Genomic DNA, 72,089 nt, shown 5'->3' with positions numbered 1-72,089 from the left:
GCCACATTTGTAGTTGGTTGGATTACTTATTATAACATCTGTTCTGCATCTTCAAAGTGGTGGAATTAATGGTGCCATGAGAACATTAACTTCGGACTTGCCTGACTTTTCATTTACATTTTCAATTTTCTGTTGCATTTGTGTATTTTATTTATTTATATTTACTTTGAAATTGAATCTCTTGGTTTGTTTTGAAACACTTACTCCACTGCACATTAAAAGGAACCTGGAGGGCAGGGAACTAACTTTGTTTGTCAACATTATGACAAAGCATTTTGCCCCAAGGTGGCCATCTTCTTCCTTCTCTCAGCCGGTGCCGAGGCTCTGAAGCAATCCAGTCCTCCCCCGCACATGCTGCTTAATGCGCTGAGCTCACACTTGCGAGGTTGCCAGCTTTGAAAGACTTAGGTAACGAAGATCCAGGTAAGTTTCCTTAAAATAGCATTAGGATTAAAACGTGATTTTGGACACAAATAAAATGAGTTTTGTTGTGGAGTTAGCTTATCCTAGCCTGGAAATCTTTTGGTTCATATTAGCAATCTGTTATACACAATCCATAGGGAGGTATCTATCTAAAGATCTCCAGAACTGGAATAAATAGGTGGTGTTGAGGTTCAGATGTTAGAATGGTGAGGGATGCAGCTCAGAACTGAGATGCGTTGGCACAGCAATGTGGGGAGCCCAGACCAGGAACAGCCGGAAGGCTGTTGGTTAGGACTGAATTATTAACAGAGTTGTGTGGGAAGCCCAGAAATGTAATAACTATGTTATATTAATACTTAGTTCATTTCATCCCTAGATCTCAAAGTGCTTTACAAAGGAGGTCAGTATCATGAGCCCATTTTTACAGAAGGGGAAACTGAGGCACCGTGCAGTGACTTGCCCAAGGTCACACAACAAGGCAGTGATCAGCTGGGACTAGCACCCAAGTCTCCTGATCCCCAGTCTAGTGGACCTATATAGCTGGGGCGTAGGGAGGCTTCAGGTTAATACTGACGTGCACTGGCAGAGCCGGGAGGGAACTCAGGATTGGATTAGCAGGGGATGTTTCACATAAGGACAGAATTGCACGGTTTCAAATGACCAGGTTGCTGAGGCTGCACTACATTCTGGTGCTTGAAAGGGATTCATGTACTTCTATTAGTTTCTGTGGTGGACCCACATGTGCACGTGTGTGTGAAGCTTAACATCAGCTTTGAGTGACGGGAAGAGAGAAAGTGAGATTACAAGACTAAAGATGCTAGCTGGCCAGTGGCAGGAATTCCTCCCAGGACTGTCCTCCTTGTCCATTTCCCCTCCCCCCATCACCAAAGATTTGGACAGAGTCTAAAGCAGGCAGACTTAAAGACGCAGCGGAGCGATTTGTGTTCCTGGGAATCAACAGATGCAAGTTTTAATTTCAGATCCAGACAAAGAGAGGGTGAGGGGGGCAGAGCAAGAGTGCAGGTAATGTGGAGTGTTTAAGAGGCGGGTACTTCACAAAGTTTCCAACATAACTGTGATGTATAAACCCTTGGAATGTGAGGAGATGTCCCTCAGTCTGGCTGAAATGCAGAAACAGCAGCGATCCCTGCAGAACATGTAGCAATGTATCATTATAGCATCAGGCAAAGCAGATAGCCTAGCACCAGATCCTACCCACCAGGACCTGTCTCTGTTCCTTAAAAGGTCACTGTGAGGTTAGAAGTCCTGGGCTAGATTGTCTGCAATGGAAACTGGAGTTTTTGTGGGGAGGGTAGGAGGGAGCACAAGGGAGTGGGAAAGGGTTCCCTCATCTGGGGGCTGGTTCTGTGTTGGTCCAATATAGACTAGAGCAGACAAGTAGGCTAGTCTGTGTTAGATAGTTATGTCTCCCCCCTACCCCTGGGGTAACTGGCAACTGCCTATGCTTCCTCTCCCCATCTTGGCACACCCCCAGTGCTGGGGGCCACCGGGAGTTACTGTAAGTTCTGCTCCCGCATGGTGCATAGGATTTCCTGCATAGGAGCAATCTCAGTGGCACCATCACTCGCACAACTATCCTCTGTTGGGCAAGTGTTTCAGTGTTTGCTTGTTTAAATGAGGGCTACTGAGCTATCAACCAGGGTGATAACAGATAAAACAGAGACTTCACCCCAGCTATCAAGGCAGTCGAACTTTGTCCTGTATCACATCATAGTTCTCTGAATTATCTGGGGGTTAAAGTGAGTTGTAACATATGTAAATGACAGTCACCCCACTGAAGTCACATAATGTCCTTGGTAGGTCAGGGCAACAGTTTGTTGCATAGACATCAAGATAACCTTCCAATCTCAGCATTCAGTGGTGCCACATTGTTACGGGTCTGTTTGGGGGAAAGGGGAATCTGGGATCTGAAAGGGAGGGCAAGAAAGATCAGCCCATAGTTACAGATCAGCACTGGGTTACTATTTGTGTTGCAGTACAGCCCAGTCAAGATTGGGACCCCATTTTGATGAGCATTATATAAACACATAGGAGGACTTGGATCTTGCTCTGAAAAGTTTACAAGTCAGTAGTTAGAGGGTGTTAACTGTCAGTCACAAACAGTCCGGCGCTTGGACAGCAGGACAGAGGACTCATCTGCACTAGGAAATGTTTCCTTAAATCCCGGGCCATTGTTGCTACCTCTGATTCCTCTCCAGTCATGATAGCAATGGTGGAAGCCCTTGTTTGGAAAACGTGCCATTGGCTTCTGGCATTTTAAGCACTGTGCCATGTAGACCTGCTCTGATCAGGCTTAGATGACACACACTAGATGCCTCGAATTGGGTCTATACTAGTGCTTCCCCTACTGGTAGTAGTGAGTAAACAAATTCTAGTATAGACACAGCCATGGAGATTGTCCATGATTTAAGGCTAATTTGGCACTGGAACTGGGGCCTCAGCAATTTGGCCTCAATTGCAGCTAGTCTGGGACTGAGGGAGTGCAAAAAGGAAATCTTGGGAAGATTAACTCTCAGTCACAGATATCCAGGAGTGGAAAGGGTACAATCAAAAGAGAGTAGCCCTAGATCATCTAGAGAAGTGAAGGACGCAACCGAGTGGTGTAGCACTGGATATATCCACTTGCCTTTTCATGACTAAGGGCCTGATCTAGTGCCTGATGAAGTATACAGAAAAATGCCCACTGATTATGAGTGTTGGATTCTGCCATCCCTACTCATGCTGAGTAGTACCTTGTTCTGCAAGTAGACCCAGTGGTTTCATACATGGTTACAGCATGGAAAAAGACACAGAGATGAATGGGAAAAGGAAATCAAGAGAATATTGAAGCAGGCAACACTGGCAAAGCAGACCGGGCCTGGTAAGTGATTGAGTGAGGTCACCCCGTGATATGTGTAGAGGGAGAAGAGGAGGGGGCCAAGAACAGTTCCCTGAGGGACTCTAACAGACAGGTACAGTAGAGTGGAGGAACTGCTACAGGAAAGGCTGAAAGAGAAGGTAGAGAGGTTATCTTTGGAGAGCTATTGAGGATGTGCCTGATCTCTGGAGAGCTCATGAAGTTATCTACAGGCTCCAGAGAACACTCAGTTGTTCATGCAAAACTTCTGAAAGTTTCTGAGTATATGCCTAATGGCTGCCAATATTTCCTGTTTGAATTTCTACTTACACTTCATCACTGTAAGCATCTTCTAGCAGGAGAGACAGATGGTAACGTGATTCAGAGACAGATTCCATCTGTCCTCAGCTCCCTTGGCCCAATGTGCTAATCTCACTATCTAATCACATTGAGAATCCTTTCCAGTGGAAATGTCAGTCACTCTTTAGCCAAATCTGTTCTCATCCCATTGCAAAATCTGAGAAAACCCTTCAGTACCTCGAATGACCTTCCAGGTCAGCAGGCCAAGAGACTTATTAGTGCAGAAAGCCATCTGGCAAAGTGATAAGAATTAAGGTTGATCCAATTTCCAGTGCAGTCATTGACAATTCAGTGACAGTTGATGTTGATTTCATTGAGAATTGGATCAGGTGGTAAGTAACTCCAGTCTTTTACACCAACCCTGCTAAGGGAGAATGTCAGGAGTGCTGCTAGAAGAGGTCTGAGGTGCATTGGCAGAGCTATGTGAGACGCCTTACCTGTACTTTGTCTAAAGAGTCCTTTACTTCCATGAACACTAACTGAGGGGACAATTAGTAATCTGAGGGTCAGATCTTACCTATATTCACAGTTCCATTGAAATCAGTGGGAATGACATGCATGTATCTTGAGGGCAGAATATGGTACTTGATTCTTAAACCCCTTGATTTGCCCCTTAGCTTCCTGGTCTTTTGGTCCATGTATTCCCCATGGATTGATAGCTGGCTTGGTTAGCAAAGTTGATTGATTTTGCCCAGTGCAACACATGCCAATTATAGACGTTTATAATCCTCCTGGGTAGTAAATTCTATAAAAACTTGGGAAGTACCTAGACAATCCTGAATTGCCACAGAGTTGCCGACAGTCATAATTGCCTCAGGAATAACTTGATGTTAGTTGACACTTAAGCCAGTCTTAACCCACTTGAGGAGCTCCATCTTTCTCACAAACTACAGACATGCCTGGAGTAAGACCCCTCTGATGGGCTGCCTTACTCACTTCCCCACCTCCTGGGAAAGAGCAGCCAATCCGGGCTGCTGCCTGAGGCAGGCTGAGCTGTCTCCTCCCCCATAAGGAGCAGAGGAGGGGTTCTCACTGGCTGCGAGATGGCCTGGAGGAGGAGAGGGAGAAAAAGGTAGTTGAAAGAACCCAGCAGCTCAGGGCAACTCCCTTCCCATGAATAATGGGTAAATCTGCTCTGCTCCCTGGTCCTCCCCCTTCCTTTTCCATCTCTGCAACACCAGGGCTGGGAGGGGCAAGAAGGGGACCCTGCTGCAGCTGCACCCCCTATTCCAGGCCTAGGTGAGGAGGGTGAAGAACCCTTGAGGCTGCAGGAGGAGTAGAGGTTAGGCTGGGTGGCGGGGGGCAGAACTGATGTGAGGTCAGAATTGATGTGGGGGCTAGAGGGTGGATAATTAATTGCTAGGCTGGGGAAGCGGCAGATGTGGGGCTGGAAGGGACACCAAATACATGAATTAAAAGGTTGGGGATTGCGGAGAAGGCAGAAGCTGAAAGCTCTGCACTCTCATGCAGTCAGTGAGAGCTCCTGCAGTGGGGGCCAAAGTCGCCTCACTCTATACATTTGGGGAGCTGACAACACTGATCTGTTACACACACACACACGGGGTGGGTAGGGGAGCTCAGAACTCAGAAGATAGACAATGAAGCACAATATAATTTAAAACAAAATCTCATGAATTTTGGACCAGTCTTGTGATTTTCTTGCAATCTGACACATGATTTCTGAGCTTTTGGTGTTGGCAATACTGTTAACACTCCAGGCCTGATTTTCTACAGAGGCCAGTTAAGTGTGCACTTGGGGGCATCAGTGTGCAAACACTTAGCACCAGGCTTCCTGTTTGCACAGGCTCATTTTACACACGCAAGTTTGTGCACTTATGTGTTTTTAAGGAATTTGGACCCTAAGTCCACTGATGACATTATAGAGTGAAAGTTACACCCATAGGGCCAGATTTTACTTTCATTACACCAGCATAAATCTGGAGTCATTTCACTGGTGTCAATGGAGTTACTCCAGATGGACACTGGTGTAAACTGAGAGAAGAATCTGGCCTAAACTGTTCAAAATCCACAAACACACTTAAATAGATGGCACCACCCCAACCCCCCATCCCCCCACTTATCTTTACCCTTTGTTGGACATGCAGTAGATTTTGCCCACCTACATGTAACTGATTGAGAATGGAATTGGCCTCACATAGTCACAGCTACATATTTTGCATACCCAGTTTGGACAAATGAATTTAGTCCTTGCCACAGGCAGGTGACATTTACAAAATATTTGCCTCAAACCCCACAAAATTGTCCTGACTTTTTTGTCTATTCACTTCCTATGATAGCTGGTTACCAAGACACCTGTGGACAAAACCACCCCGAGGAGCTTTCTCCTTAATAAACATCCTCCTTCTCCCTATGTGATTCACTCACAGATGCCACCAGGAGAACTGTGCAACATTCCCTCCTTTTGATTCGTGAATACTCCCCCGTGCAAACAGACATGTTAGCCAAACCAAAAATTTCAAAATATTGTTCTGACGCCATGTCTTCCTCCCTGGAAAGCAAAGAACAACAGGAAAGAGTCTGGGCTTGTTATTCTTTATTTCTATTGCCTTAGTGTTGGGGTGCCAACTGAAACTGGGGTCTCAATGTGCTAGGCACCCTACACGTAGACTGAGTCAGGCTCTCCCACAAAGAGCTTACAGTCTAAATAAACAAGGTAAAGTGGGAGGAAAGGATACAGCATAAAAGCAGAAGATTGGGGATAGAGGCACACAGAGATTAAGTGACTTGCCCAAGGTCATTGGGGGAGGCTGTAGCACAGCCAGAAATTGACTCCACATCTCCTAAGCCCCCAGACCAGTGCCTTACCTACAAGACCATAGTTCTACTCTCTTTAGGCTGTATGGGTGGTGGTGGGGAGAAAGAAAATCATGAGGTCGGGACACTGCACCACAAACTAAACAATGTTGCATCAAGACCGTTCTGTGGCTCTACTGCAACATAACATTGAATTGTTGCATCACAGACCCATCATAATATATACATTCACACTGAATTAGAGATTTATTTGTGTTGGAAAACTGAGGGTTGCCTGTAAGCTTCAGCAGTATTGAGAGACATGAATGAAAGCAAGGGATTGGAGTGCAAGGATGTCTACAAAGCATCTACTTGTGTCAGACTAGCTTTGTTTGGGGGTGCTGGTCTAACCTCATAGCAAACATTCAGATCCATAGAATCATTGAGAAGTAGGGCTGGGAGGGACCTTGAGAAGTATCTGAGGCAGGACCAAGAATGGACCATTCCTGCCAGGTGTTTGTCCAACTGTTCTGATAAACCTCCAAAGATGTGGGAACACATGAATCTTCATCTGGGAATATGTACATGGACCTGGTGGTCACTAGTCTGCAAAGGGTTAAGACTTGAAGGCTGAATTTTGCACAGCTCTGCCTGTGAAATTTCTGAATGAGTCAAGCAGGAGGGGAAAGGAGGTGGTCATTGAGGAGAATACTCCTGCTGATACACAAATGTCATCTAGTGTACCTCTGCCTGTTTTGTAGTTTCACCAGACACATGAACTTTTTCTGAGTTCCCCAAGGATGTGGTCCCAGTGTTGCAAACCTTGATGAGAGACCACATCAAAGAATGAATCAGGGAAGAGGCATAGGCTAAATTCTCAGTTTTTTTCCCCATGTGGATGTTCTCTACTCGGTTGAAAGTTCATTGGTGCCTACAGAATTTGCACTTTCACCTTCCAAATTCAGGGAGACTGTCGTCAGATGTCAAGTGAATTGGTTCAGCAGAGATCAAAAGAGAGAAGCCCAGGCCTTGAGATCAAGGGGAGTGTCTGGGTGCTCAGCACTTTTGAAAATCAGATCATGTATTTTAGAGGTTAACTTTAGAGTTCCATTTTTGGAATGTCTTTGCCTACATGTCTGCCTCAATCAATTTCAGTACCCATTTATGACCAATTGAAAATTCATGTGCATCTTTGGTTATGTCTGAACATGCATCTCGAGTGATGCTTTATGCCCCAGTTATCATTTCTGATTTGGCTTGGTTTGGTGGACTGGGTGACACAGGTATATTCACAGGTTCATAGATTTTAAGGCCAAAAAGGAATGTTATGATCATCCAGCCTGGCCTCTTGCATAACTGAGGCCATAGATACTCACCCAATAATTCATGCAGCAAGCCCAGTAATTTGTGGTTGAACTATGTTGTCATATCCTTTAAAGATATCCCTTGGCAATGGTTGATTGCTCTCACTTTTCAAAATGTGCATTTTATTTCTTGTTGGAATTTTTCTAGCATCAGCTTGCAGCCACTGCATCTCATTATGTCTTTGCCTGCTAGAAGAAAGAGACCTCTGCTCCCAGAAATTTTCTCGCTGTGTGCGTAAGTATAGACCATGGTCAAGTCTCCTCTTAACCTTCTCTGTGATAGCCTAAAAAGAGCGATTCTCCCATTGTAAGTCGTATTTTCCAGAATTCAATCATTCTTGTAGCTCTTCTCTGAATCCTCTCCATTTAAAAACAAACAAACATTCTCCTTAATGTACAACAGAACTGGACTGGGAAGAATTAGGTGAATTCAGTTAAAAAAAAACCCCAAACCAACCCAAGAATTTGCTCAAGTTTAAAAATAAATTGATTTCAGTCCAGTTCATGTTCATTTGTGATTACAAATGGATGAGCAAATGCTTGCTGATTATAAGCTTGCATTCTTGATTATTTGCAGATAGTGAAGTCATGGATGAGTTCTTCCACTGGAGAGAAATATATTTATTTGGTGTGGGGACACTGTTTGATACAGCAGGGTGACAGGATTCCTGAAGCCTCTAGCCTGAGTCCTGATGGAAAGGCAACTAAACTATCTGTGTCCAGACAAAGGGCCTGTTCCAATACCCATTGAAATCAATGAAAAGATTCCCACTAATTTCACTGGGCTTTGGGTTAAGCCCAAAGGTTAGATGGCACCCTTTGTAACTAGAACCATGAACATAGAGCTGTAATTGCTTTGTGCCTATGGCTGTGATAAAGACAGAAAATCACAGGCTAATAAATGAAATGCACTTGGTATGCTTCATATGGGATGATCACTGCTTTATGTGGGATGGTCACAAAAGGGAGACAGGAATCACGGAGTCCTGACAAGAGTGCAGTGATCTGGTTGCTGTGACATTACATTCCATATTCCTTATGAAAATGTGCTTATGATATAACTGAGAGGTACTTTATGCAAGATATCATTGGAAATGTTATCAGAGAATATCAGGGTTGGAAGGGACCTCAGGAGGTCATCTAGTCTAACCCCCTCCTCAAAGCAGGACTAATCCCCAGACAGATTTTTCCCGCAGTTCCCTAAATGGCCCCCTCAAGGATTGAGCTCACAACCCTGGGTTTAGCAGGCCAATGCTCAAACCACTGAGCTATCCCTCCCCTGAGAGCTGATTTGCAGCTGGCTGTGGCCCTGCCTGTATGTGTTAGAGGCGGTTTTAAGAACCTGGCTCAGCAAGACAGGTTAAAGGGGGCCCAGGCTAGCAGAACAGATAGACTTAGTGGTATTTCAGCACATCCCGTGGCTTCCCAAGGGGTCCAACCCATCACAGTTGCATCCTTTGAAACTAGGACTCCATTCACATGCAATTACTCTAAGTGTAAGTGATTAGAGAAGATTAAATGTTAACATCCAGCTGATAAATCTCACAGTGACCTACACTGTTCTGGGAATGATGCCTCTGGCAAGGCTTGTGTGGCCCGGAAGAAAAAGGGTCAACATCCCCCAATCAAGTTTATCTGTCTCCCTGATACACTCAGAACCTCCGTGGCATCCTGAATATTTAAGGTCTTGTTTGTACTTCAGATTAAGCCAGGGGTTCTCAAACTTCATTGCACGGTGACTCCCTTCTGACAACAAAAATTACGACATGACCCCCAGCAGGGGGAACCGAAGCCTGAGCCCACTAGAGCCCTTCTGCCCCGACCAGGGGGCCAAAGCTCAAGCCCATCACCTGAGGTGCGGGGGCCAACTTGGGCTTCAGCCCTGGGGTGGTGAGCCTGTAACCTGAGCTCTGCTGCCCAGGGCTGAAGCTGAAACCTGAGGTCTGCCACCCAAGGCTGAAGCCCATGGGCTTTGGCTCCAGGTGGTGAGGCTTGGGCTCTGGCCCTGGGCCCCAGTAAGTCAAATGTCAGCCCCAGTGACCCCATTAAAACGGGGTCACGACCTACTTTGGGGTCCCAACCCTCAGTTTGAGAACTGCTGAATTAAGCCATTGGTGGCCAGCAATTGGCATAGCTGCATCAGAGCAAAACCCAAGTGTATATAAAGAAAGCCATGATATATATCAGTGGTGATACCAGTGCTTGAAATGAAGTAATCTTTACTGGTGCTGAGCAGCTTTCTTTGTGTACCGTGGTTATTGGCCAACGCTGTCTGAGTTAGGGATAATCCCAAGTATGGACAAACACTAAGAGCTATGCTCCTATCTCAGGAACAATACAACATGATATATGTGGTTAATAACATATACCAACCCATGATTAATCTTGAATAATGGATACTCTATAGTGAATTGTTTGTAGTAAACCCTAGATGAAAAACCTCCCTGAAATTAATCAGCTAAATCTGAACAAATACATCTGAGGACATTTTAATCGGTTCATGAGCACTTCTCAAGCAAAAAAGAGGCTGGATTCTTAAAACATCAGATTTGGCGTGTATGATATGGAATGGAATCCCAGATATGTTGGTCTTTCTGCATTTTCTTTGCTAGCCACATTTGCTTATTTGTGACTATTTTTGCCAGAATGCACTTATTCAATTGCGATTTTCCTTACAGCTATGCTTGATGTGGGGCTTGCATTCTCAGTCCCCATTTCCAGTAATTATAGTTTTGGAAAACAGTTCAGGATTGAAATTTCTCATGCTTGTTCTTAGCATAGAGATGAATTAAAGTCCAAGAGTCTGGAGGAAAGTCTTTCATTTTTTTTTCTGAGAACTTGGGCAATCAAATTAGCACAGATCCATTTTTGTTAACCAAAGTATTTAATTTTCAAAAATACACTCTCTCTATTGCTTGTACGTAACTGACCATAGTGATTATCTATTTGTGTACAGTTGATTATTTTAGTTATCTTCTTTTGATATTAGATTTTGTATGTTACAATAACTGTCTGAATGATTGTCATTTTTTTGGTCAAACATGTGATACTTAGGGATAAACAAGATAAATGAACAGTTTTGACATTATGTATATTATTTATATCCTTTGTGATTTGTGGAGTTGTGAACAAGGTCATTTTTCTCTTCTTATAAATCTTTGAGAAATGTATAAGACCATTCCTCCCGTTTTCTCTAATCAAAATGATATATTTTGCAATTATACATAAAGTATTTTATGAGCCAAATTCACAACTGGTGTAAATCAGTTTAACTATTAACTTCAAAGGACTAAACCGAATTTATAGCACCTGTGGAGCTGCCCCTATATATTTAAAATCAATATTTTCAACAATATAAGTTAGCAGTGCAGTTTCACTCATTACCAGTAGATTTCTCACCCTGCAGAGAGCAACAAGATGGGGAATAACAGTGAATTTAGCATGCAGAAATTGTCTGAGGCATTCCTTGCTGTCGATATTGGTAACATGATAATTATACTCATGATGAATCTACCAACCAATCATGTCTCTGGTGGATTTGTGCAAAGAAAAAATGTATAGTACATGTGTGCAAACTGGAGCTTTCTCTTCAATAACCTCCTTCCTACCTGACACATTCATCATTGTCCTTATGGTCCTGATCCTGGTTGAGAATCTTCACTTCCCATTAATTTCAAGGGAGGGGAGCACCTCCCAGGATTGTGCCTTGTGGGAGCTGCACACAGTCTCCAGTTTGCTTTGTGATGAAAGCAGAGATTTGAGCAAAAGGTTGCTTCTGTGACATCCCCTCTTTGTCCATAGCCAGCCTAGAAACTATTCAAGAAAGTGCCTCAGATTGGGCTGCCTTCAGGAAGTTTACATGCAGGGACCACCTTCCCCCACCCAAAAGAAGCCCAAACATAGTGGAACTTCATTCCAAAACGAGGCTGCAGGGAGACTTCCTGAGGTTCCATGGTGAGAACTCTGAATCACCACATCATGTTGCTGTCTACAGGCTTGATCCTGCTCTTATTGAAGTGAGTGGCAAAAGCCCCATTGACTTAAGTGGTGCAGGATCAAGCTTTTGACGCGGACAGAATTTTTTTCCTAGGGGGAGAGTTGACCCTGGGATCCTCTCCTTTGTAGCAAAATCTAGCAGGAGGCCAGAAGAGACATGGAGCAGCCACTTGGGATGGAACTGGGTCTGGTGGTGATAAAAGGGTAGGGGCTGGGCTTCCAGGAAGAGAGCCTTGCAACATGTTCAGTGGAGGAACAGAGCAAGAGGAACAGAGGTATGAAAGGTCAAGCCTGAGGAGGGCAGACATTGGTTTAAGTTTATACTTTTGGTTTGAGGTTTATTGGGGGAGTTCAGGGAAGAGACATTTGAGTCCTTGCTCTGAAAGAAGGGTGAACTTAGAGGGCTGTAGGAGAGACCTGTTGGTAGGAAGAAGTCCAGGAAGGTGGCAGCAAGGAGTTTGGTGGTGAACCTTGATGGTCTGTCCTAAGGTCCCTGGCCTGGAACCCAGTGCAGTGGGAGGGTCTGGTAATGCAACATGAAGCCCCTGAGAAAGGTATAAGGATGATTGAGATACCTGAGAGAAGTGTGTGAGAACTGTGGGGGCCAGAGTCAGGTCCAAAGACATTGTGTAAGGACATTGGACTGTTGTTTGTTGGACATTCTATTACCCTCAAAATGGTGGGAGTACAATGTGGCTCAGCTGGAGGACCAAGTCTCAAGAAGAAGGGACTGTTGCAGGGCTGGAGTGGCTGTCGACAGGGCTGTCATAGTTTCTTCTGTATTAAGAACGTAAGACTATTCTGTGGCTCCAAGTTCATTCACAGATGAAGAAACTCTCCTGCTCTTCAAGGTTTACACCCTCTAATACAAAAGCATGCCGAGATGTCTATTTTCAATGGCTTAAATAGTCACCACACCAACTCATTCCCACAAAGCAAGAGGCTGGGGCTATCATAGAACACAGAGGGTTCCCCAGAGACATTCACAAAAGTCATGTCTGCTAAATATGGCTAGTTAGAAAGTGGTAATTTGTAATAAGCAGACAGCCACAACTGGAACTTTAAATCCTAATCCCTCTGAGGCCCAGGCAGGTCTGGACATCAGCTGTTCTTATGGCTTGGGGGTCTGGTTTGGGGATTCAAAATAGGAAAAAGCTGCTTCATCTCTGATTTGGAATTGGAAGCAGTCAAAAAGAACAGCACTAACAAAACGGATCCTGAACCATGTACCAGATTCAGCCTTAAACTACACAAGTCATACTGAAAGAGCATTATGTAAAAGCGCACGGGGAAACTTTAATGTGCACCAGCAGGGTATATACAAATCAATTAACATGCAACACAGTGCTTTAGAAATCACACCCCATAGTGCCATTACCCCCCTGGCTGAACAAGCCTTAAATCCCACCCCAAACCCAGCTAGTACTGGATTTAAACACACATCCTTGACACAACTCCAGACATAAGGAATGGTGTGCTGCCCTGGTGTTCAGATAATACAGCGATGGGTTTCCTAAAAATGCCCTAATTAGGTTAGATAGCTCTTCCTTGTTGCATGCCTTCAGTGTGTTTGTACATCTGCAGCTGCCCGAGAAGCATATACATCAACAGGTTTCACTATGGACAGCAATGACTTTGAATGTGAGTGAATAAACCACATTGAACGGTTTTATAGTCAACAGTTATGAATTTATTGAGAAGATACACTAGAAAAAATAGTTCCTTTGATTTACTGAAATATTTATTGAAGAATGATACAATCAGGAGCTTTTCTATGATTTTTGAATTGATGCTTTTTTTTTAACTACCTCTAGACACACACTATATTTTAGGGCTCTGTTAGGGTGGCTTTTAGAAAAGTATCTGTTGGAAGAGGCTATGGCTGATGTATAGCAGCTTGTTACAGAAAGGAGGCATTTTGACACAGACCTCTATTGATATGTGTGGACGGTGTTATTCATGGTACACGAATCCTCAGCAGTAGGTCCCCTGACCCTTTTTTACCCCTCACCACAACTGACTAATTACTGTGAGGATTTACTTGGAGGACCAGATCCCCAACTGGTGCAAACTGGCACAGATCTATTGACAGCAATGGAGTGGCAAGATTTACACCCGCTGAGGATCTACCCCACAGCTTTTAGGAGATTTCTTAGCTGGCTCACCCAGCATGTCTCCCAGAGTGCTAGAGAAGTGCACACTTCAGAGAGAACTGAAACACCCCTTTAAAGGGTGCAGTGTGTGTTTTCTTCCCCCTCCCCCGCACTGGCCCTGTTCTGCTAACTAGGTAGGAGTAGGATGGGTCCAAAACCCAACCCTTTGGGTTGTCTAGTATTGCTGCTTGCATTAGACGCACCCAGTCTTTACTCAGGGAGATCAAGGATTGGGAGTGAGCCTTCTCCTTCCTTGTGAAAGGGAGCGCTCCTTGAGCTGTTGTCCTCCCTCCTTGTGCACCCATGCAGGGCTAGCCACAATCCAGCCTTGAAGCCATTATCTGGTCAGGTAACGATGACATGAGAGAGAATGTGGGACCGTTGATTTCAGCCTGGTTTCCTCTCTCTCTTCGTCCTCTTTCCCCTGCTGATTTCTTTTCTGCCTCATGCTCACATCCCTGACCCTGTTCCCCTCACACATCCCCCAGCTCCCTATGACCTCCCCCTTCCCACCTGTACTCCCCATCTCCCCGCCCAGGGCTCCTGCCCCACTTTCAGCAGGTAACTCCTTCCCCCTCCAACTGCCAAGCCCAACTGCCAAGGAACCTTCTAGCCTCAACATTCCACCCCGCTCCTTGCTAACTGGAGGGAAGCAAAGATTGTTCCTCCAGGTCTATCCACTCAATTGTCCTGTCCGAAACAAGCTGCTTACTTCCAACCCACAGCCTCTGGAAATGGCCTGCATGCTGCCAAAGGCCAAATCACCCATGGCATGGCTCAGGCTTGTTTCCTAAAAGCCCCAACAGGCTCCCTGCATGTCCTAGAGTTTGTTGTGTGCTTGTATCTCATTCAAAAGCAATAAATAATCAAAAGAGAGAAAATATTATAGATTTTTCCCTGCTCGCTCTGGGAGGGGAACTCGTTGATTGCTGTTCTCTGGGGATTTGGGCAAACTAGGTTTTAATTTTCCATGTTTGCACCCCTGAATTTCACTTTGAGTGTCAAGTTCAAACCTACAAACACAAAGTCGAATTCAGCTAAAATTGCAGAGTTTAGGCTGGTTTGGGACCAAAGCCATACAAGGCCACTTCAGTGGTTCTTGGCTTTCATTCCAAAGCCTTCAATAAAGCCAGGATCTCTCTCTGCTGCCCTGGGTTGCAAACTGCTCTGCACCTTTCAGGCTAGTTGATTAGAATTTCAAATTTCATCATGAAAGTTTTTCACTTCTCTGAATACAATGAGCCTGATTCATCCCTTTACACTAGGGCTCAGCCTGACTCACTGCAACGTATGAATGGAGACCTTGTCACTCTATTGAGTTGCTGCAACTGGACACACCTTTGTCTAAATAAAAGACTGTCTGGAGTTGGAGGGAGGGAGAGAAAAGAGGCCTCAGTTCCAGCGAAAGAGGGAAGTTTTGAGAAGAACACTGCTCATTTGGAAAGGTGATTAAGTGGGACTGGTCCCAGAGGCAAAATTGACAGATACAGCTGACATTGTTCCCAACACATACAGTTTTTATAAGAGAATTTGGTTTGCATGTTAGTGTGACACTAACAGACCCCAATTGTCAGCACTGAACTTGGGACCTCTGGAGTTAAATGCATGAACCTGCATTGCATGAGCTAAAAGCCACATGCCTCCTAGCCAATGCTGTAGCAGACTCATTAATCTCTAGGTGGTCTGCCACTAGAGCACCACACTCAGCAGGCATAGGTTACATTAATACATAAAGTAAGATAAACACACTTGCAAGTTATGGTGGAGTCAGTGACTTGATCCTCTGTAGAGAGAGGACTTTCATCTCCCAGTAGACGTAACAATACGACACTCAAATCTCTCCCAACTATAAAATGGCATAGTTTTTATTTTGCAGGTCTTAGTGACTCAGAGTTTTCCATGAACAAGAATATTTCTATAGTTTGATCTAAAGCACCCAGCTCGCCTGGGTGAGAGGGAAGAGCCAATATCAGGCACTTGCCTGTCCCTACTTGTTCCCTTTATGATTTTGTTTGTTGTTTCATTTGTCCTGAGCAACAATTGTTCTGTTTAAGGACTGGCCCTTCCTTCTGCATGGTGCCCAGCCCCATTGCTCTTCTAGAATGTTCTGAGGTTCTACAGCTGTCAGTAGTGATAGCTGCCATCTCCCAAGCATTGGCAATGTAGGGTGCCCTACTGGAATTGCATTATTCTTTTAATAAAACACGAGTCCCTCCAGTAAGCTGATCAATGACAACTACAAAAGCACGTGACTAGAATAAGGCTACTGGTTTGGGATGGGTCTATTGGGACACCACTCTCCTGAGATTCCTCTGGACGTTTACCATGCAAATGGACAACATTCCAACAAGGCAGACAGCAAAGAGAAAGGGGCTAGAGCCCAGAGGAAGCAGCAGCCAAACTCAGAGTTTGTTTTGGAAACAAGAACTGGAGGAGCAAAGGATCTGAATCTTCTCGAAAAGCGAGCTGCCTGTTTGGAAGACTGCAAAGCAGGTGCTGCAGTATGTTTGTGCTCATCCCTCCTGGAGCAGAGAAAGTGAGATACATTCATTGAATTAAAAAGAGACTGAGATTAAGGCAGTTTCAATGGTGTTTTCCACAATCCCATGCTAACTCATTACTACCTTGTTCAAAAAGATTACAAAATACAGAAGGATACTGTTAATTATGCTATTAGAGATTGGAACGCCAGGGACTGCAATATAAAAGGTGTTCAAGGTCTGGTTGAAACTGAAACACCAGCAGGACAATAAAACTTCATTCTAACCACCTGTGGTGATATTTAAGTATTGCAATCAACAGGGTGTGTATAATCACCCAACTATTTAGAGTCCCTACAAACTTCAGGCATCAGTGGATTGGTTAAATTACAATGTCCACTATGAATTTCCTGGCTTTAGTGCAGTAAAATCTGATCTTCAGGGAGACATTTTCTAAAGCGGATTAAACTTTCTCAAGTGTTAAGCCCCAGTCCTGCAGCTGCCTCCAGGCAGGCAGAGCCCTGTTGATTTTAGTGGAGCACCATCTGGGTCAGGGCCGGCTCCAGGGTTTTGGCCACCCCAGGCAGCCAAAAAAAAACCAGCCGCAATCGTGATCTGCGGTGGCAATTGGCGGAAGGTCCTTCGCTCCGAGTGGGAGTGAGGGACCATCCGCCAAATTGCCGCCGAATAGCTGGACATGCCGCCCCTCTCCAGAGTGGCCGCCCCAAGCACCTGCTTGCCAAGCTGGTGCCTGGAGCTGGCCCTGATCTGAGTGATAGGATCTGCTTGGGGAGATGCAGTTGTGGGATTGGGACCTAATGATGTGCTTGCAAACTTGCTGTTAGGTAACTGCATGACTAAATACCTATTTTGCACAAGGAAATGTGGGTTTTGAACAAGCAATGAGGGATGGGCAGAAGTTTAGAGGCCTTTTTTTAGAAACCTTGGCCCTTAATGTTACTGGAATGTCACATCTGTCTTGCTTTCAACTGTATTAAATTAAAGTCTCCAGGCCTAATGTAAAGCCAACTGCTGTCTATGGAAGACTTTCTATTGCTACCAGTTGGCTTTGGATTGGGCCGTGTGTCACGGAACCAACTGAACACTACCCTCCACTAGAGCCACTAATGGTTCTTGGGTAACTGTGTATCAGACAGAAAATAGGTCTAGACAATTTAAGACATTTCTCAGTGCTCTATGGAAAGTTTCACACCAAATGTAAAACCAGGGTAGCTTGGTTCTCTGCTGTATTTGTGTTAAGTAGCTGCAACCTCTCCCGCCCAAAGAGCACAATAAAGCATCTGCAATGGGCAGGTCAATTTGTTATATGCATCAATATTATCATTAGTTAGCAGACATCTCAGCAGTGTTAATGGGCCACATGGAAAGAAAACCTGACTAAGTGATTGTTAAATCCCTCTTGCTGTTTCAGCCCAGAGCTGAGTTGCAGACCCCTGAAAACAGGGGTGAGCAGTAAAAACACACACAGAGCCTGATCCAGCACTGAGGCCCATGCAGTTGGATACTTGTGCCTGTGCAGAGTCCCAGCAAAGCTAATGCGGGAGTTCGCAGTGCTGTGCTCAGAGAGAGAAAGAGGCTGAGTGAGAGACAAAGCCACAGCAGGGCTCTGAGCAAGGCAGACAGACTAAATAATGCAGCACCTGCTGCTCACAGCTGCGCCTCCCAATTCTCCAGGGAGGATGCAGCAGGCAGCGCAGCCAAGAGACTTCACCGTTCTGTGGGTGATCAAACAGGCTTTTGGGTTTTTTTGTTTTTGAACACAATCCAATCCTGGGCTGTTGTTCCTCTGCATCAGCATCAGAAGGGGGAAAAGGACGTAAGCTGATTGGGGTTTCTGGGATTGTAAATATTGGAACAGATGCAGAAGCTCTTTGATGCTGGCCTGATCATGTTTATGAATCAAGTGCCTGTGTGTGTGGGGGATTGAGGCTAGGGCTGCAGTGAATGGCTCAGGAAGAGGGAGGGGAGGGAAGAAATTGCTCTTCTGGTTATCCACCCCACTCTCTCATCCTCCCCCTTCAAAACAGAAAACTCCACTCAGCTTGGTTAATTTCCAGCCGGGTGGTATGAAATGGATCTTTTAACTCATCTTCTGAAGACTGTGCCAAACACATTTGAAAATCCCTCTGGTTTAAAAAGGTGTCTTAAACCTCCCCTCCTCCACCCCCCAGTAGCATTTTACAAGACAGGAAACTCCCCTCCAACTGTGCACACAGATATAGGCTGAAAATCTGACAGTAAAAAACAAAAGAACAAAACCACATGGTCCTTCCCCCATCACTCGCACCTCCCCACTACGATGCAGTTTCATTTATGGAGGTAGGCATCCAACCAGAGATGTCCAGATTTCTTTAGAGACCTATGGAAAGAGAAGAGAGGCATTAGTGAAGCAGGACTCACCGGCCTACCTGAACAGAGATTCGGCAAGGCATTGCCCACTTCTGAATCCAACCATCATTCCTCAGGAGGTCAATAGTCCTTCCCGAACGTTGGGTCTATAAAGCGAGACGAAGTGCCTATCTTGCTCCAAACACAACTTGACTTAAAACACAATGAGCACAATCCTCAGGTAGTGTCCATCAGATTAACTCCACAGACTTCATGGGCATTACACTGATTTACACCCACTGAGGAGCTGACCCAAAAGAAAACAAATTGTAGCTCTACACACTGGAACTATCCCTGCCTAACCATGCAGAACAAGCTGCACACATACAAGAATTCCCCCCTTCTTCCTCTGCATCACCCCTCATACAGAATTCCCTTCCACAGCAGCTCTCTGAAGACAATCAGACATGGAGAATGCAACAGATTTGGGCTATTATGGATCAAATATTCCTCTCAATGAGATGAGGTGGCTGGAGATGCCATGCACGGCCTGGAAGTGATGCTGTGTGAATGTGGGGGAATTCCACTGAGAGGACTGTCGGTTCTTACTCTCCCAAACGAGGGCCATACGCGCTTCCTCACTGTACACAGGAGGTTGCTGCTGCCGCATTTGGCTGGGCTGACACTATGGGCCAGATTGTGATACTCTTACTGACATTGAATCGCAGTCCCTTACTCCATAGGTGGGCTCATTGACTTCAGTGGGGAGTGAAGCTACCTGAATCTGTCTCTCTCTGAGCGTGCGGAGGTTTCCACTGAGTGTTATGTACCCTGCCCTTTGTAGTAGAAGGACTTTATACAAAGTGCCAGAAAGTAGCTCAATATGTTCTGCAGCAGGAACTCCTTCTAGTTACAATTCAGACAACACCCATGTTTCATGGTTTCAGAGAATTTGTGTTATAGCCATGTGGCCACTGTCCTGAGAAACATTTGGCAGAATCCCCCTGTGCATCAGAGCAGTACTTGATGCATCTGAGGGCAAGGGGTGGGGGGGAGAGCAAAGGTGGTTTGCTGCCACTTTTCCATCCTTTTAAGGATTGCACTAACTTGTGCCAGCTTAGATTGGTTCCTTAGAGGCTGTTACGGCAGCATGCAGTTTCCACAACCCCTCCCACCCCCAACAGGCCCCCGTTGGAGTAGGCGGTACAGAACCAGTGATGCTAACTCTTTGCCAGCTGAGGATTCTGCAATGGTGGAGTAATCCTCAACTGCTTCTTTAGCACATAAATCCTGAGCATATGTGTGCTTTGAAGTGCCCTCTTTGCTGCTGGAGGGGCACAAACAGGACTCAGTGTGGCTCAAGATCTGGGCCTTTTGTCTTAATGTCCAACTATTTCCCCCATCCTGAGGATGTGCCACTTCTTTGGGAATGTCAGCTGAGCAATAGGAAGGTGCTGTCTGCAAGAGTCAGGTGCAAAATGGCTACGTTAGGCCCATAGATTTAAAGGGCTAGCCACCTGAATAGCATGGTACGAAAGGTGCTAGAAAGGGATGAACATCTCTTGGGGGAATTCAGTGGTGACTTGGTAATCACTGAGCAAGTCACTCCTGATTTCTCCTTGTTTGAGGGCCAGGGTGGAAGGAGTCTGGGGGTTAGAGAGCTGGAACCTGCTGTTTTTCAGATAGCTTTGTCCTTTTCTTCTCTATGACATTACGTAACTGGGGATCTGGCTCAGAAATGGTTGTTACTCCACTGAAGTCAATGGAGTTATGTCATTTCTACAGTAAAAATCCAGATGCTGTTTAGTTTGGTGCAAAAAGGTTATCACTCCTACACCAAACAAATATTTTACAGCTCTGATGCCACTGCTCTAGGCACAGGTATCTATGAACAGAGCTTTTTATAGTAAAATAGACAAGAGATTACTGGAAGGCTGGCACTGGCACTACAGGCTACATACACCCATGAGTAGTACTGAAGGCCCCTTACCCAACAATGTCTATGAATGCCTTGCCGAGAGATTTCTCTTCATAGTGGACTCCGTACTTGGTGCACAATGACTTCACCAGTGGGGCAATCTTGCAGTAATTGTGTCGTGGCATCATGGGAAACAGGCTTGAATAAAGAAGTAGAGAGAGCCTGAGAAAAACCTAACGACAGACCCCTGGGAACAGACACTTTCTGCTTCCTCTTAGGGCTAATTACTGCTTCTGTCCAAGCAAAACAGGCAGACAGAACAGAGCGAGAGGGAGAAATCCAAGCTTTGAAGTACCCCCTTTAAAGAAATGCTCTTGAAAATTGAATGTATTGATTCCCATTCCTGCTGTCATGCCCCAAAACAAAAACGTACTTAAAAAGAATGAAAGTTCAGATTAGAAAACAGGGAGTGCTAGAAAAATAAGGAGTGAGGAAATCTCACTTGATCTGCTGAGATTGCTATCATAGAATCATAGAATCATAAAATATTAGGGTTGGAAGAGACCTCAGGAGGTCATCTAGTCCAATCCCCTGTTCAAAGCAGGACCAATCCCCAACTAAATCATCCCAGCCAGGGCTTTGTCAAGTCGGGCCTTAAAAACCTCTAAGGATGAAGATTCCACCACCTCCCTAGGGAACCCATTCCAGTGCTTCACCACCCTCCTAGTGAAAACGTTTTTCCTAATATCCAACCTAAACCTCCCCCACTGCAACTTAATTTGCATTCCCTTTGGACAACAACTAATTGTCTATTGACAAGCTAAATTGTCTGGAAGTTCATAGCCCAGACAAACAGATAAAGAATTATCTTCTGCAGCTCTGTTAGGTTCTCTTTCATTCCCTAAATCAACTTCCGGGTCCTTCAGTCTTACTCCATATGACCTCTCCACTAATTTTTGTACTGTCATGGACAGCATTTTGCATAATTGATCTTACCTTTTGACATCTTTGCTGAACTAGGGTACCTAGAACTGCAGATAGTCCTATGCAGTTGCATTAAAGCTACATAAATCAGAGGCTGGGAAGAGGAAGAGGGAATTACTGAAGTGAGTAGAATCATAGACTCATAGAATATCAGGGTTGGAAGGGACCTCAGGAGGTCATCTAGTCCAATCCCCTGCTCAAAGCAGGACCAATTCCCAACTAAATCATCCCAGCCAGGGCTTTGTCAAGCCGGCCTTAAAAACCTCCAAGGAAGGAGATTCCACCACCTCCCTAGGTAACACATTCCAGTGCTTCACCACCCTCCTAGTGAAATAGTGTTTCCTAATATCCAACCTAGACCTCCCCCATGGCAACTTGAGACCATTGCTCCTTGTTCTGTCATCTGCCACCACTGAGAACAGTCAAGCTCCATCCTCTTTGAAACCCCCCTTCAGATAGTTGAAAGGAAACACTCCAAACCAAATGAACCCAAGGACCTGATTTAATGGCCATTTTAATCAATGAGTCCTGAATCAGACTCTAAATTAAGATTGTGAGGGTGAAAGGGGAATTTGATGGTGGTAACAGGTGAAAGATATTTGTGTTTAGTGGTGAAATGAAAGGATGACTGCAGTTGTTTCTTCTGATTTCATGCATGATGTTCCTGAGGTCCCTTTTCCTTCCCTGCTTACTGCCGCCCCATAATGCTTGCACCCCTCCCCCAAGCCCAGCCTTGACTGGCCAGGTGGTGACCTGGTTGTGTCCATAAGATTCCTTCCCATCCCCCTGAGCCCATACTCACTGGTGCTCGATTTGGAAGTTCAGGTGCCCGGTGAACCAGTCATTGAAAAAGGACTGCTCGATATTACAGGTAGCTGCCAACTGCAAAGACAAGATGCCGACAGTGAATTTTAATGAAGCCTGGGCCAATTGGTGCAGGCTTTTCTTGCATGCTGCAGAAGGCAGAGGAGGTATTTCAAACCAAGCAGTCATGTGCACCTTACTGCACTACCAAGCTGTTGGATGAAATATTCTCTTATGCGACTTCTCCTGCACAAGCTGTATTCCCTATACTGCTCTAGACCAATCCCATCTGGCCTCTGCTGACCTACTGTATATTCCCTGATGCACCCTGGGGCTTGAGACCAGGAAGACCACCTTGGTAACTGACAAAGAGGCTAATGGTGCCAGGCCAGTTAAACTACTAGGGTGTTCATAGTCTCAGCCTATCTTGGAAACGGCTCCTGGCTCCTAGCTCCAAGATGTGCAGCACATCACATTGCAGGTTGTCCTTCATGATAACAGAGCTGATGTCAGGGTGTTCCCACTCGTTTAGATCCCTCTCTGTTCTTCTTTTAGTTATCATAATAGTACCGCCCTATCTCCAATAGCAAATTGCTCCTGAGACATCCATCCCTTCTGAACCAGAGGCAGATTGACAGAGAGGGCTGGGGGCACTAAAAGAAGAGTGATCAACTCCCCCACTCCTTAGGGAATAACCACATCCTCTTGCATGGCTCCACTAACCTAGGAAGGAGAGAAGGCTGCAAGGCATCAATTCCACGTTTCTGTCACCAGAGAGGCTTGATCAGGGATTCTCTCAAGTTTCGGAAAGTGAACTGCACGTGTGAGGCACCATAGGGGTTGCCATACTGCCTCAGTTTCATCTAGTTGGTATCCTGCCTTCAACACACCCTATACCCAGTGTGTCAAAGCCAGGCAAAACAAGAGGCCATTGTACATCCAGCCAGCTGTGTAATACTACGACTTTGTGGGAGGTAGGGGATGGAAGGGAGGGAACAGGAAGATTACCTTCCCAGCTGCACACAGGTCATCGGCTGAACCCTGAAGCATGAGGTTTCAACAGGCTGGGAACATTTGCTTAGCTGGCATAGCTACCATTGGGATTCATGAGCATACAATTACATAGTCTTTCTTAAAATTCTCTTACATTCTTTTCCTTGCTAAGCTGTGGCAGTGAATTCTGCATGGTGACTGCATGAGCAATAGGTGTTTCCAAACAACTCAGCTTAAAATCACATCAGTGTCAGATCTGTTCTTTCTCCAAATCCCCCATCCAACAAAACAGGTAAGCATGTGCTTCTCGTCATACACATGAGCAGTGGACTACAGTGGGACTATTTACATATTTAAAGCTAAGCAAATGCTTAAGCGTTTACTGGATCTGGACCCAAGAGAGAGATGGTGACTGCCAGACTTTGAAAGCTATCCCTTGAGGGCCTCAGTAGACAGTAGATACTGTAACTTGATGTAGGAGAATCCATCTCCTACTCAACTCAGCTACACCCGCTTTCTACTGATGTTATTGGAACTATTTCTGATTTACACCAGTATAATGGAGAGGAGACGCAGGCCAAGTGAGAGCTGAATTAATCTTAGAACACTGCAGGTAAGAGGCATGGTATCTCCTCCTCTGGTTGTACATGTTTGGTGAGTCTAGGTCCTCAGCTGGCCTTGTATATCTCCACTGAAGTCAAAGAAGCTAAACTGATTTACACCTGAGGCTCTGGCCCATTGAATGCCATGGAGTTACTTCTGATTTACACACCTGTGTGCCAATACACTTATGAAGGAGGGTTGTTGTGAAGCCCCTTGAACCTTGCACTTCTCCAGACCTGAATGAGGAATGCTTTCAAACTAAACATTGGGGCCAGGTAGTCAATGATAATCCAGCTGTTCTCTGAAGGGCAAGCGAATTTCTAACCTATTATGGGACATTAATATCCCAGCCATTACCTGAGCGCTGAGCCAGTCTCTGTGCTTCTCACAGTCAATTTCCATTGGAATATGGTTCATCTGTGTGACCCACACAAACCAGTGACTCTCCAGAAACCTTCAAAAGGAAGCATAACCATTCACAGCGCTGATCAGGATATAATCTGTGCATCTTGCCATCCTCATGTAGGGTAGTGCAGGTAAGGCCAACAGTGATAGCAAAGGGAGTGGGGAGAGGGGTGTACAGGCAGCAGCCATGTTGTACACAGAGGGGGCATAGGATTCTAGGGGAGTATTTCCCAAGCTGAGGGAGCAGGCAGCTTTCTGAATCTGGACAATGGAAGGAATCAGCTCTGCTCCATTGGAGCTCCATTTTAGATCTCGGTGTTAACATGATTATTAGGATACCTTACTGTATTACCCTTAGTGGCTATCTCCCTTGATCTCTCATTCTCACTGGGGGATTGCTCTTTCACACTACTTTGCCTTTACAAGCTTTGATTCACCCCTTAGTTTGTGGAGTACTTGTGGCACCTTAGAGACTAACAAATTTATTTGGGCATAAGCTTTCATGGGCTAAAACCCACTTCATCAGATGCATGCAGTGGAAAATATAGTAGGAAAACATATATACACAGAGAACATGGAAAAATGGGTGTTGCCATACCAACTCTAATGAGAATAATCAATTAAGGTGGGCTATTAGCAGCAGGAGAAAACAAACTTTTGTAGTGATAATCAGGATGGCCCATTTCAAACAGTTGACAAGAAGGTGTGAGTAACAGTATGGGAAAAATTAGCATGGGGAAATAGTTCTTACTTTGTGTAATGACCCATCCACTCCTAGTCTTTATTCAAGCCTAATTTAATGGTGTCCAATTTGCAAATTAATTCCAGTTCTGCATTAATTGATTAGTCTTGTTAGAGCTGGTATGGCAACACCCATTTTTTCATGTTCTCTGTGTATATATATCTTCCTACTGTATTTTCCACTGCATGCATCCGATTAAGTGGGTTTTAGCCCATGAAAGCTTATGCCTAAATAAATTTGTTCATCTCTAAGGTGCTGCAAGTACTCCTCGTTCTTTTTGCTGATACAGACTAACATGGCTACCGCTCTGAAACCCTTAGTTTGTGATACACAGGGATGGGCCACGAGTATGGATAAAATAAGAACTGACCAGGAAACATTCACTCAGAATGAACCTTTCTGATCTGTTCAATTTCCTGGTGGACATGTGTTCTCCTCACAACACCCTCCTCCCCAATCATTGTTAGGTTTCTGGCTGTCAGTCTTAGCAAAGAGATCAAGAATGGAATAGACCAGTGGTCACCAACCATAGAATCATAGAAGATTAGGGATATAAGAGACCTCAGGAGGTCATCTAGTCCAACCCCCTGCTCAAAGCAGGACCAACCCCAACTAAATCATCCCAGCCAGGGCTTTGTCAAGCTGGGCCTTAAAAATCTCTAAGGACAGAAATTCCACCACCTCCCTAGGTAACTCATTCCAGGGCTTCAGCACCTTCCTAGTGGAATCATAGAATATCAGGGTTGGAAGGGACCTCAGGAGATCATCTAGTCCAACCCCCTGCCAAACAGTTGGTTTTTTTTAACCCCAGTTCCCTAAATGGCCCCTTCAAGGATTGAATTCACAACCCTGAGTTTAGCAGGCCAATGCTCAAACCACTGAGCTATCCCTCCCCCACCTGTCTTTCCTAATATCCAACCTAGACCTCCTTCACTGCAACTTGAGACCATTGTTCCTTGTTCTGTCATCTGCCACCACTGAGAACAGCCGAGCTCCATCCTCTTTGGAACCCCCCTTCAGGTAGTTGAAGGCTGCTATCAAATCCCCCCTCACTCTTCTCTTCTGCAGACTAAACAAGCCCAGTTCCCTCAGCCTCTCCTCGTAAGTCACGTCCCCCAGCTCCCTGATCATTTTAGTTGCCCTCCACTGGATGCTCTCAAATTTGTCCACGTCCTTTCTGTAGTGGGGGGCCCAAAACTGGATACAATACTCCAGATGTGGCCTCACCAGTGCCGAATAGAGGGGAATAATCACTTCCCTCAATCTGTTGGCAATGCTCCTACTAATGCCGCCCAATATGCCGTTAGCCTTGTTGGCAACAAGGGCACACTGCTGACTTATATCCAGCTTCTCATCCACTGAAATCCCCAGGTCTTTTTCTGCAGAACTGCTACTTAGCCAGTCAGTCCCCAGCCTGTAGCGGTGCATGGGATTTTTCCATCCTAAGTCCTAAACCAGTTGATTGCAATCGACTGGTTGATCCTGAAGCCTCTGCCAGTCAATCGTGATCTCCAGTTGCTAAAAGTCCAGCGGCACAGCAGGGCTAAGGCAGGCTCCCAGCCTGCCCTGGTCTTGCACCACTCCCGGAAGTGGCCAGCACACTCTTGGCCTGTGGCCCCTGGAGGTGGGGGTGGGCAGGGGTTTCCATGCACTGCTCCTGCCTGCAAGCACTGCCCCCAAAGCTCCCATTGGCCGGGAATGGGGAACTGCTGCCAATGGGAGCTGCGTGGGTGGTGCCTGCAGGAAGGGGCAGTGTGAAGAACCATGTGTCCCCCCGGGGCTGCCGGGGCATGCTGGCTGCTTCCGGGAGCAGTATGGGGTTGGGGCAGGCAGGAAGCCTGCCTTAGCCTTGCTGCGCTGCTGCCCAGAGCCATCCGAGGTAAGTGCTGCCTGGTGGGTGCCCTCCCCTCAACTCCCTCCCGGACCCAGCACCCCATACCCCCTTCTGCACCCCAAACCTTCTCCTGCACCCCAACCCCCTGCCCCAGCCCTGATCCAGCACCCCGTACCCTTTCCTGCACCCCAATACTCTGCCCCAGCCCAGTGCCCCCTCCTGCATCCAAAATCCCTCCCAGAGCACACCCCCCGCACTTCCCCCTGCACCCCAACCCCCTGCCCCAGCCCGGTGAACTTGAGTGAGGGTAGGGGAGAGCAAGCGACGGAGAGAGGAGGGATGGAGTGAGTGAGGCGGGGCTTCAGGGAAGGGGCGGGGTAGATCCTGGGTTGCACTTAAATTCAAAAAGTGATCTTGTGTGTAAAAAGGTTGCAGACCACTGGAATAGACCATGGAAACAGAACTCTCTTTTTATGCCTATTCTCTAGGCCAGGGTTGAGAGGGACTTTGGCAGGGCTATCCTTGTTCTGAACTTGAACTTCTTCTTTGAAGAAACAGAGGACTTCAGTCTCCAGACTCGTCTAGCCTAGCCAGAATCTTTCACCAACAAAAATTTCACCCCAAAATTAAAGAAGAGAGTGATGCATGTGAAGAAGGATCTGAGAATTTTTCTAAGGTTCTGATGTTGGCCTAGAGGGGTTTTTATACACCATATTTGTTTCGCATGGTGTTTTAATCCAGCAACTGAAGGGTAATATGGGCCAAATAGCTTAATCAGAACAATCTGAACTTGCTGTCTTCCTGCTGGCTAGAAATGCCTGGGCTCACATCAAAAGTAAATGCTTTTATCCGAGCTTGCATCTGCAGCCTGAGTAGAAGTGGTAACTCAGTATAAGAATTCTGGCTTCTCTGACCAATGAGAGAGCAGCTAGGGAGAGATTTCATAACTGATTAGAATGCTGGTTTGCTCTGTAAAACTCCTTGGACTCTTTCCTGATTGTCTTACATTTAAATAAGCAATTTTAAGGACACTTGGTGATGCTTCATTAACCACATTACTGGGAGAAAAGCTGGTCTTGTTGCATTTGTGATCCAACCGAAACAAAGTAGTATGGGAAATCTAGCTACAGCGTCTGCCACTGTGAGATTTTCAACTGGATTTGACACAAAAGAGGCTGGCTAAACCTTTAAACATATGGATGCTTATCATGACTTAATGAAATCTTTTGAAGTTCATGCTTCTCTAAGAGCCTGATCCAAAGTCCATTGATATCAATGGGAATTTTTCCTAACTAATGATCAGAGCCACTAAAATAACATGGGAGGTGAAATTCCGATCCTACAATGTAAAGATTTTTACACAGTTTTGCAAAAATTCTTTTAAAACATTATTTTTCTAAGGACCCTAACAATGGAACTAAATTCAGGTCAGCCTTGGGACATGAGCTAGCAGTCACAGTCACTGCTTCCAGGGTGGAGATGTCAATACAATCCTATGGTCTGGAACATAAGTCCAGTCAGTCATAGCACTGTCTCTGTACTAGGGTGTAAAATGAAGGATCTGTGAGTGCCTTGGCCAGGGACCATCCAACAAAGCATGCTACATGCAGGGGATCCCCGTGGGGGACAGCATTTGACTTCTCGCTCCCTGAGCGGGCAGGAGCTGGGCGTAATGTGGAGGCAGCACATTCAGTCCCTAGAGGAGGGAGCTCCATGCCTCATTCCTGGGTTACTTTCCAGCTGACTTGGGAGGGGCTCTGGAAGGAATCACATCCAAAATTCCTCAGGTGACTTAGACCCAGTGTGGGAGCTTTACATGGGTGGGGATGAGTGAGGAAGGAAGGAGGGAATAGAGATTCTCATCTCTGCCTGCCGTCACCACCAATAGGGATTTCCTGATGATGAGAGAGACTAAATACCAAAATCGAATCTTCTGGCAGAGATTGAGGCAAGAGAAGCTTGTCAAAGCAGTGTGATGTAGCACAGATTGGAGTAGATGAGGGGAGAGAATCTTGATTAATGAGGGAGAATGGCATGGCATAGATGAGTTAGCTTGACATCACTCATCACGTAGGATGGGTGGGACCCATGTCTGGAGGGAGGGGAGAGCAGTGTCTCCTACCTGACAAAGGTGAGGAGAAACAGGGATCCCAGAACTCCATAGAAAGGGATGTACATGATGAAATAGCGCATGTAATAACTGAAGGCCCAGGCCAGGTCCTAGGGAAAGAAAGAAGAGATAATGCATTAGAGGCAACGTACCCTCCCCTCACCCCCACCAATACCCCTCCTTAAGCCAGCTCTCTTTACAGAGTGGACAGAAGCCTCTTTTCTCCCTCCCCAGATAAGGTTCTCTCCACCATCCACGTGGGACATGGTTTGACACACAAATCAGAGACAACCTTTCACTCACCGCCCAGAACCTGCGTCTGATCATGGTCATGATGATTTGCATTTGGAAGTACACGGGGATGAGGAGAGGTGGGAAAACTGAAAGGCAAACAAAAGACAGCAGATGAGAGAGACAGGTGTGTAACATGAGGTGAACAGACATGCTGGGGGCCTGAAAGTAAGAGTTGAGGCAAGAGCTTGTGAAGGGGAAACCAGATCTCTGCTACTGTCTCTCAGCAAAGAGAGGAGGCATTTCCTCCATGTCCTGCTCACCTTCTGGTATAGAAGATTCTAGACCAACAATGAGCAAGCCCAGGACTTCTGCTGACATGTTCATCTACTGGGGGCTGCCTCCTAGCCTTAGTCACTTGCCTCACTTAATTTAGCCTCTTTGGTGGTGGTAAGGATCCATGGATCTCAATGATGATGTCACGGAGGAACTGAGGTGTCTGCTTCTATTGCAATTAAGCTGTGAAAGGGATAGTGGGCCCTGGATAGGGAGGGATTAGTTAGGAAGTGAAGAATAACTCTGCTGAGGCAAAAGGGAGCCGCAAGGTAAAGATGCATCCCCTCTATCTCACCATATAGGGAAGTGTAGGGGGCCGGGTCATACTCACCTAGGAAGAAGTACTCATGCTGGTGGTTGTAAGGTAGGTATTTCAACTTCTTCTTGCCATACTGGAGGGGGAGACAAATGACAGAGAACTGTCTTAGCTCATTACACCCATGGATATGAGAAAACTCTCCTTGGGCGGATACTCTCAATGACACCTGTTTATATCTGGTTAACTCTCTTTAGTCAGAGCTGAAGATTTATGGCCTAATCCTACCCTACTGAAGGCAATGAGGGTTTTGCCATTGCTTTACATGGAGCAGGAGCAAGCCCTCAGAAAGCTGTCTTAGCATACAATACTTCCTTCTCCAAGGCTATGTCTAGAGTAGGAAAATAGGTCATGTTTTGAGACGTGTTAACTGATTGTTGTCAGGGTTGATCTTGCCCTGCTAATACATGTTTAATCATGACTTCCCTAAGTACACTAGCTGCAAGCTCCCATTTAAAATCATCTATCTTGAGTACTTATTTGGTCTCTATTACTAAAGTACCTGAGCACCTCTCAGTCTTTCATGTACTAGAGATAAGGAAATGCTGTTATCCTCCTGTTACAGAGGGGGAACTGAGGGCGAGAGACTGAAGCCCAGAGTTTTAAAGGTGTTGCTCCACTCAGGGCTTGTCTACACTATAGCTAGGATCGATGCTGTGGGGATCAATCCACCGGGGGTCGATTTAGTGGGTCTAGTGAAGACCCGCTAAATCGACCGCTGATAGCTTGGATGTTGACTCTGATACTCCACCAGATTGAGAAGAGGAAGGGGAGTCGATGGGAGAGCGTCTCCTGTCGACACAGCCTAGTGTGGACCCCATGGTAAGTAGATCTAAGCTACATCGATTTGAGTTACGCTATTCACATAACTCAAATTGCATAGCTTAGGTCGACTTTTCCCTTTAGGTCTCAGTATTTCAATGCCTAACTGACTTAGGAGCCTAAGTTTTGTTTTCAAAAGTGACATAGGCACTTAGGAGCCTGAGTCTCATTGAAAATCAAGTTGTCTAAAAATGGATGGGTTCTGGCTTCAAGTTTTCATGAAAGATTGTGGAAAATTGTGGCCACACTGAAAAGGTACTATGACATTTTTAGTCAAAAGCCACGTTTCATCAAATAAAATATTTTGAAGAAAAAATATCAACCAGCTCTAATAAACATGCACGAGTGTCATAACGATCCTTTGGGCAAGAGGAAGGAAGGTCTAATGGGTGAGGCACTGGAGTGGGATTCAGGAGATCTGAGGCTAATTCTCAGCTCTACACAGCTTTCCTGGGTGACCTCGATTGAGCCATTTCATTTCCTTGTGCTTCAGTTCCCCATCTGAAAAACAGGGATGATAATTCGTCCTTTCTCCTCCTCCTCCCCTTTCTCTGTCTTATCTATTTGGGTTGTATACACCTCAGGGTAGGGACAGGGCCTAGCACAATGGGGGGCTGATTTCAGTCTCTGCCTCTAAGCCCTGCTATCATATCAATGAGAGGCCTGGGTGCAGTAATTGCAACTAATGTACTTTATCGTACCTCTACACAGCAAAAAATCCAGCGGCAGAGAGTCCCAGAGCTCAGTCAACTGACTTGGACTTGATCAGCCTGTGCTTTGGGGCTAAATATAGCAGTTTAGATCTTCGGACTTCGGCTGAAGCCAAGACCCAGGTGTGACAGTGCACCCCCTAAGGCTTTATGGAAATATGCTTATGAATGTGTAAGCGGGGGAATGGTCCCGCTATTGTGGGGAACTTTCCTGGTTTCTGCACTACCCCGGTGAAGTGGGCTAGCGAAAGGATCCGAGTCCTCGCTCCCACTTCCTTTACCCAGAGGCCTCCCTGCCCTTGAGGACTCCCCTTCCACTCTCCTGTCTGGCAGAGTCCTCATAAACCCCGACAAGGCTGGGCCCAGGATTCCTGGGGCGCTCGACCCCCAACCCTGCGGTGGTCACCCAGGACAGGGGCTAGGGTGTCCCCACTCCGGGGTACTCTCTCTGCACTGGGCACCTCCCTGACCCACTGATCATTTCATACAATTTAAAGCAAATACAAGTTGTTTAATTAACAATTAATTTTAAAAAAGAATAAGGAAAAATGGGAAAGGTTAAAGGAAAACACATCACCCTGCTCTGTGGCAGGGAACATTACAAACAGTGTCTCTGAAACGTCAGGGCAGTTCAGTCTGTTCCTTGTAGGTCCCAGGCCTGCTTCTCAGACCCTGTCTGTGCTGCAGGGACGCTGTGGGTTGGACACTTGCTCCGGTGGTGGCCACACGCTCTCAGGCTCTAGGTGGCAGGACCCTTTTTCCAGCGTCGCCCCCGCCCGGTCGGGGTTATGATCCCCCTGCAAGTCTGGCTTGCAAGGCCTCTTGGCTGAGGCGTCTCCCTGTGCTGGGCCCACTGCCCAGGGTCCCCCTCACTCTCCCCAGCTGCTCACCGCACTCGGACTGCACACGGCTCCGGACTGCCCCAGCCCCAGCTCCGGACTGCTCCAGCCTCTGCTCCAGCTCCTCTCTGCCTCAGCACGGCTGCTGCTGCTGCTCTGCCTTCAGCTCCCTGGGCTGCTTGTCTGGCCTCTCTGGCTCTGGTTGCTGCAGCTCTGCCCCCAGCACAGCTCTGCTCTGCAGGCTGCTTCTGTGACTCTGCTCCCAGCTCTGACCTGCTCCCTGGCTGCTTGTCTGGCCCCTCTGGCTCTGGTTGCTACAGCTCTGCTCCCAGGGCAGCTCTGCTCTCTCTGGGCTGTGCTCTGGCTTTGGGGCTGCAGCTCTGCTCCCAGCAGCTTAGCTCAGGCCCCTGCTCTCTCCTTAGCTCGGCCCCACTCTGTCTGACTCAGGCCATTCCAGTTCACACGGAGGACGGGACCCCCTCTGGCCTCCTGACTCCCTGATTAGCCTGCCCGCCCTGTCAATCAGGCTGATCTGGAGCATTGGCCTCTCCCCATTGTACCTGGGGACTGTCAGTCTCAGGCTCCTGATTTGCCATCGACCCTTCCCCTTTTAGTGCTGGGAGCTAGCCAACCAAAACACCCCCACTGAATGTTAGTAAGGGGGCAACAGTCCCCTTACAAATGTATATATGACATAACTGGAATATGTTTTATGCTACATACGCCATGTAACATATCTCTGTAAAGGTTATGATCTACTGAATCTATTCCTCCTATTTGTATGCATGTGTCATTTTTCTATTCGAAGTTATGAATATTGGCTGTGTACTTGCTTGATTTTTAAGTAGCCTTAGTAAAGTTTTTGGTCAGCTTCTTGAGAAAGGAATGTGCAAATTAAGTGCCCAATCAAGAAACACTTAACCAACAATGGGTCTTGGAATGCTCCAATCCACATAAGAAGTCTACTTGAGGACGTTCAAGGTAGCATGTGAACCATGGCTGCTATCTGTAAGCTCTGAGTCATGCGTGGACATGTGACTTGCCCATGTGACTCCAAAACTCCATCTTGTAGCTGGAATTCTACATATGGGGAGTAAGGGGTATCTGCCCACAAGAGAAAGTGTATTTAAACCCCTGGGAGACCCCTGCATTTGGTCTTCAGCTGGCTCAAGAGATAGCCTCTCCATCCCCAAGGATACTTGAGAGAAACTGGAACAAAGGACAGTAACTACAGGGGGTGTGAGTGATTGCTGGACCCAGACTAGAAGGAGACTAGTCTGTAAAAGGAAGCTTACTGGAACACCCCTGAGGGTGAGGTTTTATCTGTATTCAGTTTTCTTACTGTATTAGGCATAGGCTTGCATGTTTTATTTTATTTTGTTTGGTAATTTACTTTGTTCTGCCTGCTATTACTTGGAACCACTTAAATCCTACTTTCTGTATTTAATAAAATCACGTTTTACTTATTAATTAACCCAGAATATATATTAATACCTGGGGGGGGGACAGCTGTGCATCTCTATCAGTGTTATAGAGGGCGAACAATTTATGAGTTTACCCTGCATATGTTTTATATAGGGTAAAACGGCTTTATTTGGGGTTTGGACCCCATTGGGAGTTGGGCATCTGAGTGTTAAAGACAGGAACACTTCTTAAGCTGCTTTCAATTAAGCCTACAGCTGTTAGGGGACGTGGTTCAGACCTGGGTCTGTATTTGTAGCAGGCTAGCGGGTCTGGCTCAGACCAGGCAGGGCACTGAAGTCCCAAGCTGCCAGGGCAGGAAAGCAGGGGCAGAAGTAGTCTTGGCACATCAGTTGGCAGCCCCAAGGGGTTTTCTGTGATCCAACCTGTCACATCAGGTCTTGGAGCCTGGGCTCCAGCCTGAGCCTAAGGCTCTAGCCTAAGCCTGAACATCTACCCTGCTATTTTTAGCCCCACAGTGTGACTCAGAAGGCCGAGTACTTAACCAAAGCTCTGAGACTCGCTGCTGCAGGATTTTTTTATTGTTATTGCTGTGTCAATGTACTCTAAGGTACAATTCAATCCATTAAAACTGCACCTCTGCAGTGTTAAGTTTGAGATTTAAGTATACTGACAATCAGAAATTCATAATTAGTCTCCCTGCAGCATCTGTAACTCAGCCAAACTGTGCAGAAGTAACAGCTTTTAATCCTGTGTGCAGTACTGGCTGATATCGCTTTTATTACAGTTTGTTAATGTATCACACTACAGGTCTGCAGCAATCAGAGGATAAAGTTTCTTAGCAACATCAGTAGTAATGGCAGTCAAGATCAATTACAATAATAGCCATAAAAAGAGTGGGCATGCACAAGTGAGTGAGGAATCAGATCAGTGGCTGTTTGGTAGTCTCCAGTATGTGAACTAAATCTAGGGTTTACATCTAGTTTCCAGAGGACAGGTGTCCCTGTCACAAAATACTGTCACCAATTGATAGTGATGGTAGGTGGCAGTGGCAGCAGAGAGGCCAAAGATTGACTAGGCCATGTACTCTGAAAAGCCCTCTCCCCTCTGAGTGATCCCTCCCATCTGGGTTAAGGCATAAGAATGGCCATACGGGTCAAACCAATGGTCCATCTAACCCAGTATCCTGCCTTCTGATAGTGCCGATGACATACTCTTCAGAGGGAATGAACAGAACAGGGCAATCACTGAGTGATCCGTCCCCTGTCATCCACTCCCAGCATCTGGCAGTCAGAGGCTTAGGGATATCCACAGCATGAGATGTGTTCCTGACCACCTTGGCTAATAGCCATGGATGGACCTATACTCCATGAACTTATCTAATTCTTCTTTGAACCCAGTTATAGTTTTGACCTTCACAACTTCCCCTGGCAATGAGTTCCATTGGTTTGACTGTGCATTGTGCGAGGAAATACTTCTTCACACACGGATGGGGCAGTGTTGGGAAGCTTGGACTGCTGCTGACTGTTCTGTGGGTGGGGGAGAGTTTCCTGTGCTATCAATCCAATACTCATTGCCAGTTGTCTGATGTTCTCAGCTCAGTGTCCCCATGTGGGATTCCATTGCTTTAAACCTTTGATCTGCACGCTCATTCCTGTTTCCTTCTTTTGTTGTCAACTGATTACTTGGGACCTCTGGCACCTCCTTCATCTGAAGGGGTGTTCCTTTAATTCCTGGTGGGCTCCACTCACCACCCCAGACTTGGAAATAGGCCACTCCCTGTCACCAGTTGTCTAGGGTTCTCTGGACAGTGTTCCCACACTTGTGTTCTCCTCTTACTTGTTTATCTTACTATTTCTCCCCACTTCCTTGTTCATTTCCATCTTGATTGACCCCTGTTCCATTTTGTTCCCTTCCCTCTGATTGAGGGGCATCACCAGGGACCTGTTCCATGTCTTCATCCGAGTTCAAACAGGCTAACACCTTTCACCAGTAATACATTCACATGGCCTGTGGGTCACTGGTGATTTCAGGAATTACAGATTTATGAGAAGGGAATTAAGTGCGATCCAAGTTCTGCAAGGCTGCACTAGGGTAAGGTTTCAATATACAAGAGTGCAGGCACATCCAAGCACTGATATAGTGCTCATACTTCATACAATCATCTTGGAAGACAGAACCAATTCCTTCATTGCTATAAGCACCCACATTCTGCTCAGCTGTTTGTGCAGTGATGGGTCCATCATCCTCAAAACCTAGCTATCAGGGGCCAGCTCTTCAAATGGTGTAAATCGGCAAATTCCATTGACATCAGTGGAGTGACACTTATTTACACCAGTTGAAGATCTGACTCCTGATATCTAGCTACCATAGTGTAATGGTTGATTAGTGGTTTGTTATGGTCCATTCGGGGTCACTCATTTCAGTGACATATGGCTAGACCTTTCTGTCTTCATAGAACACTCTCAGTACCTGTGCAGGTAACTCATCTTTTAGGCAGCCTCTCTATCATGTATTTGGAATTAGCTTCTTTGTGGCCTAGAAGTGGGTTGTGGTGGCATGAGTGTGCACCAGTATTTTCTTTTATGTCTTCCTATATTCTGTTTGTTACAAATGTCGTTGCCGTGGTGTTTCAGATCCACACGTTGGCTTTCTAAGCTTTTTTTGCTGCATGTCCTTATGCTGATACGTCATATATCACTATAGATCTTTATGATACCCCTCCCTTAGGTTTTTGTACAATACAGACAGTAAATATTGTGGCCCCAGATAATTGGATTTAATTGCATTACCTTAATAGATACAGTTACTGTGTGCAGTGTGGCTGACTCATAGTTGCCTTGGGAACCATGGCTCTGAACCTGAGCTGTTGTAAATCAATATAGCCCCATTGACTTCATGGATTTACATAGTCCAATATCTGGGCCCCTGTCTTTTGGGTGTATGGATTTTTGCAGGACTAGGTTGTGTCCCAAGGACACCGCCCATGCTTGATTTGCCCCAGGAAGGAATTACATCTCAGGGAGCTGCAATTCCCTCTGTGTTCCCTGCTTGCTTCAAGGGTATAATATATTGGCAGTAAATTACCATTCACCCTGCTAGGCTGGCTCAGCTCTGCTGGGTGGTGGATTGGGAAATGTAGCCAAAGCTTCACTTATTCCCTGCTCCACCCCCACTTGCTCCAGTGGGGAAGTAAGTAAGCATGCAGCACCTTTTACCCCGGCATGACCAGACCCAAACCCTGGAATGCCCATACAGGGGCACACATGGGGAATTCCTCTCTCCTATGCCCCTATAAGGGCATGAAGTACAATCAAGCCTTTGGTGTTTAACACATCAGCACTACAATTGCATTAATGTAGGTCTCTCCTCTCCCCGCCCCCCAGAGTTTCCTCGTGTTTTTCCCCAAGCAGAAGACACAAGAGGAAACCATTATTCTGATGTAACCATGCAATCTGCTCTAAACAGAATTTGCCAAGGCTCCAATGAAGTGAGGACTCCTGTTTGTACACAAATATAGTAAGGCATTTCTTTCAATATTAGATCAACTTTTTAAAGGAATTTGCTTTGACTGCTCACAAGAGGTACCTGTCCTCACAGAAGAAATAAACCGATGACAAGTTGGAAATATCAGAAAGAAACCCTGTTTGTGTTAAGTCAGCAAAAGAGTATTCTGCACCATTTTATCCACACTTGGATATCTCAGAACAATGGGATGAAAATTTCCCTATTTCTGCATTCTCTTCATTCTCATTCCCTAGCTCTCAAGCTACCTAAAAATATGATCACCTTTGGGCTGAAAACGGGCATGAGAAATTATATCAACCACTGAACTTTCTGGCCCTCACATTTTCTCAAATTTTGATCCAAACTCCTGTCAGAAAATATAGATGCAGGGAACATTTCCTCAAAGATGAAGTCTTAAGAGCCGAGGTCTGATCCTCCAGACACTGATCAACCTCTGTCCTCACAGAAAAAGTTCTCTAAAGCCCACAAGCAGACACCACTTCCTTGTCTTACCTCAACGGGCTGAGAATCTCCCAGGACAAAAATATGCAGCATGTTCACATCTGGGTCCTTCTTGAAGATGTTGGGCTTGGCATGATGTTGGAAGTGACGATGATTCCACCAGTTTGCTGAGGCACCCTGGGAAGAGGGAGGAAATGTTTAGTAAATGGGGAGGCATGGTTCCCGCTAATGGAGAGATGACCCCCCGCTATGATATTCATTCACTTGTATATTCTAAACTGCCCATGGCATATAGTTTATGTCCAAACTCTTAGCTACCTGTGAAATTGTTGTGAGAGTGAAGGGGCTAAATCCTCTGCTCTGACAGGCTGATTGGTACCAGCTGAGGATCTGGATCTGTCTAGATTAGTATATCATTAAAAAAAATGCTACTCACATTGAGAAAAAAGAAGTTAGCCTTGCTTACATGTAACTCCTAATATTTATATGCTGCAAAGACAGGCAGACAGACATCCCACCAGCAGGGGAAGCACAAGATAAACAGCATCCTTTACCCAGAGCTCTGTTGTCTTCAGTGTCATCACCCATTTCATTGATGATGTCAAGAATGATGTAAGCAGGCAAAGGCATGTTGGCTTATGCAATAGAAGAAAGAATATGAAAATAATCCCTCTTTGCCCAATGGAAAAAAGACAAAACTGGCCAGGAAAGAAATATTATTTTCCAGTGTCTAAGAAGGTTTTAATGGAGAGTATTTAAAAAAAAGGACTGGACCGTGTCCCATAAGGGTCCTATATCCTCATTTCCCTCTGGCACTTGTGAAACACAGTGCCAAGCTGTCCCACTGCCAAGGATGCTCAGGCAGAAGGCCAGCAAAGCACTTGCCTTGTGACTGGTGATAAGCGTTGTGGGCAGCTGGCTGCTTCCAAGAATTCAGAGTGGACAGAGAGCCTCCATCTCACAAAGCTGCCTTTAGTTTAGTCATGTTAATGAGCATTCGGAGGTTACTTGCCCCTGTTTACACATGTTGGAAACCGGTTGTCCCAGGACTGGGCAATCTGAGAGCTCTGGTTGCTATGAATAACGGGGCATTGTTGGGAAGCTGGCAGTGAGGGAATAGCCAACTGCAACGTGGGAGCCCTCATTTTTAGATTGCTGCAATAAATTGCTTTGTGTTTTTTTGGTGTTCCCTGTTCAGGACCTGCAAGTGATCATCTATAAAGTGAAGAAGGAGGAACACAGAGAATTGTGAGATGGGCAAAGGTCCAACATTGCCCCTCCTCTCCCCTGGAAGGAAAGGAGTTGTATCATGTAGGCTGTGCCCATCTAATCCTAAAAGATTATCCTCTGTTCAGTGCTCTAGAGGAAGGGAAATCCTGCCTCTTCACCCCAGATCCCTGCTGATCTCTCTCTCTGAGATATCATCTCTCTGCTCTGATATTTTGCCTGCCTCCTCATTTTTTTCTATACTGCCAAATGTGCCCCGAAGAAAAAAATTTATCTAGACCCCAAATCTGGCAATTTGCTTAACCTTGTCCATGCAAATGAGACTCTCCATATTTAATCCCTTTTTATACACCAGGAAGAATGGGCTTCTTCTGCTAGGACTGCCTATTTCCTCTCCTTGCATTAAAGCAGGTTGGGTAGCAATTGAGCATTATTTGTGCTGCTTGCAAATTGGGAAATGTCTGGTCAGTACCACCCAAGCAGGGCCTCAAGAGGAGTAGAGGGACACCGTCACAAGTGAGAACAGAGCTGTGGCCAAGGAGGTTACTTGTTGCTGTGGTTTTCAATAGATGATGCCCCACCTTGGGTCTGGACACAGTGTTGTCTCACTGCTGCCTTTTAATACTTTTTATTGCTAGTGCGGTCATTCCATGCCTGAGGTTAAAATGGCCAAGGCCAAACTAAATATGCATCTAATAATGCCTACCATTCCATCCCTTCGTACAAGACTCCACACTGTAGGTGGATCGTTTTGCCAGCTATATTGTATAGGACTTTTGTGTTGGACCCTATCCTGGACTGAAGTTCTAAAATTGTCCCGAATGGGTGAGAGATGTTAGGGTGGTCATTTTAATCAATAAACACATTACTCGGGCTTTATGTAGGGAAAGTGGGGGGAATGGGGAGTAAAGGAGATTGTATAATGCTTCATTTTAACAATCTTATGGGCCAGATCCCCAGCTGGTGTAAATCAGCATAGTTCCATTGGTGTTACTGGAGCTATAATGATTTACACCAGCTGAGGATCTGGCTCCCCTATCTGAGCCTCCAAGAACTCCACCTGGAATCTGTCACTAATTGTTCCTCCCTGCTGCTGCTCCCTCTGAAAGGGTGAGATCCGACTGGCAGGCTGGGGTTTATGGCTTTGACACCTACAGTCTGTGAAATGGGATGGAGTGGATCCCCAGTCTCCTTTGCTGCAATCATTTCCTTTCTGCACAGTGTGTGCTGGCATCCAGCAAATGACCTTTACCTTCAGGTGCCCGATGACAAACTTGTGGACGATATGGTTCCATTTAGACTTCTTAAAGACAGAGAGGTGTCCAAAGTCATGCTGTAGCCACCCAGCCTGGGCCTGCAGAGGAAAAAGGACCAGGGGTGACAGGGCTGCTTGAAATCAAAGGTAAGTAAGAAAGGACACTCAGAGTGGAAGGCAAGTATTGTGTGTCTGTATGAAATATGCACAGTCCTATGCACAGAAAAAGCATGGAAGGGGGAGAGTTTTGTATTAATTTAATTGGTATTGGATCTATGGGAGGGAGACGTGAGACAGGCAGTGGACTCAATGCATCCGAGTGTGAGGCAGTGAGTATGCGCCCTATGAGCAAGAGCAAGGCAGTGATGGGGCTGAGGGGTGCATGAGGTTCATGAATGTTCTTCCAAAGTGAGTGTTGTGATAGTCCCGGTATGAGGTGCTCTGAATGACTGGATGCACTGACAGTCACCTGTCGTGGAAGCACATGCACCCCCATTACTCCATGCCATTTCTCACCTGGGAGGTTGCAAGGATGCAGGAAAGGATAAAGGTTGTGATCCAGCCGGTCCCATAGTATGAAACTAGTAACCAAGCCAAAGCTTCCATCATGATGATGTGACCCAGGTAAAGGGAGAAAAATAAGGGATCTGCTTTGAACAAATTCATATCCTCTGCTGTCTTTCTCAGGGCCCGGAAATCATCCACCAGCTGGGGCTGCAAAATGGAAATGCAGGATTTAAGATGCACCTTCTTTTCATGTGTGAATGTGTCCATTCAGGCTTGGGCTTCCATACTATAACCCCTGCCTGTTTTGGAGTCATCAGCTTCCCCAGAATGGGAGAAGAATTAGTCTCTGTACTCATGCAGTCTTCAGAATTTCTATTCTGCCCCCCACAGGAATCTGATCCTAGTCCCTACCCTGATGGGTCTTATCCCACCTTCTGAATTACAATTAAAATCCAGATCCTCAGCTGGTGTAAGTCACCCGAGACCCACTAAAGTCAATATAGCTATGGCGATTTACACCAGCTGGTCCAACACCTTTCCATTTATCCAGTCTCAGTGCTCCGTAATTCATTCCATATAGGTTATAAAGGGACATCTCCCCTCTCCTTGGGGAAGAGAGAATTCAGTCTCTTCACTTATGCATAACCCTGAACCTCTGCTGATAAGAGAGTATAGTGCCAAGGCCACTCCATTCTCTTTGGGATGTGTTCAGTTAGCGTGCAGTCACTCATGAAAGCAGGTCAAGAGGTAATGCAGGTTAATGTAGTCACTGCTATTGTGCATGAAACAGGCATGTCATAAACTCAGTAGGCTAAAGAACAATAAGGAAGAGAAAGGGTTTCACTTTAGGAGTCAGTTGTGCAGTGCACAGGGTCTGAATAATGAATGAATGGAACATTTGGGACTTGCATAGAGCTGGACACATTGACATGGAGTGGATATAGGGCCCTGTTGTGTTACAGCTTCATAAGCACAATGCTCGGAGCGAGCAGTTTGTTTCATCTCACCCACTGGTGTTATTGCCACTTACTCCACAAACATGGCCACTTTCACAGACTTCTCCATTGCTGAGAGCTAATCAGGACAAGTCCATATGAAGTTCAGAGTAGTGTTTGCTTGGGCTGCGTGGTCAATGGTATGGAGCAGAGGATGGAAGAGAGTTCAAAACTGCTTTAGATGACAAGCAGTCTCGTTTTGATGGCCTCATGGCCTTTTGTCCGTAGCACAAAACTGACATGCAATATGGAACGATGGGCAGACCCGGGTCATGAGAATTTGAGCAACAGGGTTGTTGACTAGAGATGAACTCCAGCCACAAAGACTGGATCCAGATCTTGATCCATATTTATCCAAAGTTTGCAAGTGTTCAAATCGGCGAGTTTGAACTGGGCTCTTCTTTAGTTGTCACAGATCAGGCCTGAACTGCACAGGCAGAGCTGTTGAAAGCCTGCAGGAGGAGAATAGCAGGGGGTGCTGCAGGTCAGGAGAAGTTGACCTAAGTGTTGCCTGTCCCTGCACAAGTCAATACTCGGACATCCACATGGCCACACAGAGCTGTCTGACTGTGGGTGTCTTTCCCTGCAGTTTCCTGCACTTGCTAGAGCTGTCTATAGTGAAGAAGGCTTGTGAATTATATGTAGTGGCTTTGCACACAGGAACCTGGAGGGCAGCTTTGTAGATAAATTGCGGCATGACCAGACTCTTCTCCAGAAATAGAGCCCACAGAGAGGGGTTTGCAGCTACTCACGTTTTTGCCTCGGTCCTGGCTAGGTTCCCCTGGGGCGAGCTCTCCAATCAGTAATGGCTTGAGAAACTTTTGCACAAAGCTGGGGTTGAGGTGAAAGGCCCAGAAAGCATCCTGGATTGGAAACACAGGCAGAAAGATGGGATTCAATAAAAGCAATTGCAGTGATCCTTTCCTGTTTGTTCCCAGCAATGACTTCTCCTCAGGGTTTCCCCCACATTACCCAAGCAGTTTCCCCAATTCTGGTGTCAGTTCACTGTCAGTACCCACAGTACACAACTCTTTCAGTGCAGTGTTCCTGGTTCTAGCAGATGCTGCTAGAATTAGATGAATGAATATGCAGTTAGTAGACAAAGGGCCAGATTTTTAAAGGTATTTAGGTGCCTAAAGATGCGGATAGGTACCTAGAGCGTGCTCTAATTCCCACTGATTTCAGTGGAATTAAGCACCTAGGCAAAAAGAAGTCCAATATATCTTTAACCCCAATTAGAAGCTGTGAATTTGTCTGCCTTATGTATCAGAAAAACATCTCTCGATACGCAGATGATCAGTCTCATTCTTTCAGTACAATGTCTCTAGTAAGCCCTAAAGGATCTGAAAAGAAAGATATTAAATATAATCAAAGAATGTATGGATGATGTCCACTAAATTTAGAGGAATGATTAAAGATTTTTTGAGTTTTTTTTCTAAGTTAGTATTATTATTTGCATTACCAACAATACAAAAAATAATAAAGTAGGACCCCATTGCCCAATATAAACACCAGAACAAAAGGACAATCCCTGCACCAAGGAATTTTCAATCAAAGTGTAAGAAAGTGAAAACAGATGCATATAGACAAATGGAGGAGTACAAGTAAGCAAGGAGATAATATTGGTCACCGTGCTAGGCAGTGGTCTCTGCACACCAACAGCCTTCTGTAACTCTAAAAGTGATATGAATTCCAGAGGAAAAAGAATATTGAAAGCCTGTGTATAGCTCTAAAATATTCAATGAAAATGCTTAAAAGGGGGGAATTGCAACTCCAGGCTTGGAAGCTTGAATGCCCAAACCTGAGCTCCAGCCCAAGTTGCAACATCAAAGCACTGTCTACACAGCTATTTTTAATGCGCTAGTTTGAGTCCTGCTAACACAAGTGTGTGGCTCTGGCCTGGGAGACACGCTCCGAGTGTAGACATACCCTAAAACATCCATAGTACTGAAACAGTAATATGTCAAAGTACAGTATGGAACTTTTAATGCACAGAAGCAATTAGTGTATGGCAAGCTAGCGTGCTATAGATTTACACTCTGGCTTCTATACTAGACTAGACTAGATGCGATAAATCCACCCACGCTGATCGATCACTGCCTGCCGATCCTGTGGGTAGGGTAGACATACCCTAAGTCTCTGTGTAGACAAGCCCTAAGCAGCCTGCTCTCAGAAATATTATGCAAGGTAAAAGTTGACCTGAGAAAAACCTTGTGTTAACATTAGTAAGCGAACGCTCCCTGGACACAATAAAAAAGGGTTATCCAAATTAAATTCTGTTCAGATACTGGCTATAATATTTATCCAATTGGCAAATCTGATGGTTAGATTTCAGCTTTAAAATCTGACTGGAACCTCAGCAAATTCATAAAATTGACCCCCACTTATGCACCCAGAACATGCCAACTCCCACACAGTGGAGGGGAAAACGATAAATCCATTTGTCAGAGAGGTTTTCTTCAGAGTTTTCAAGGTGTTGGATAGTTCCCTCCTTACAATGTGCAAGGTTCTGGCTCTGCTACCTTGAGACCCGGGATGGGATGCAGAGGCCAAGTTGCTGAGTCAGCCAGAATTCTGCACGGGGCTCCCCCGTCAGTGCACACTGCATGTGTGTAACAAATGTTCCTCTCTGTGCTTTGCCAGTTCCATTGGTGGCAAAACCTTGACTCTTCCTCCATCCAACCCTTTCCTGCTCAGTTTTAGGTACCTAGCTCCCACAGGTGCTGGCAGGGAAAAGGGACTATACTCCTGATGGGATTCTGACTGGCACTTTAGTTTTACACACCCCTCCCACCACAGGAACTGGCCAGAATCTGGCCCAAAGTGGCAGTGGGGTGGGGAGTTTCTCAAAAGCAAGGATCCCTCCCTCCAGCTCAGTCATTTCTGTTACAGCAAAATTCTGATATTCACTCCAGAATCTTCATAGAACTTCCACCCAGTGAATTTCAACAGGTCCACATGGTACTGAGATCTACTGTCACAAGAGCCACCACCAGAAACCTGCTTATTTGTTTAAATTGCCAAATTCCTTATCTATGGTATTTCCCTTTGCTTGAGAGATCACAAGGGGACTCAGACTTTGTTTTCTTTTGCTTGACACTGTCCATTACGTAGTTACCTAGCCCATTGCCAGCATGTGGATTTTCACTATTCACACAATGAGACTGGCCAATGTGGTCACTGTGTCACCCAAGGAAATAAGACTAAGATTTTCAAAGGAGACGAGGTATTGGCCAAGGTCTCCGAGCCTGGAATAGAACCCAGGAGTGTTAAGTCCCATCTATTGAGAAGGGCCTAGCAAACAGAATACAGAAAACTTGGGAGTCTGTAGGAGGGAGTTCAGGGGATTTTCATCCTTTCTTCTTTAAGGCAAGGGGCTAGAAAGAAAAGACAATGATGGCTACGGAGGCGGCGCTAGAGGTGTCCTGAGAAGAAGTGGAGACAAAGACTGGATGCAGAAGCTGCAGGTTGTATAATAGCTTTGAATGGGTACCTGATGAAAGATATTTACATCTGACATGCCACCTGATAGAGCTCATGGCAGAAAAGATCCAAGTGCTAGAGATCCACCTGGAGATGATGGTGGAGTTCAGATGGGGACTTGAAGACATGAGAGAGGAAAGGAGGGAGGACTGTAAAGACATAAGAAGTGATAACATAGTTTGTTACGAAGGATTGCAAAAAAGGTTCTACTGGGATACTGTTAAGGGTTAGATATAGACCCCCAGGGTCGGATTTGGATATGAATAGAGAACACTTAAATATTATTAGAGAGTATCATTAAATACTACTGGAAATTGTGCCATTTTGGGAGACTTTAACTTCCCAGATATAGATTGGAGAACGAATGCTACCAATAATGGTAAGGCCCAGTTACTCCTGGATGTGGTAGCTGACAGATTTCTTCACCAAACTGTCACTAAGCCCACAAGAGTTGATGCTATTTTAGACTTGGTTTTGGTAAGTAGTGGGGACATTATAGAAGAGCTGGTCATAGTAAAAAACCTTGGATCGAGTGATCACAAGTTGATTTGGTTTAAATTCAATGGAAGGATAATCCGAATAGGTTGGCTGCTATGTTTTTTTTCCTTCAAAAGGGCAGTTTCTGAGAAAATAAGGGAACTAATTAGTGATGTCAGGTCGACCAAACAGCTCAGGGGACTTAAATGTGGAGAGGGCTTGGAATTTCTTTAATTCAACAGTGCAAAAACTGTCTGGAATTTGCATCCCAAGCAAGGGGGAAAAACTTGTAGGGAAATGCTCCAGATTTAGCTGGATGAACAACCACTTCATAAAGGAGACGAGGAGTAAACAAAGAGCCGACAAGGAAAAGAAGAAGTGATTAATCAGCTAAAAAAGCTGCATCATGGAGGTCAGAAAGCTGCATCGTGTGAGGAGAAGGTGAGAATTGCTAAAAGTCAAACCGAGTTGGACCTTGTCAAAGAAATTAAAACAAACAGTAAAAAGTTCATTAGCAGTATAATAAAAAAGAGAACAAGAAAAGAAGTGAGGCTGCTGTGCAGTGAGAATGGGATAGAAATTAAAGATAATCTAGATATATCCCCAGTAAATTAATACTTTGCCTCAGTTCTCAATAAAGAAGACAAAATTGGGAGTCATTGTCAATGAAGAGGAGGATTGGAATATCATAAGGGGGGAAATGGATGATCTTGAGGACTGGAGAAAGAGGAATGGGATGAAATTTAATAGCATAGAAGTGTAAGGTCATGCACTTAGGGACTGATAACAAGAATTTCTGCTGTAGACTGGGGCCTCATCAATTGGAATTGACAGAGGAGGAAAAAGACCTGGAAGTATCAGTTGATCACAAGATGGTTATGAGCCACCAATATGATGTTGCTCTGGAAAGGCAAATACCATCCTAGGATGTATCAGGTAAAATATTTCTAGTAGAGACAGGAAAGCATTAATGCCATTGTACAAGGCACTGGTAAGAATACTGTGTATAATTATGAACAGCTGTGTTCAAGAAAGATGAATTCAAATTGGAACAAATGCAGAGAAGGGCTGGAAATGGTTTCTTATCACCAGAGTGAGGTTTGCGACCATACTTCCTATAGGAGTAGTGGAAACCAACAATCTAACTAGTTTTAAGCTGGAGCTATTATGTTAATGAATGGAATTATATGATGGGTTGCCTATGATAGCAGGGGACTGGGATCTGTAAATTAGAGCTGACCCCTTTCAGTCCTATGGCACCTTAGAGACTAACAGATTTATTTGAGCATAAGCTTTCATGGGCTAAAACCCACTTCATCGGATGCATAGAATGGAACATACAGAAAGAAGATATTTATACATACAGAGAACATGAAAAGGTGGGAGTAGCCATACCAACTGTCAATCAATTGAGATGAGCTATCATCAGCAGGAGAGAGGGAAAAAACCTTTGAAGTGATAATCGAGATGACCCATAGAAGGTGTGAGGATATTTTAACATGGGGAAATAGATTCAATTAATGTAATGACCTAACCATTCCCAGTCTCTGTTCAAGCCTAAGTTAATTGTATCTAATTTGCATATTAATTCAAGTTCAGCAGTCTCTCTTTGGAGTCTGTTTTTGAAGTTTTTTTGTTGCAAAATTGCCACATTCAAGTCTGTCACTGAGTGGTTAGAGAGGTTAAAGTGTTCTCCCACTGGTTTTTGAATGTTATGATTCCTGATGTCAGATTTGTGTCCATTTATTCTTTTGCGTAGAGACTGTTCGGTTTGGCCAATGTATATGGCAGAGGGGCATTGCTGGCACATGATGGCATATATCATGTTGGTAGATGTGCAGGTGAACAAGCCCCTGATGGTGTGGCTGATGTGATTAGGTCCTATGATGGTGTCACTTGAATAGATAGGTGGACAGAGTTGGCATTGGGCTTTGTTGCAAGGATAGGTTCCTGGGTTAGTGTTTATGGTGTGCAGTTGCTGGTGAGTATTTGCTTCAGGTTGGGGGGCTGTCTGTACGCGAGGACTGGTCTGTCTCCCAAGATCTGTGAGAGTGAGGGATCATCTTTCAGAATAGGTTGTAGATCTTTGATGATGCGCTGGAGAGGTTTTAGTTGGGGGCTGAAGGTGACGGCTAGTGGCGTTCTGTTATTTTCTTTGTTGGGCCTGTCCTGTAGTAGGTGACTTCTGGGTACTCTTCTGGCTCTGTCAATTTTTTCACTTCAGCAAGTGGGTATTGTAGTTTTAAGAATGCTTGATAGAGATCTTGTAGGTGTTTGTCTCTGTCTGAGGGATTGGAGCAAATGCGATTGTATCTTAGAGCTTGGCTGTAGACAATGGACCGTGTGGTGTGTCCTGGATGGAAGCTGGAGGCATGTAGGTAAGTATAGCGGTCAGTAGTTTTCCGGTATAGGGTGGTGTTTATGTGACCATCACTTATTAGCACAGTAGTGTCTAGGAAATGGACCGCTTGTGTGGATTGGTCTAGGGTGAGTTTGATGGTGGGATGGAAATTGTTAAAATCATAGTGGAATTCCTCGAGGGCTTCTTTTCCATGGGTCCAGATGATGAAGTTGTCATCAATGTAGCGCAAGTAGAGTAGGGGTGTTCGGGGACGAGAGCTAAGGAAGCGTTGTTCTAAGTCAGCCATAAAAATGTTGGCAGTGCTGCTGACTTGAGGGTATATATTGTCCCCAAATGTGAAATAGTTGTGGGTGAGGACAAAGTCACAAAGTTCAGCCACCAGGTTAGCCATGATATTATCGGGGATACTGTTCCTGATGGCTTGTAGTCCAGCTTTGTGTGGAATGTTGGTGTAGAGAGCTTCTACATCCATAGTGGCCAGGATGGTGTTTTCTGGAAGATCACCGATGGATTGTAGTTTCCTCAGGAAGTCAGTGGTGTCTCGAAGATAGCTGGGAGTGCTGGGGGTGTAGGGCCTGAGAAGAGAGTCCACATAGCCAGACAATCCTGCTGTTAGAGTGCCAATGCTTGAGATGATGGGGCGTTCAGGATTTCCAGGTTTATGGATCTTGGGTAGCAAATAGAATACCCCTTGTCGGAGTTCTAGGCATGTGTCTGTAAACATCTGTTCCTGTGCTTTTTCAGGGAGTTTCTTGAGCAGATGGTATAGTTTCTTTTGGTAATCATCAATGGGATCAGAGGATAATGTCCTGTAGAATGTGGAGTCCTGTTCTTTTTGCGGATACAGACTAACATGGCTGCTACTCTGAAACCTTTCAGTCCTATGTTCCTATTGGTCTAAACACTAAGGGCCAGGTTTTCAAGTGCTCATTATCCACAACTGACCTGTATAGGAGTGTGATGGGTTGGATCACAGAAACTCCTTTGGGAACTGCCAACTGATGTGCCAAGACTACTTCTGCCCCTGCTTTCCTTACATACACTGGGTTAATTAATAAGTAAAAAGTGATTTTATTAAATACAGAAAGTAGGATTTAAGTGGTTCTGTGACGTTGTGCAGTCTATATGGTTTTATAAAAACATGATAATAAGTGAATATAATGTAACTGGGATAGTTTTAGAAAAAATATGGTAATAAGTGAATATAACGTAACAGGGATATGCTTCATGGAAAAGGTCTCTTGTAAGGTATCATTACAAAGCTCATAATCTACTGAGTGTGATCATCCTATTTGTAGAAATGTACCACTCTTGTATCTAAAACTAGTAATATAAAACATAACTCTGAGGGCCTATTGTAATTATGTAAAGTGTCGGCCATTAAGGATGGTTTGGAATCTTGATGACTCCCATTGTCTGCAGATGGCTGTATTTACCTGTGAGTCTTCCTGTATATGTGTGTGCTGGCAAGTGAGTAATGAAGTCTTGCAGTGACATGTGATCATGTCACCTGAACTGGAATCCATCTTTAACCTGGTGCTTTTCCAGTGAGGGGGGGGTGGAAACCCAGAGGGACAAAGGGTTCCCACCTTATGCAAAAGATATATAAAGAGGTGGAAGAGAACAAGGAGGGAGAGGAGCCATCATGAAGAATCCCCTAGCTATCACCTGAGCTGGAACAAGAGCTGTACCAGGGGAAAGAATTGTGCCCAGGCCTGGAAGGTTTCCAGTCTGAGAAAAACTTACTGAAGCATCTCTGAGGGTGAGATTATCTGTATTTAGTTTGATTAGACATAGATTTGCGCATTTTGTTTTATTTTGCTTGGTGACTTACTTTGTTCTGTCTGTTACTACTTTGAACCACTTAAATCCTACTGTCTGTATTTAATAAAATCACTTTTTATTTAGTAACTTACTCAGAGTATGTATTAATACCTGGGGGAGTAAACAACAGTGCATATCTCTCTATCAGTGTTATAGAGGGCGAACAATTTATGAGTTTGCGCTGCATAAGCTTTATGCAGGGTAAAACGGATTTATCTGGATTCAGGTGCCCATTGGGAGTTGGGCATCTGAGTGCTAAAGACAAGCACACTTCTGGGAGCTGTTTTCAGGTAAACTTGCAGCTTTGGGGCAAGTGATTCAGACCCTGGGTCGGCGTTGCAGCAGACTGGAGTGTCTGGCTCAGCAAGACAGGGTGCTGGAGTCCTGAGCTGGCAGAGAATACAGAAGCAGGGGTAGTCTTTGTACATAGGGTGGCAGCTCCCAAGGGGGTTTCTGTGATCCAACCCGTCACAGGTTCGAAGTAGTAACAGACAGAACAAAGTGAATTACCAAGCAAAATAAAACAGAACATGCAAGTCTATGCCTAATACAGTAAGCAAACTGAATACAGATAAAACCTCACCCTCAGTGGTGTTGCAGTAAGCTTCCTTTTACAAACTAGTCTCCTTCTAGTCTGGGTCTAGCAATCACTCACATCACCTGTAGTTGCTGTCTTTTGTTCCATTTTCTCTCAGATATCCTTGGGGGTGGAGAGGCTATCTCTTGAGCCAGCTGAAGACCAAATGCAGGGGTCTCCCAGGGGTTTAAATAGACTGTCTCTTGTGTGTGGACACCTCTCCCACCCCCTGTGTAGAATCCCAGCTACAAGATGGAGTTTGGGAGTCACATGGGCAAGTCACATGTCCATGCATGGCTCAGAACTTACAGGTAGCAGCCATGATTCACATGCCACCTTGAACGTCCTCAAGTAGACTTCTTATGTGGATTGGAGCCTTCCAAGATCCATTGTCCGTTAAGTGCTTCTTGATTGGGCACTTAACTTGCACATTCCTTTCTCAAGAAGCTGACCAAATGCTTAACTAGGGTTATTTAGAAATCAAGCAAGTATACAGCCAATATTCCTAACTTCAAGTACAAAAATGATACATGCATACAAATAGGAGGAATGTATTCAGTAGATCATAACCTTTACAGAGATATGTTACATGGCATATGTAGCATAAAACATATTCCAGTTATGTCATATATACATTCATAAGCATATTTCCATAAAACCTCATGGGGTGTAATGTCACAAGGAGATGAGCTCTTTTCAAAATCTGTCCTCAATTGTGGGTGCTGAACCCTTCTGAAAATACTGGGCTAAGAGCCTGATCCAAAGTCCGTTGGAGTCAGGGAGTCTTTCAGCTTACTCCAACAGGCTTTGGATCAGGCCCTAAAACTGCTCTGTCCACCTCAGTTTTGCTGGAGGAAGTGGATGAGCAAGGAGGAAGAAGGGGGCATGTCAATCTGAGTCATTTAAATTGGGGCTAAAGAAACACAGAGAGGAGGATATTAGCATCACTGTATGAGAAGCAAGGGCTGGAGCAGGGAGAAGGTGGGGAGCCAGCACGGGGAGGGAGAGAAAGAAAAAGAAAGTCGATGGGAATAATGTATAGATTAGGAAAGCTGTAAAATACCAGAGTCTCAGCAGGAGGGAAGAGGCAGAATATGCTGCCTAATAACATTGAATATAGTAAGCCAAAAAAAAAAATCTGATTTTCATAATGAACATTTTTTCAGGGAGTCAGGACTTTCCCATTAGTTCTGGGAGCAATTTGATCCCTTTCCACCTCAACCAGGGAGAGAGAAACCTTTCTTGTATTGGGTTATCATGTATCAAAGTGTCTAAACAATCCCTCTTTATAAGCAAATGAGGATCAAAGTGAAAGCCTGTTACCATAAGGGATGATTTGCAGTCAGATAGGTTCAGTTTGTGCCTTTACTATGTTGGAAGATTGGTCCTGATTTCAGTCACTGGCTGCACCAGTGCAAACCCCCAGTGTGGACAAGGAAAGCCATGATTTGCACAGGCACATTTCAAGCAGGGGTGAGACCCATTGGTTCCCATCATCGTAGTTTGCCTTGTGAACACCAAGGGTTAGCACCGATACAGCTACACCAATGGCTGAAACTGGGATAAATCCCCAGTGTCAACAAGGCCTTCAGCACAAACTTCCACTGGGTACAGTTTGGAACTGTTTCTGTTTGGTCCTCTGACCCAGCCCAAGCAAACTTTGTCCTGAGTCACTAGTTCTATCTATGTACCCTTTTCAGGTTACGCAAACCCGACTTACGCAAATCCACACTTACGGAAAAAGTTCTGTAAGCTAGAAATGGGGGAGGGGTGTTGTTTTTTGTTTTTGCGTAATTGCCGGGTATACGTTTCCGACTTACACAAAATTCGAGTAAGTCGGGGAGCGTCTGTATATGTATATAGCCTCCATTGCTGTAGTATCTGAGCACCTCACAATCTCTGCTGTATTTATGCTCACAACATCCCTGTGAAGTAGGGAAGTGCTACTATTTCTATTTTACAGATGGGAGCTTGAGCTACAGGGAGCCAAGTGACCTGCCCAAGGTCACACAGGAAGTCTGTGGCAGAACAGGGACTTAAAACCAGCTCTTCCAATCCCTGGGCTAGTGCCCTAACCACTGGCCCATCCTTCCTCTTACTTGACAACAAGCCTCCATGGCTATTCCCTCAAAATGTTAATTCAGGTCACTAGACTCCTTCCTCCTCAGTCCCTTTGTGGGACTGATGTCACCTCCAGAAGATGACCCAAAAAGGAAGTAAGAGAGGATGATGGTAACCAGAATTAATGTTTGGGGGTGAATATCCAAGGACTCTTGCTGCCAGGTCATGGAGAATCAGCCACTCAGAGCAAAGGTTCTGAGAAAAAAGAAGGAGCGCTCGAATCACAAAGGAAATTATAGAGAATATCTGATTAGCATAATTTAGTTCATGGGAAAAATGAATCTTCTAGGGCAGTGGTTCCCAAACTGGGGTTCATGAACCCCCGGGGGTTCACAAAATATTACAGGGGATTCTTGGGAAAAAATTCCGTAATGGCGGACATAGCTGTCCATAGGGACCCCGGGCAGCACAGGGCCAGCAACCTGGAGCCTTGGGGACTTCCAAGAGCTAAGCAGATCAAAGCAAGCATATCTATCACACTGAGGAGATTTAAACTTCAAGACTCCTCATATGAAATAGAAAGGGAGGCAGAAATTTTTTGCTGTTTTTAAAATTAAATAGGTTGCTAGTATTGTTTTTAAATTATTATGAAGAACAAGTTTAAGCTTTGTTGTAACGTGCGTTGTTTGCTTGGACAGCTCAAGACCTGAATTCTTGTGTAGGAGGAACTTTTTGAGTTGGCTTCTTAAATACCTTCATGCTGTTTCACATCTGATACTCCTTGATGAAACATAGGAGCCAGAGGCGCCAGTACAGGGGGACGACGAGGGTCACGTGCTGCCCCCGCGTCGGTGTGAACACCCCCCGCAGGTCCCTCCCCTTTCTTTCTGGCAGCCCCTGCTCCCCCCCACACTTTTCCGGCGTGGCGGTGCCCCCCAGGTCCCAGGGTGCACGCAGTCTTTGCCCCCGCATCCCTTTTTTCTACTGGTGCCTCTGATAGGAGCCTTGTCTTATAACAGGCTTAATCAAAACTGATACAAGCTACAAAAGTGAGATCTTGGAAGAGTGTTGCTGTTTTCATAATGTAATTAAAATACTGTAATGATAATAATTAATAAATAGTGTGTAATAAGCATGTCATAAAAACACATTTTATATTTCCAAGATCACTGCTTTTCTAATTTATGGTGAGGTAAGGGAGAAAATCCCTGGAAATATTCATTTTTAGGAGGGGGTTCACGAGACTTGACATTTTAGTGAAAGGGGTTGTTAAAGTTTGGGAACCACTTTTCTAGGGGCTGGCTCGTGCTCATCATGATTACAGCCAGGGAGCTGTCTCTTTCTGATTCATGTGATGTTACTGGAGGGCAGCTCAAAGAAGCATCTTCTGCCTGCTACTCAGCTGTCCACCCCCCACCCCCACGGTTATCCTACCAATATCCCCTCCACTTTCTTTTAATGTATTCCCCAAATACACGACATGCATTTCATAATGCTTCCAGGTAGAGAGTCTGCCCTGGATGCTTCCTTCAATCCATTTATTTTGAGGGGCCTTAAAAGTCTCACTGTGATGGGTTGGATCACAGAAACCAGCTGGGGACTGCCAGCTCATGTGCCAAGACTACTTCTGCCCCTGCTTTCTTGACCTGGCAGCTTCGGACTTCAGTGCCCTGCCTGGTTTGAGCCAGACCCACTAGCCTGCTGCAAACCCAGACCCAGGTCTGAACCACGTCTACAAACAGCTGTAGGCTTAAACTGAAAGCAGCTTAAGAAGCGTTCCTGTCTTTAACACTCAGATGCTCAACTCCCAATGGGGTCCAAACCCCAAATAAATCCATTTTACCCTGTATAAAATTTATACAGGGTAAACTTATAAATTGTTCACCCTCTATAACACTGATAGAGAGAAATACACAGCTGTTTCCCCTCCCCAGGTATTAATACATACTCTGGGTTAATTAATAAGTAAAAGGTGATTTTATTAAATACAGAAAGTAGGATTTAAGTGGTTCCAAGTAGTAACAGACAGAGCAAAGTGAATTACCAAGCAAAATAAAATAGAACACACAAATCTATGTCTAATACAGTAAGAAAACTGAATGCAGATAAAACCTCACCCTCGGAGGTGTTCCAGTAAGCTTCCTTTTACAGACTAGTCTCCTTCTAGTCTGGGTCTAGTAATCACTAACACCACCTGTAGTTGCTGTCTTTTGTTCCAGTTTCTCTCAGATATCCTTGGGGGTGGAGAGGCTATCTCTTGAGCCAGCTGAAGACCAAATGCAGGGGTCTCCTAGGGGTTTCAATAGACTTTCTCTTGTGTGTGGACACCCCTCCCACCCCCTGTGTAGAATCCCAGCTACAAGATGGAGTTTGGGAGTCACATGGGCAAGTCACATGTCCATGCATGACTCAGAACTTACAGGTAGCAGCCATGGTTCACACGCCACCTTGAACGTCCTCAAGTAGACTTCTTATGTGGATTGGAGCCTTCCAAGATCCATTGTCCATTAAGTGCTTCTTGATTGGGCACTTAACTTGCACATTCCTTTCTCAAGAAGCTGTCCAAATGCTTAACTAAGGCTACTTAGAAATCAAGCAAGTATACCAATATTCCTAACTTCAAGTACAAAAATGATACAGGTATACAAATAGGAGGAATGTATTCAGTAGATCATAACCTTTACAGAGATATGTTACATGGCATATGTAGCATAAAACATATTCCAGTTATGTCATATATACATTCATAAGCATATTTCCATAAAACCTTATGGGGTGCACTGTCACACTCACTTCTCTATGGGAAAAGACAGAAACGTGCACACATAAAAAATGCCAGGGTTGCCCTTGAGTCCCCTGTTGTTCTCACACCTTACTCCCATTCTCAAGGGAGATCCCAGGGGCAGTGAAGTCATAGATTCCCTCCATGTGAGCATGACAGAGATTCATTAAGTATGTCACAGACTTATGCAGAGAGGGGAATGTTTCAACATACTCCAATAGCAGTCTAGAGAACACCAGCTCCTGAATATTTAATACTGAGTTCATCTCTCACCACCAGAAAAAAGAGAGTGACAATGACAGACGAGTTTTTGTGTCATCAGATATACCTCTTGTATTGTATCTGCAATTTCTTCTAGGCCAGCAGGTCATGGGTTCAAGTCCCACATAGAGATTTGGGATAACCCTCGGTGCTATAGTGGGGGATGGAATGGGAGATGTGATATGAAATAATTGGATATGTTACATTCAGATCTCTTCTTCCCGTCCCCAGTTGGACATTGTCCAGATGAGTTGAAGCTTCCTTAGTGTTGCTAACATGTCAGTGGGAGGGGTTGTCCTGGCTTTTCCCAGTAAAAACAGTTTTTGACTTCCAGAGATGTGTGAGTTGTAGCTGTGCACCAAAATGGGTACCCTATTTGCCATCCCAATCACAGCATTATAGTATCCAGGCTCTTGCTTTGTGAAGCCCTTGGGACACTCAACAGTTTAAAAGGCACCATGGAACACACTGCAAATCTAGTCTGTCTTCTCAAGGTCTAAGGCAGTATGACAGCTGTCCATGAGATGAGGCATAAACAGAATGCCACAGGAACCAACTGTGAGAACACAATGAGGTGTGGCCTGTGAAGGACGAACTCTGAGCATGGGCAACCCATGACAGATAACCAGGCTGGCATGGGCACTCTTGGTACAAATATCTTTAGAGGTAAGCTCATGCTGAATGAATGGGTTGTCATGGGAACCATCAATGTCAGCAGCTTTAGGGACATCCTGTGATGAGTGAACACATGTAATCATATAGCATCCGCGTGGGTGTTCATAGGTGACCCAGAAGAAAGGGCCAGTGTGGTAGCAATGATATGAGCTGCCTTAGTGGGTGGTGTGTGTGACACAAACAGGAGCTGCTGCTGTCAATGCCCTTGGGAGTTGGTTCATGACAACTGAACAAGCTGGTGTGGGTCCTTAGGTGTAACCAATGATGGAGGTACAGGCACTGTTGGTGTATGTTCCCATGGGGCAGCATGGGATGGATGGTCAGGCGCTGATGGTGTGTGTTGCCATGAGGCAGCCTGGGATGGATGGTCAGGTGCTGATGGTGTGTTGCCATTGGGCAGTCTGGGATGGATATTCAGGCGCTGATGGTGTGCGCATCCTTAAGGCTGGGGACCTTATAAGACTCAAGAATGTGAATTACATTGCAGAGTTGTGTTTTTGTCACTACCGCCTTCCCCTGAGCACTCCCAGTTCATAATTTCCTGAAGCCCTCAGTTAACTATGTCAGTTTAGTCTTGATATCCTTTTACAGCTGCATGAGAGGGGCATATTGTGGCTGATGATTGTAGATACATAGAAAAGTTGTGTGCCTGATGCAGATCAAGTCCCTTTCACTTACAGGGTTTGGCAGTGGGTGCTTGAATCTGAACCTACATTGAGATCATTCTGCCTCCTACTGTACAGGGTTGCACTGAGGACTGTGGAGTGGGATGTAGTTGGGGAAGCTACACAACAGTGATAGAACCACAAACCTGTGGCACAATCCTCGCAAAGACAAGCTGAACCTGAGAGCAAGACCAAATGCCCTTTGACAAACTGGAGACATCTGAGCCACAGCGGTCTCTCATTTGTACTGTCTGCTGCTGCAGCCCTTCTGGTTTCAATGGGTTTGTGCTAATGCAGCTGAAAGGAGAATATGGCCCATTTGCAAAGCCCATTCATTCAGAGGCTTTGCTCCAAGGGTACAGAGGCAGCAAAGGAAATCATTGTACTTTAAGGAAAGTGACTGGAAATAACCTCACCGCCAGTGACCTGCAGCAAACGCACACCTGGGGCAAGCCAGCTGCAGTGCACGATGTCAGACCCACCTCCCCCTTCTGCTGAGGAGCCCCAGCCACGGTAGACAAGTGGTTAGTTCATCCCGCTGCTTGTTCTCTCCGGTCCCCTGACGTCTGGGGCACACACTGTGGAGAGCCACAGGGCAGCGAGCGGCGAGCTGATGGGCTGGGAGGCGCACAGACTCGATAGCTGTGCTCCTGGGGCAGGTGGTTTGGGAACCCGCCGCCAGCGAGCCAGAGGCCGATCCTGCAGCTGCTCCGCTCTGCTCTCTTTGGGCTGGAAGCCATGGAAACGGGAGGCAAAGCTCAGTGCAGCAGCAACAGCTGTGGCAGCAGCCTGGGAGAAACGGATCCGGTTCTTTCCTTACAAAGGGCGGCAGAGCCCACTAGAGACCTGCCTCCTGGGGGAGAGAGCAAAGCGGCTCCCCGCTCTGCCCCCTCAAGCCCCCCCTCCTGCAAGAGCCACTTCGGAGCCTGCGCTGCCCCCCCTGCTTACCCCCTGTCTTGGGGGCTGGCTAGCGGGGCTCCCCACGCGAGGGCCACCTGCCAGGTAGGGAGAGAACTGGGGATCGCTTGATCCCGGACTCAAGGGGCCGAGGCTGCACCAGACCAAAGGCAAACACCGGGGGCGGGGGAGAGGAGAAGCCTCGCGATTCCCCACCCACCCGCTTCTCACCTGGTGCCCCCGGCTGACTTCAGCGGCGCTACCCCGCGGCCAGCCGGGCACTAGCGCCCCCCACCTCCTCACCCCGAGCAGGTGTCAAAGCCCCCCAGAGGCGGCTGTGCCTTACCGTGGCATCTTCGCCGGCGTAGTGGCTGATCACCCGGGGGCCGCCCGGGTGCCTGGCTGCCCACGTGGTGATGTTATAAACCTTCCGCTCGATCACCAGCCACTTGTCTGTCCGCAGGTTGTGCCGCTGGATCTCCTCCCAGCTGTAGAGCCGGCTCTGCGCCTCGCGCTCCCCTGCCTCCTCGCCTTTCTCCCCGCCTTTCCCCATGGGCGCCCCTCGCTCCGCGCTCCCCCGGCCCGAACCGCCCGCTGCCCCCCGGCCTGCCTGCGCCTCCTGGAGGGCGGCTGGAAGGAAAGAGCGTTTCCCCTGGGTTGAATTCAGCTGATCCCCTGTTCTCCCCCCTTCCCGCCTCTCATGTTCGCTCTGGGCTTCTCTTTGTCTTCCCTTCCCTCTCCGCTGCCAGCCCCTTTGCAGTCACCCCGCCCCGCTGCCTGCTCTGAAGTGCCCCCTAGGCTGCTCTTCCCGGCACGGATAGGCTTCCCCTCTTCGCTAATAACCCTGCTCTGTGGGAACCTCAACCCGCTGCCCTCCCCCTCCCCCAGCAGCATGCCCCTCCATTCATCATTGGGGGGTGGGGAGGGGGGTTCCACAGTGATCAGCAGAGCTCCTGCACCAATCCCAGCTCGCCTCCCAGCAGAGCCGGAGGCTGCCATTGGCTGAGGTTGATCTTGCGAAGGGGAAAGCAGGCTGAATTCCAGCATAAACCCGAAGAAGCCTTGACATTGTATCCCACTGGGATTGGGGCCAGCTCCCTCAAGAGAGGCAGCAAGAAGGGGGTACCTAGCAAAGGGATGGAGGGGGGAAGATGTAATTTCTAATGCGCCTCTAATTTTTGTTTGTTTGTATTTGCATTTTGGCTTGGATTTTAGAAAGCTGGTTCGGGGCTGTCATCTCATTGGTAGTTAGTGCCGGTTTTAGGAAGGAGACATTTGGACTGTGACTGAAATTAGCATGATTTGGCCGCTTTGATCATGCTGAATTATGGCCGGGATCGCTATCATGCATTGCAATTTCTTCTACTGCCGAGGCGGTTCGTCTCTTTGCAGGACAGTTCGCTGCTTGGGGGCAGTGCTTGGTGTCAATTTAATTAGCGGGTAGGAGAATTCCCTTCTTTAGCCCCCAGGGCACTTCATAATAAAACGATCCCCATTCTTAGTTGCCAGGGCTTTGCTGCTCAAAGGCAAAAAAATAATGGCACAGCAGTTACACTACCTTCGTTCAGGTGTGGAAGGACATTTATGACAACTCTCCAGGGCAATCCAATCCTGACCCATGGCATCCCCTTCTTTTCCTGACCTGCATGGCTCTGCCAATACACCTCATGGTTCACCTGCAACAGGCATATCATGGCACTCTTATAAATCCCCTCTTACCCCAGATTTGTTAATTCACCTTAAGCCTGATCTACAACATTCAAGTTATTTTAAACCCGCGCCCCTCTCACACAGCTCCAAGTGCACCTGTTACACCTCAGCCATTCCACTCCCACATAGCACTACCATACATCTCAATCCTGAACTGCAGCAGCATGACTCAAGGATCTCAAGTTATTTAGCTTAACGAAGAGGAGGTCAAGGAGTGACTTGTTTCGAGTCTATAAGTACCTACATGGGGAACAAATATTTTGTAATAGGCTCTTGAGTTTAGCAGACATAGGTATAACAAAATTCAGTGACTGAAAGTTGAAGCTAGACATACTGAGACTGGAAATAAGGTGTATATTTTTAACAGTGAGAGTAATTAATCATTGGAACAATTTACCAGGGGATTGTGGTGGATTTTCTGTCATTGACAATGTTAAAATCAAGATTGTATTTTTTTAAAGATATGCTCTAGTTTAAAAAAAAATTACTTTGGGGGAAGTTCTATAGCATGTGTTACATAGGCGGTTGGTCAGACTAGATCAGGGGCAGGCAAACTATTGGCCTGAGGGCCGCATCGGGTTTCCATAATTGTATGGAGGGCCAGTTAGCAGAGGCTGTGCCTCCCCAAACAGTCAGGTGTGGCCCGTCCCCGGCTCCTATCCGACCCCTCCTGCTTCTTGCCCCCTGACACCCTCCCCAGGACTCCTGCCCCATCCAACCCCCCCCGTTCCCTGTTCCCTGACTGCCCCCGCCACCCCATCCAACCCCTCCTCTCATTCCTGACTGCCCCCCCAAGACTCCTGTCCTATCCAACCACCCCTTCTCCCTGTCCCCTGCCACCCCTGGAACCCCTGCCCCTAACTGCCCCCTGCTACCCCATCCAACCCCTCCTCTCATTCCTGACTGCCCCCCCAGGACTCCTGCCCTATCCAACCACCCCTTCTCCCTGTCCCCTGCCACCCCTGGAACCCCTGCCCCTGACTGCCCCCTGCCACCCCATCCAACCCCTCCTCTCATTCCTGACTGCCCCCTGGAACCCCTGCCCCCATTCAACCCCCCTGTTCCCCACTCTCTGACCACCCCAGCCCCTATCCACCCCCACCCCCTGACCACCCCCTGAACTCCCCTGCCCTCTATCCAACCCCTCCTGCTGCCTGCCCCCTTACTGTGCTTCCTGGAACACTGGTGGCTGGCGGCGCTACAGCCGCACCACCCAGAGCACCGGGTCAGGCAGCCGAGCTGCCTGGCTGGAGCCAGCCACGCCACCTCACAGCACAGAGCACCGGGTCAGGCCCGGACTCTGCAGCTGCGCTGCCCGGCAAGAGTTCGCAGCCCCGCCGCCCAGAGCATTGCGCCTGCAGTGCAGTGAGCTGAGGCTGTGGGCAAGAGGGAACAGCGGGGGAGGGGGCTAGCCTCCCGGACCAGGAGCTCAGGAACTGGGCAGGAGGGTCCTGTGAGCCAGATGTGGCCTGTGGGCCGTAGTTTCCCCACCTCTGGACTAGATGATCATAATTATTCCTTCTGCCCTTGGAATCTATGAATCCTCTCTTCTGTTTCTGCCCCCCAAACAGCTATTTCAAAGTATCTCACTACTGACTGCCAATGCAGCCCCTTCGTATGCCATCCCTGGGTGCCTGCACTGCTCTGCTAGCATAGCTCGATCCTGTCCTGCAGCCCCCGTGATTATTCCAATCCTGGGTCCCATGCCTCCACAGCTCTGCCAATGAACATTAATCTTGTCTTGTAGCACCTCTTGCTATTCCACCTGTATGTCTTTTGCACAGCTCTACCAATACACCCAATCTTCCCCTTTCAGGATAAACTGGACACTCTGAAACAAGCTGATTCAGTTTCCTGGCACAGGCAAGGCTGGCAAGACCTATACCGTGTGCTCTTTGGTTGTATTTTCCATGCTGCTTTGCCTAGTGTATGTTTGTGGTGGCATAACTGCCCTGAGTGCGTGTGGAATAACTTAACAGATTGTGCCTCCCAGGGCCAGTGCTAGACTTTCTCACACTTTAGGTAGCCCCTTGCACGCTGGAAAGCTGTCCTGGCCAGAGCCCCATTAGTCTGTACCCAGTTGCTGGTGGAGGGAGGGATGCCCTTAAAAAAGCAGAGAGATAGATGCACATAGCATGTCTGTGCCTAGTATATTGTTGGGGGCTGAAATAGTAATTAATAAAATATTAGTTAATCAGTGTCTGTGGGCTGGTGCTAACTGCTACTGCTCCTACCATTCTGAGAAGCTGTTTGCTATAAGGACCTCATCCAGGTTATAATGGGTGGTGTCCATTGGTTTTCTAAAGCAGCAGTATTTTGCAAGGCTGAAGAGAAGGGACTGGCTGTGAATGGCATAACCAGTGTCGATTTGTGCGACCTGTTGGTCAATAGCATGCATAGCTCTGTGAAAGTCAGATCCCTGTCCCTTTGTAAAGTGAGTTCCATTTATTGCATTTTCCATTCTGATAACATTTTTGCTGGGCAAATTTCTATTCTTGTGTGTTTTTCTGCACAGCACAAAAACCCTTTCCGTGTCTTTGGCTGCTGCTTTCCTGTGCCCACTTCTGTGTGCCTCACTGTTTTCTTTTGCCTGCTGGATACATATGCATGTGATCAGTTTGCATGTCATCTACCACTGTTACCAGCTGTTGTAGAGCTAGTGTATGGATCCTGGCTATATTGGCTTATTTCTCTAAGGAAAGCAGAGCTCCCTGATTGAGCAGGTTGTCTCTAATCTATGGAGAGTTTTTATGAAAAGCTACAGGCCTCATTTTCCTTTAATACAAGTCTGATGCTGGTGTCACTCCATTGATTTTAATGGAATTATTCCTGGATACTATGCAGTATGAAGGCCTGATCCCATTGACTTCAGTGGGTTTAGATTATTAGGCCATAATCAAGAGGTGAAGTAGGTCCTATATATCTCCAAGATGGCAGGTCAAGGAGCATGGCTGAGCATCTGCAGAGAAAGCCTCTTTGGTGGAGCCACCTCAGCGCAGGAAATCAGGCATAAACTATAAACAAGATGTTCTGGCTTTGCCAGCTAAAACTTACATATCACTTCTATGCAAATAGAGATTCAAATACAAGGGAAATATATGTGCATTTGTATAGCCTCCTTGTCATGAGTAAATTTATTCAGATGCATCTTAATAGCTTACCTGTTGCAAAAAAAAATTGCTCAGATTGGATTTTGGAGTGTGTTGCAGTTGAGAAGCCTGGGGGGTGTTGGGCCTATAGAATATCCCAGGTTATCATAATGAATGACAATAAAAATGTTTGATGGGATATTAAACTTTGTACTTCATGGTTAAGACAATCTCTAACTATTAGAGAGCGGGAGAAGATCTATGTGGAGGCCAGTTTGATGTTGCACCCCATGAGGTTTTATGGAAATATGCTTATGAATGTATATATGACATAACTGGAATATGTTTTATGCTACATATGCCATATAACATATCTCTGTAAAGGTTATGATCTACTGAATACATTCCTCCTATTTGTATGCATGTATCATTTTTTTACTTGAAGTTATGAATATTGGCTGTATACCTGCTTGATTTCTAAGTAGCCTTAGTTAAGCATTTGGTCAGCTTCTTGAGAAAGGAATGTACAAATTAAATGCCCAGTCAAGAAGCACTTAACGGACAATGGATCTTGGAAGGCTCCAATCCACATAAGAAGTCTACTTGAGGACGTTCAAGGTGGCGTGTGAACCATGGCTGCTACCTGTAAGTTCTGAGTCATGCATGGACATGTGACTTGCCCATGTGACTCCAAGACACCATCTTGTAGCTGGAATTCTACACAGGGGGAGGGATGGGTATCCACCACAAGAGAAAGTCTATTTAAACCCCTGAGAGACTCCTCCATTTGGACTTCAGCTGGCTCAAGAGATAGTCTCTCCACCTCCAAGGATACTTGAGAGAAACTGGAACAAAGGACATTAACTACAGGGGGTGTGAGTTATTGCTGGACCCAGACTATAAGGAGACTAGTCTGTAAAAGGAAGTTTACTGGAACACCTCTGAGGGTGAGGTTTTATCTGTATTCTGTTTTCTTACTGTATTAGGCATAGACTTACGTGTTTTATTTTATTTTCCTTGGTAATTCACTTTGTTCTGTCTGCTATTACTTGGAACCAGTTAAATCCTACTTTTAGGGGATGTGGTTCAGACATGGGTCTGGGTTGGCAGCAGGCTAGTGGGTCTGGCTCAAACCAGGCAGGGCACTGAAGTCCCAAGCTACCACGGCAGGAAAGCAGGGGCAGAAGTAGTCTTGGCACATCAGTTGGCAGCCCCCAAGGGGTTTCTGTGATCCAACCCGTCACAGTGGCATAGTCAGCAGGATCTGTGCACTGCTGATTGCCTTGAGATACTGGTAGGGATTTTAAGTGAGTTTTGGGTGTGGTGGCTGGAGAACAGACAAAGTGGATACTGGTTTGTTATTTTCTGTTTTCTTATTTCGGGGAAGGGAATAGTGGCAGGAAAATCAGGAACCTGAGTGAGAGCAAGACTCAGAAAAAGCTAGAACTGCACAGGTTGCAAATGGCTGAGAAAGAAAATGAACATAAAAGACTGATGGAATTAAAACAATTAGAAATTAATGCAGAAAAGGGTGCCTGCAAGAGAGCTATGGAGGCAGAAACAGCCAGGGAGGAGGCTGCCCACAGGAGAGCTATGGAGGCCCAGATTGAAGCCCAGAAGCATGAACTGGCTATTATGGAATTGAAGAGACAAAATCCTCTAGCTGCTGGCTCCACTTCCCCAAAAATTCACAAATGGGAGTGACTATGTCCACAGCATGATGAATCCAGCGATATTGCTGAATATTTCATCACCTTTGAGAGACTGTGCACCCTCCATGCAATCCCTGAAGATCAAAAGATGACCACATTGATAGCAAAATTGACTGGCAGAGCTCTGGACATATTCAGTGAGATGCTTCAAACTATGTTAAATTTAAGGAACTGGTTTTGAAACAGTTTCAGGTTACACCTGAAATCTACAGGGTTAAATTCAGGTGTTTTAAGAGGATATCTGGATTGAGTTGTGTGGTTTATGTAAATGAAATGAGAAATTTGGTAGATAAGTGGGTGAGGGGGAAAGGCATTACAAGCTTGGAAGAAACATGTGATTTGATTACTCAGGAACAATTGGTGAATATGTGCAGTGATGATGTAAAACAGTATTTGTGGGACAAAAAGGTGAATGAAGTGGTTGAATTAGCTGGTTTTGCGGACTCTTATGAGCAAGCACAAGCCGCAATTAAACATAAACCACTGGCAGAGGGTACAGGGTGGAGGGAAAGCAGAATCACCATTTTACCCCTGGGAAAAAGGAGGCTGGGCGTTCACCTCCCCATTCCCCTGTTACCCGTCTCAAATCTCCTGTACAAGCAGAGGAGCCCAAGAGGTGCTATAATTGTAAGTCCACTGGGCACCTGAGGAATAAGTGTCCCTTGCTGAGTGGAAACAGGCAGCAAGTAACACATGAAGCTCCTGCTTCTCAGAGCCCAGCTGCTGCCTCTTTCCACACAGGATTTGTAAAGCTTGCTTCTGCACAACCAAGCAGTGAGCATATGCATGCTCTTAAACTTAATGGTAAATTACTCATTGGACTGAGAGATATGGGGGCTGAAATTTCTGTGGTCAGAAGGGACCTGATCCAGGAGAAGGATTTGCTGTTAATCTTAAAGTGTAGGTGTTTTGGCATTTAGCCACCAATGCCATGAGGTGGTGTGCCTCAGTTTCCCCTTCTACACAGGTATGTCCCACTTCTTTAAAGGGTAGGACATACCTGTGTAGAAGGGGAAACCGAGGCACACCACCTCATGGCATTGGTGGCTAAATGCCAAGACACCTACACTTTAACAGATATTGCTAACTGCATTCTGTTAGCAATACTACACCCCAACCTGTTTTCAGGCACCCCAAAACTTGCTAGAACACTTATGAATGACATTATATCGTTTAAAGGTACTGAAGGGTAGTGTGACCAAAGACAAACAGGGATTTTACATATACTGCCTCCGCCATGGACAGTGTCCAAGTCTCTAGCAGTAAGTTCAGAAGGAGGGTGTGACGTTGCACCCCATGAGATTTTATGGAAATATGCTTATGAATGTATATATGACATAACTGGAATATGGTTTTTGCTACATATGCCATGTAACATATCTCTGTAAAGGTTATGATCTACTGAATACATTCCTCCTATTTGTATGCATATATCATTTTTGTACTTGAAGTTAAGAATATTGGCTTCTAAGTAGCCTTAGTTAAGAATTTGGTCAGCTTCTTGAGAAAGGAATGTGCAAGTTAAGTGCCCAATCAAGAAGCACTTAATGGACAACGGATCTTGGAAGGCTCCAATCCACATAAGAAGGACTTGAGGACGTTCCAGGTAGCATGTGAACCATGGCTGCTACCTGTAAGTTCTGAGTCATGCATGGACATGTGACTTGCCCATGTGACTCCAAGACTCCATCTTGTAGCTGGAATTCTACACAGGGGGAGGGATGGGTATCCACCCACAAGAGAAAGTGTATTTAAACCCCTGGGAGACCCCTCCATTTGGTCTTCAGCTGGCTCAAGAGATAGTCTCTCCACCTCCAAGGATACCTGAGAGAAACTGGAACAAAGGACATAACTACAGGGGGTGTGAGTGATTGCTGGACCCAGACTAGAAGGAGACTAGTCTGTAAAAGGAAGCTTACTGCAACACCACTGAGGGTGAGGTTTTATCTGTATTCAGTTTTCTTACTGTATTAAACTCAGACTTACGTGTTTTATTTTATTTTATTTTATTTGGTAATTCACTTTGCTCTGTCTCTTACTACTTGGAACCACTTAAATCCTATTTTCTGTATTTAATAAAATCACTTTTTACTTATTAATTAACCCAGAGTATATATTAATATCTGGGGGGGGGGGGGTGCAAACAGCTGTGCATACCTCTCTATCAGTGGTATAGAGGGTGAACAATTCATGAGTTTACCCTGTATAAGCTTTATTTATTTGGGGTTTGGACCCCATTGGGAGTTGGGCATCTGAGTGTTAAAGACAGGAACACTTCTTAAGCTGCTTTTAGTTTAAGCCTACAGCTGTTAGGGGATGTGGTTCAGACCTGGGTCTGGGTTTGCTGCAGGCTAGCAGGTCTGGCTCAAACCAGGCAGGGCACTGAAGTCCCAAACTGCCAAGACAGGAAAGCAGGGGCAGAAGTAGTCTTGGCACATCAGTTGGCAGCCCCAAAGGGGTTTCTGTGATCCAACCCGTCACAGGCAGATTATCCCACATTTGCCTACTGTTGCATTCTCACACCATTCTCTGCAGCATCTGGTTCTAGCCATTGTTGGAGACCGGATATTAGACTGGATGCACCTTGGTTCTGATCTGGTATGGCAATCCTTGTGTTCCTGTAGCTTACAGAGCTGAATCCATGATCTCTCTTCCTACCTTTTTGGTTTGCAGTTTTTCAGTTTTTGTATTTCCTTTTCTCTGATGATATTTTAGAGGACCTGTATGGACACTATCAGATATTTCGTTTGAATGCTCTTATGAGGCTATTTAGAGCTGGATCACCCCCTCTACTTCTCTTACTGTTGAAAACCCAGATCCAGTGCCTCTCCCACAAGGTGCATGGGAGTGTGGGAGCTGTGCTCTGCACCACTTTCCCACAGTGCCACAGAAGTCTCTCTGTTATAAGCTATGCAGATCAAGTTCTCTCTCCCTCTCTGTCTGTAGGGACAGGCTAAGCATGAGGGGATGGCCACTCCCACAACTTTGTCCCCCTCTAGTGGGTGATCTGCTTAAATGGTTGAAGTGTTATTTCTTCCAGCTAGTGGACTTGATCTGGGGGGGGATCACCTTTCTAGTGGTGAAAGTCCATAGTTCAAACCTGCTGAGAGCCCAAGCAGGACTGGTTACATATTTAAACTCTGAGCCTCAGGCCTCTTCTGCATGAGCAGATCCTCTCTTGAAATAAACATGCTGATGAGAAAGCAGGTAGGTTTGGAAAGCCATTGACCTTTTCCTGCAGGTATAGTTGCTGTTGCACCTGTCCACATACCTGTTCATTTGTCATGCTGGATGGTTTACAGTGGTAGCTGTTTAATTTAGTCAGAAATAACTGAAAGGTGCCTAGTTGCCTGGTGGTAATTGCCAGAGGAACAGCATTATCACCATTACACAACTCAACCCTCTGGCACTGTCAGGAATTATTTGCATCCCTCTCCACCATCAAGGCTGGGATATGAGTTGGTTTGGTTCAACCAGCATAAAGCAGCCAGTGAAGAGGTGGAAATGAACTATTTATTCTGACAACAGTTTCAGCAGCCAACTAGGTTAAAGGCTGCTCTCATTGTTGCTGAAGCTTGGGAGCTGGGCACAGAGTAGCTTTAATTACACAAAAGATCCTGTGTAATGGAGGGCAGCAGAAAGACATAGAGATGGGGGAGGAGGGAAGACATAAGCAGAAAGGAGGGAGAGAGAAAAAAGAGGGAGAGAGGCAGGGTAGAGGAGGAGAAAGAGACAGCTGAAGTGGCTATGAAATGGATAGAGTGTGTGTGAGAGTGTGTGTGTGTGACAGAGAGAGAGAGATCCCGATGGAAAAGTCCCTTCAAATTTAATAAAAAACTATCACCTTCCTATAGGTTATTTTTGATCCCTTCTATGGAATTTTATATTCCCGCTTTAGCATTTGCTAGGATTGTTTTAAAAAATATCAGAAAGGGTTTCACTCTCTATTAAGATATGTAGGGTAATTTCTGCAGAATCCTATTAAACGTCAGTAAAACCCTATTGATGTTATTCTTATGAAATTTGATAAAACTTTTTCAGATGTGTGAAAATGAGAGTGAAGAAGATTAAGAGATGATTCTATGGTGTTCAAGCTTACCCTTCTATAATTCCTCACTCAGCATGTCAGATTCTTAGACTCACTCATACTCATCAGTAAGCAGGTGTCACTTATGCAACCTTACACATCACCTATGAATATGACTCAGTGAATCTAGAGAAGTCTAAATTGGTGTATCACACATGCCAAGATGTCAGAAGGGTGTGGCAAAAACACAACTGACAGGAGGAAGTATGCAGGTGTAAATTAAACTAGGGGATGGCAAGGAAGTGCATCAAACATTGTCCTAATGTCCCGGAGTGCAATATTCCTGATGCTCCACCTGCTACCCTAGAGAGTGTAAAGTATGCTGTGACCAAGCAGCATGGATAGGGGTCATCAGGTGTGTGGCATGAGCTATAACTGGACCAACTGGTGTTTCCTCAGTGCTGTGAAATAAACCGCACAGCTCCAGAAAAAAATGGACTAGGGGAGCAACTGTGCACATAGCCTATGAGTGTATCCATGGTTACTGGCTTTGTTAAATCACATTCCTCACAGTCCGTTACACCAAGGTGAAATCCAACACAGTATGTGAGTAGCTGGTATGAGCGTGTGAGGGCGTGAGACGTCCCTTCCTTCCAGCAGCTCAAACAGGCGGCAGCATGTTCTGGGTGACGCCCCGTTAGCTGAGGATGGGGCAGAAGGTTGGGGCCAGAAGATTCCGTGGCAGTTGGACTTGGCAGTTGGAGGGAGGAAACAGGCAGAGGGATGTGGGGGGAATAAGGAGCTGGGAAAGGCATGTGGGGGGGCCAGGGATGTGACTCGGGAGAAAGAATGAGAGAACCCCCAGTCCCAGGGAGAAAAACAGATTGAGGGCTAGATTTTTAAAGATGTTTAGGAGCCTACAGATGCAGAGAGGCACCTAGTGGGATTTTCAAAAATGCTGAGGCCCCTATTGGCATCTTCAGGCACCTGAACACCTTTAAAAAATCTAGCCCTGAGAAACCCGCCTGAGAAAGAAGTGATGCTGGGTTATTGCTTCTCTCCCTGCAATTGGAGGGGAGGGGCTTTGAAGGGCTGATGACCTTGGGGCTAAGAAGGTCATCATTAAGTACCATGATATTCCCTTCATCTTGGAGCAACTCCTGAGGGGAGCAGAATCTTCTGTTGCTGAATAGGAGTGATGAATAGGACCATGTGCTCCATATGGTCTAGGCAGTATTTGGTCCTGCCATGCGGGCAGGGGACTGGACTCGATGACCTCTCGAGGTCCCTTCCAGTCCTAGAATCTATGAATCTATGAATCTAGATTGTCTGGAAAGCTTACCAGCTCAAGTTGTTCATCCTTTTTCGGGCTAGGTGTGGTGGTGATTTTGATGTAGGTGTGTTTTGTAAACAAGTCCAGGCTTTGGAGAATCCAGGGTCCAAAGGAAGAAACTCAAGAATTGACCTTCCATGCCCTTTGGCAGTCTGAGGATTTGATCTGAAACATGCGAGGTGTCTTCCAGACTCCACCCTCGCAATCTTTCAGCTCATTAGCTACATTAGTATATTCTTGTACCTTTAAGGCAAGGGCGTTGCTCAAATTTTACCTGACTTAGCGCCACATTTGCAACTTGTCAGAGTCAGCAGTGCACATTTAATTTGCATAAAATAGAGGAGATTCTAGTTGCTATTATCTTTGTTTCACTGAGGTTAAAGGAGTTCAGTCTCTTCTGAGATGGCAAACAATAGGCCCAATTAATGACATCTGTGGTGGTTGTTTTTGTGATGAGGACATGAATGTCCAGAGGGAGTTGGACTGAGATTTACAATTCATTTCACACATGCAACAACACAGCTGTCAGGTGGTAAGGATTTTTGGTCACTACCAAGCTATCTGGCTGGAGGCTTCTCTCCCTTGGGAAAAGTTTGGCTGGAACAGGAGTACAAAATCTCTCTAGGAGTCACAATGCCAAGAAATATTTAAGTGACAAACTGAAAAGATAGTTAAAACATTGCTAAAAATTAGGGCTGTCAAGCGATTAAAAAATTAATTGAGACAAATCGTGAGATTAAAAAAATTAATCATGATTAATCGCATTGTTAAACAATAATAGAATACCATTTATATAAATATTTTGGATGTTTCCACATTTTCAAATATATTGATTTCAATTACAACACAGAATACAAAGTGTATAGTTCTCACTTTAATTTTTGTTATAAATATTTGCACTGTAAAAATAAAAGAAATAGTATTTTTCAATTCACTTAATACAAGTACTGTAGTGTAATCTCTTTATCATGAAAGTTGAACTTACAAATGTAGAATTATGTACAAAAATATAACTGCATTCAAAAATAAAATAATGTAAAACTTTAGAGCCTACAAGTCCACTCAGTCCTTCAGCCAATTGTTCAGACAAACAAGTTTGTTTACATTTGCAGGAGATAATGCTTCCCACTTCTTGTTTACAATGTCACCTGAAAGTGAGAACAGGTGTTCGAATGGCACTGTTGTAGCCAGCGTTGCAAGATATTTACATGCCATATACATTAAAGATTAATATATTTCAGAGTAGCAGCTGTGTTAGTCTGTATCACAAAAAGAACAGGAGTACTTGTGGCACCTTAGAGACTAACAAATTTATCTGAGCATAAGCTGTAACCCACGAAAGCTTATGCTCAAATAAATTTGTTAGTCTCTAAGGTGCCACAAGTATTCCTGTTCTTTTTAAAGATTCATATGTCCCCTCATGCTTCAACCACCATTCCAGAGGACATGCATCCATGCTGATAATGGGTTCTGCTAGATAATGATCCAAAGCAGTGCAGACCAACGCATGTTCATTTTCATTATCTGAGTCAGATGCCACCAGTAGAAGGCTGATTTTCTTTTTTGGTGGTTCAGGTTCTGCAGTTTCCACATCAGAGTGTTGCTCTTTTAAGACTTCTGAATGCATGCTCCACACCCTGTCCAGATCAGATTTTGGAAGACATTTCAGATTCTTAAATCTTGGGTCGAGCGCTGTAGTTCTCTTTAGAAATCTCACATTGGTACCTTCTTTGCGTTTTGTCAAATCTGCAGTGAAAGTGTCCTTAAAACGAACAACATGCTGGGTCATCTTCCGAGACTGCTATAACATGAAATATATGACAGAATGTGGGTAAAACACAGAGCAGGAGAAATACAATTCTCCCACAAGGAGTTCAGTCACAAATATAATTAACACATTATTTTTTTAATGAGCGTCATCAGTATGGAAGCATGACCTCTGGAATGGTGGCCAAAGCATGAAGGGGCATATGCATGTTTAGCAGATCTGGCATGTAAATACCTTGCAATGCTGGCTACAAAAGTGCCATGTGAATGTCTGTTCTCACTTTCAGGTGACATTGTAAATAAGAAGCGGGCAGCATTATCTCCCGTAAATGTAAACAAACTTGTTTCTCTTAGTGATTGGCTAAACAAGAAGTAGGACTGAGTGGACTTGTAGGCTCTAAAGTTGTACATTGTTTTGTTTTTGAGTGCAGTTATATAACAAAAAAAATTTACATTTGTAAGTTGTGCTTTCACAATAAAGAGATTGCATTATGGTACTTGTATGAGGTGAATTGAAAAATACTGTTTCTTTTGTTTATCATTTTTACAGTGCAAATATTTGTAATAAAATAATATAAAGTGAGCACTGTACACTTTGTATTCTGTGTTATAATTGGAACTGATATATT

General features: G+C 45.6%; 1 protein-coding gene across 1 annotated transcript; it reads right to left on the bottom strand.

Annotated features, from left to right (window-relative positions):
- Nucleotides 1-13,421: 13,421 nt before the first annotated feature.
- Nucleotides 13,422-58,632, bottom strand: FADS2 (fatty acid desaturase 2). The gene is made up of 12 exons (XM_054026546.1): nucleotides 58,169-58,632; nucleotides 42,511-42,621; nucleotides 40,773-40,970; nucleotides 40,254-40,355; nucleotides 37,826-37,951; nucleotides 30,028-30,088; nucleotides 29,433-29,509; nucleotides 29,142-29,239; nucleotides 24,396-24,492; nucleotides 22,441-22,520; nucleotides 20,727-20,852; nucleotides 13,422-18,767 (listed from the first exon to the last, which is right to left on the bottom strand). The coding sequence occupies exons 1-12, from the start codon at nucleotides 58,373-58,375 to the stop codon at nucleotides 18,716-18,718; spliced, it is 1,335 nt and encodes a 444-aa protein (XP_053882521.1). The 5' UTR covers nucleotides 58,376-58,632; the 3' UTR covers nucleotides 13,422-18,715.
- Nucleotides 58,633-72,089: the final 13,457 nt, after the last annotated feature.

Source organism: Malaclemys terrapin, chromosome 4, assembly GCF_027887155.1.
Source record: "Malaclemys terrapin pileata isolate rMalTer1 chromosome 4, rMalTer1.hap1, whole genome shotgun sequence".
Taxonomy (NCBI): Eukaryota; Metazoa; Chordata; order Testudines; family Emydidae; genus Malaclemys; species Malaclemys terrapin.
Note: the sequence above shows the minus strand (reverse complement) of the source record. Positions and strands in the feature narration are given on the sequence as shown.

Bases quoted from the DNA above. Each gene is read 5' to 3' on its own strand.
- FADS2 (XM_054026546.1), bottom strand. From the start codon at position 58,375: ATGGGGAAAGGCGGGGAGAAAGGCGAGGAGGCAGGGGAGCGCGAGGCG. The intron at 42,622-58,168 runs GTAAGGCACAGC...TTTCCAATCCAG, and splicing joins ACGCCGGCGAAGATGCCACG to GATGCTTTCTGGGCCTTTCA. The intron at 29,510-30,027 runs GTGAGTATGACC...TTTGCCTTTCAG, and splicing joins GCATGAGTACTTCTTCCTAG to TTTTCCCACCTCTCCTCATC.